Raw genomic sequence first — 71,079 nt, 5'->3', positions numbered from 1 at the left:
CATTTGTCTTCTCCAGATTCTATTACAGTGACAATGTGTTTCAAACCTTTAAAAGTTGATATTCTTGGTGAGAAAGTAGAGTTATCTTACACCTGTATTTCTCATTTTTGGTCTAAGGGTCCTATTTTTTTTTGCTTCTCATTGTGTAATAGTTTTTCATGGTGATGTGTATTGTGTACGTGTTCTTCGGGGTTCTATGGCTTGCGTGGTCAGCGTGTTACTGGCGGGATCTCCTGAGGATCCAGTTCTGGATTGGTGCAGTTATCTTCCTGGGCATGCTTGAGAAAGCAGTGTTCTATGCAGAGTTCCAGAATATCCGCTACACGGGGGAATCAGGTAGGTAACAACTGCGGTTTGCAATTTCATTGATGAGCATAGCACTAAAGCCTTATGCTAACATACACTGAATTCGGGTGACAAATGCATTGCAAGTATGTGATTACTTGAGGATTGCTTCAAAACAAAGAACAGGGAACAGAGTTTCTTCATTTTTTTTCATATACGATGCTTTTTAGCATCTCTTGACAACCTGTGCTCCTCTAAAATTAAAATGCTTTGACTGTGTCTGACTTCTGAATGTAGTATCTCAGGAATATAGAATGCTAGATTCTTGAAAGTATTCACTGTAATGCTTGCTTGAGCTTTAAAACAGGACTTCGTAAGTGTAGTTTGTAATTCAGTTTTTATAACTGGTATTAGCCTTGGAGACTTTGAAATTCCTTGTTTATCATGACAGCATTGCAGATAAACTTTTGATTTTTTTCAGCCAACAGCCTAATAATTCATTTTAAGCAAATCTCTCTCTCCCTCAAAATAAAACACCTTTGAGATACTATTTTTGATTTTTTTTTTTTTTTTTTTAGCATGGATGCATGCAAATGAAGTTAAGTAAACTTTCATTATGACTTTTTTATTAGTCACACCCACAGTGCAGAAGGTTTTCATGGTGTACTTGCGTGGAAGATCTTCCAGACTGATCTTGTGGATAAACATTTTACGGATCACTTGCTCTTCACTTTCTTTGGACTTGATTTTTCACTAATGTGCTATTGTGTTTTTTTTTTGTGTGTGTGTGTTGTTTGTTCCTTTTTAACAGTAAGAGACCTGTGTTTTCTGAAAGCTTGCTCTCGATGTGGGAAATAAAATGACTTAAATTTAACAGCCTACTTCCTGAAACTTACCGTGTCTGCTGTCATACTACAATCATATGCAGTATTCAGTAAAACCATAAGTTACATTTTTCATAACCTAGCTTCATTCTCTTTGCTTTTGGTAGTACAAGGAGCACTAATACTGGCAGAACTGCTGTCTGCTGTGAAACGTTCACTGGCTCGAACTCTGGTCATTATAGTCAGCCTGGGATATGGAATAGTCAAGTGAGTAATTTTGTTACAGGTGTGGAGTGTGGTTGATTGTATTACAAGTCTTTTCAATGCTGTTCTTTCATGACTTACGGTAGTATTCATCTCCCTGTACTTTGCTAGTTAGAAGTTAGGTGCTCCAGACTTTTTGATCTGTCAGCATACACATACAGTTTGATGTAGGGATTGCTCTTCTTTACATCCTCCTGCCTTCACCACTGTTGAGTAGGTTTGTCTCACTATTGAGATATTTCACTGACTGCAGTGGGAGCTTTTTATGCCCCTTTTGGGCAAGGAAGAGCTTCTAGAAATAGGGGAGGTCATGAATTGGTATTGAGGATCTGCTGTAGGAGATTTCTGCTGACAAGATGAGCTGTTCATCTGTCTGCCCTCATCTTGTATCAGGTGGTAAAATAACATCTCATGTGGCATTGGGAACTTCCAGCAAGTAGAAGTATGTTTGGCGGAACTTGGGAAGAAGGTATGGGGCTTCTTGTAGTGGTAATAAAAAGCCAAATAGGTTAAGTGTTACCAATCTCTTCCTTAGCCATGTCATAAGCTTATAGCACCATAATAAAATTATTTCACTTATCTAGTAGTGCCTTATGTGCCTCTTGCCTTACACTAGACTCAAGCTGATGTGACTTCGTTCTTCTTCTGCACTTAATCTAAACTTCTCTTTGTTTTCCTACAGGCCTCGCCTTGGAGTTACTCTTCATAAAGTAGTTATGGCTGGAGCCCTTTATCTATTATTTTCCGGCATGGAAGGTGTTCTTAGAGTCACAGGGGTCAGTAACTGCTGCTTTTTTTTCTTTCCGTATACTGCAGATGCTACTGTCTTATATACCAATGAAGAGTCCCAGGGCTATGCTGAAAGAAGAGAACACAGAGTGAAGTGGTTAAACTCAGACTGTAGATGAGGATTAATGGGATTACTGGTTTTAAGATTCTTTTCTATGCATCAGTGCATAATTTTGTGAAATTTTAAATAATTTTCATAACTTTGTGATTAGCCAGGTTTCATTCAGTTTGGGTGGGGATGGATCTTGGGGTATTGAGTTAGATCCAGACATAAATGTACAGCTTAATTCACTCAGCCATAATGTTTTTTTTATATTAAAACAACAAAAAAAAACACACAACCCAAACCAAACCACACACCAAAAGAACTACAACAACCAAACAAACCTTTAATTTTTGAGGCTGGATCTGGGGAAGTGCATGTGAGTGGTGCTGATACTTGTTTGAATCTGTAAGTGCATCTCAGGGTGTGAATTTCTGTTGTTTGTTTCTTTGATATCTTGGGACAAGGTATTTAACACGTCATATATTTGGTACTTTTTCAGTTTTTCTATGACACTGTGGCTCTGATAGCAAACTTGGCCCTGTCCTTGATTGATGCCTGTATTGTTTTGTGGATATCCTTTCATAAACTCCAGAATGTTAAAAACTTGCAGAATTGTTTATGTCTAACACTTTAAAAGCAATGAAAAGCGGTTTGATTTTGTCATTTGGAACTTCATTAGTTTTTCATGGATACACAAAGGCAATTTCTGCCACTTTCAGTAAAACCCATAGATACTGGTGGAGCATGTAGTTCTTCTATGGATGATGTAGAAGAGTTCATTACTACATTTCTAACAAGCTGACTGCTGATTTTCTATAACAGAAGTGGCCAGACTGTATCACAACAATCATCTCTTTTTAACAGTGCTAAATTAACTTCATCTGGAAAGTAGTTCTTGCCTTGCTGGTGGAGAATTGGGAACTGACTGTGCTGTAGTCTGCTTTTGTTCTTTTTAAACCCCTCTGTGCATCAGGATGAACACTTGTTTCAAACCCTCTATTTCTGTAGTGAAACTCGGGAGCATTGTGGTGCAGTATTTGTGGTTTCTTATAAAATAGCCTGACACTACTCATTTCTTCTATGCCTTGTTTCCTTTTCGGTTTGTTCTTACTGGCTCTTTCTTTGTCTCCAGGCCCAGAATGATCTTGCCTCCTTGGCTTTTATTCCCCTGGCTTTCCTAGATACTGCCCTGTGCTGGTGGATATCCTTCACTATTTTACTTGGTGGGGTGTGTTTTCTTTCAAATTTATTTTTTGTGGAGTTGTTTTGGCTGAACTTTTTTTTTTTTTTTTTTTCCTTTTTAAATGAGCTTCAAGCATATGTTCCTTCTACTTCTAGTGAAGTTAATAGAAACTCTATAACTGAGTGTGCAGGTAAGCTTTTGCTTCAGCCAGTGCAAAGCAAACCAAGAGCTGCTCTAACACATCTACTGGCTAACTAAACAAACTAATTAAGTCAGTTATCAGTCTCTGTTTATTAAAGAATCAAATTAATTTGTTCTAATGTGACACTTGAACAGTACAACAGTAATAACCTTGGGAGAAGGCCACTTGTTTTTGACAAAAGGCTTCTTAGCAACAACAAGCCTGAAATTTTTGTAACTTTCAGGTAAATTTTCAAGGTAAATCTTGAAGTACATGACATGTGACAACATGGCGCCGTGACAACATGGCGCAAAGTTAACTTTTCAGTGTCGATATATTGCATCCAAATATCCATAATATTGTAACTTGAGCAACTGCTGTCAAATGCTGACCTCAAAGCAATGCATAACAAAACCCCCTTATAAAGCATTTTTAGCTAAAGTCAATTGCAAAAAGATTTAAAACATGAATTGCTGCCCAGTTATGACCGCTCCATGTTTCTCTTATCACAGTGTCTCCTCTAGCAACTTGTTTTATTGCCTTGATTTTTTTTTTTCCCTTTATCAGAAGGACATCTGACGCCTTTTGTGGAGGAGTGGACCATAGTCCAACATAGGTGTTAGGATAGCATGTTGGTGTGACAAAAGCTTTAGGCTACTAAAGTGATTAAATTGCATGAAAGGGATAGATCCAGCTGTTTAGCATCACTGCCAGAGGATGACCTTCTCTTCTACTGTGAGTCTGGTCTATATTTTTAGAGGGCTGTGTTGGGGCCGGGGGGGGGGAAGCTGTTGTTCCTAAGACCAGTGTTCTCCTAAGTCTGTGGCCAGCTTGTTCCCTCAGGTTTTCCTTGACTTTCCATACATATTCATCAGCTTGACTCAAACAATGAAACTGCTAAAACTTCGAAGGAATGTTGTGAAACTCTCTTTGTATCGGCACTTTACCAACACACTCATCTTGGCAGTAGCAGGTAAGTAGAAAATTACATGAACCATGTAAGAGCATTTGCTATTTCCATATATAGCTCAATTTGCTCACTAAAGCAGACTTTTCAGTTTAGTGACTTTTCTGTAAATGCAATGAAAATGTTAGAAATAACACTTGAGCCATTTCTCATTGTGGGTTGCTGTCAAGTATTACGTTGATACTTAAGAGGTAGTAGATTATTAGTCAGCAAATCGGTTAGAATGGAGTGCTTTTGTTCCTTTTAATAATCTTTTGCACCTGGCAGTTTTATCCTGTGTTATTAACGTCCCAGTGGTAGTTTGTACCAAAATCACAGTATCACTATGTAGTATGGAATTTTAAGGTGTCTCTGGGCTGTGCATTACTGAGATCATTTTTTTGGTGGTTCTTCCTCCTTAGGTGACGACTAGAGTGACTCTTGGAAAAACTTATTCTTTGTATTGTAACATAATGTGCTGCTTATTTTCGGAAAGAATAATAGAGAGAGGTTCAGCCTCTCTACAGGAGTGATAAACCGAATTCCAAGAATAAATCTCAGTGCTGCTTTGCTTCTTTCATGTATTTGGTAATGCCATCTACATGATGAGCAGAAAGCTTCTAACCGCTGTACTTTCTTTTTTTTTTTTTTTTTTTTTTAACTTTAAACAAAAAAACAGCAGCATTCATTTAATTGAAAGCTCTGATTAAATTCCTTGTAGCATTTGGTTCTTAGTCATTGTAGAATTCTCTAACAAAGGGAAGTCTCACCTTCTAAAACTGTGGTGAGAGCTTAGTTTGTGCACTGAGACTCTTATGTGTCAAGATCTGAATGCTTATCCATTCAGATGGATCAAATGTTCAGTTACTTCAAGGTAGCTTTTGTTTGTCAACCAATAATGAAACCATGGTTTGAAAAGTAGATGAATATAAGAACAGTAAATAGGGGTAAGGATTTTGGTTAAAATACTTTCTGCTTGACTTATGCCTTTTGTCTCTGGTTTGTCGAACCAGTAAAAAAAAATACTCTGGACTGTGCCTAAACATCTTGATACGGTTAGTGCAATAAGGCAATCTCGTGTTTTCCAAACCTAATGAATTAGTTTCCAAGAATTTCACTATTTAACTCTTCACCCTTTGTTTGGGAAACACAACCCTGTTAGTAGTATACAAACACTAACATACTTTGTAGTAGTACTAAGTAGCTTGTTCGTTTTTAATCTTGCAGCATCCATTGTATTTATCATCTGGACAACCATGAAGTTCAGGCTGGTGGACTGTCAATCGGTGAGCTTATACTGAATACTTTCTGTGGTTGGTGCCTCTTGATAAGTTTAAATTTGGCAGTGTAAGAGGTGAGACTGGGGATTCTGGAACAGATTTTTCTGTGGATTATGTCTAGAGTAGCATACCATATGGTAAAATTCACAGTTAAAGGAAGCGAGCCTCTTTGTCAGATGTCTGTAATTCATCCTTGGAAAGAGCTTGGGATATGGAAACTTCTCTCAACTTTTTCTGTTTCTGTTGCTGTTTTCCTTGACAGGACTGGCAGGAGCTATGGGTGGATGATGCTATCTGGCGCTTATTGTTTTCAATGATCCTTTTTGTCATCATGATTCTGTGGAGACCATCTGCTAACAACCAAAGGTTCAGCTTTTCTAAACTGTTTCAAAAAACGGGATTTTTGCGGGAATCCTTGTATATCCAAAGAAGTCCTCAGGGATGACTTCAGTTGCAGTATACTGGTCCATAGCATCCTAGCATAGGATACTAAACAATATATGTAGGGCCTGAGAAAAGTAGGTGGAAGAAGTCACATAGTTCAAATTCAATCTGTACTTGGTGGTGACCTTAGTTGAAAAGAAGTTGCTTGAACTCCTATGTAGCTGAGCATAGGTCTCCAAAACAATGTGTTACACAGAATAATTAAGTGATGTGAACGTCAATAACTCTTTTAGGTGGCAATACATGTTCTTCTATAACTTCCCTTCCCTCCTAAAGGTTTGCTTTCTCACCGCTGTCTGAAGAAGAGGATGATGATGAGCAGAAAGAGCCGATGTTGAAGGAAAGCTTTGGTAAGAGCAAAATTTCTTTCCACCTCTTTTGCGTTGGAAACATCTGTTTTTTATTTCAACAGGTAACAGCTGTAAAAGTGGAGTACGTGCTTGCTTGTTGCCATTCATTTATGCAGTTGCAGAGGAATATTGGCTTTGTTTAGCATTTACATTACATGTTTAATCCTGGGGTTTTCAGATGACACTGAAGATGCTGTTATGGTTGTTTTTACTATATCTACTTAAAAAAAAAAAAAAATCCATATGTGATGACAAAGGTCTCAAATACTTTTGCTAGACAATGGGCTCATGCAGTTCCTCTTCTTAAAATTTAAAGAATCATATGCATTACGTGTTCTCTGAATTCTGCAGAAATGTCCAGTGTAAACATATAGATGGGCCTTGAAGCAGTCCTGCTTTATAACACAAGGTGGCACCTTTCTGTCCATTCACCCTCTCCTACTATAATAACCTCTGCCTCCCATCTCCGTACATCTGTTGTCCTTGTAACAAAACCATTTTATAAAAAGGGTAGGGTGATATATACTCACTGCTGCTGTCTGTCCTGAAATGAGTTTGCTGGGATATATCAGTGCTGTTTGATTTACTGAGAGCTAAGAAAGTGTGTTATCTCCTCAATGTGTTTGCCAAATCAGCTGTATTAAATCAGCTGTATTGGCTGTCTGCCAGGCTGGGAGATGTGTGTTGCTTCTCAGCTCTTAAACAAGGCTGCTCAGCAGTCAGGAGGTGAAACAAATTTGGGGAGTTGTGTATAGCACAGAATGGCTGAGGTTTGAAAGGACCTCTGCTCCAGTCACCTGGAGCAGCTTGCCCAGGACCATCTATGTCTAGATGGCTTTTGAAGTATTTCCAAGGAGGGAGATGACACAGCCTCTCTGAGCAGCTGTGTCTTTGAGCTTTATGCTTTTTATGTCTCGTCTAGAGAAAAGGAGTAGAAGTTGATATTTTCTAGGTAAAACTGCAAAATTCAGGACAAGAAAGTATTCCACCTCTCATAAAGCATCACAAGCCTTTCAAATAGGAAAAACTGTTGTCTTAATGAGTAACTTGTTTTTCTTAATCGTTGGATTAGATGAACACTCAACATTTTCACGTACAGTCTCTGAGCAATTAGAGTTTAGTTACTACAGTCTTTTTTCCCCTTCTTTTGTCTACAGAAGGAATGAAAATGAGAAGTACAAAGCAAGAACCAAATGGGAATGTGAAAGCAAACAAAGCTGTAAGTATGTCCTCCCCACCTAGAGGAATGTAGCCCTTTTGGCTGCCCCTAGTAGTAGCTCACAATATACAGTTTTTGGCCTATAAATATGGGTTTCCAGGTTTGCTCTAGAATGGGAGTGAGTCCAAGTATTACATGTGTGTTTACTTGCTTTACAGAACTTCTGTAAAGGCTTTTCATGTAACTTCCTATTAATGCCAATGGAGAATTTAGAATGCAGTCTGTTCTTCAGGAATGCTTGCACGATGCAATATAGATAAAACTTTTTGTCAGGCTTACAGGGAGGCTGAACCATATTTTAAATAAACTGCCTTCTAATTTTGAGACTTTTTGACCAGTTATTCAAATGGGGTGGTGTGTGTATTATTGTAAATGATGTCGTGAGGGCCTGTTTTGCCTAGTAGCTATTAGAGTATTACAAAATCTAATCTAAATTGTTAGCAAGTTAGTTTTTTTCCTATTGGAATACTTTCTCTGTAATTCAGAAATCAATTTGAAGGCTTTTCGTCAAGTAGACTGAGAAGAAAAAGGTTTGTATCTGACAGCATTTTGGGAAAACTGACTCTTGTTTTCCATTTAATTTCTGCACTTGTAGCAGGAGGATGACCTGAAGTGGGTAGAAGAGAATGTTCCTTCTTCGGTGACTGATGTGTGAGTATTTTTGTAGTCACAATAAAAGTGGGTTCCTCGGACATAGGGCATTCTAATATATTTGTGTTCCTATAACTTCCTATAACTTATATGTGTTCCTATAACATGCTGCATTTACATGAACAGATACTGAGTTCAGCCTGGGTTTGGCCTCATGACTTTTAGCGTGCTACCACCTGGCTTTCTGCAGTCTGTCAGACTTGTAGTTCCTGCCACTTGAACGCATGCTGACTCAAGGAATACCCTCTCTGACTGTGGAGCCACAGACTGATTTGTTTGCACTTCACTAAAGATAAAGAAAACAAATCTAGAAAGCAAAGGACAAACGAACCCCATCTTTTTGTTCAGTGCTCTGAAAATTTATTCAAGTATTTTTCTGGATGTAAACCGTGGAATTTCATTTAGCTCTGTACTTGATTTGGTACATCTGAGTCATTTTTATGCTTCTGGAAATATAGTCAACTGTATGTGCAGTCCATATCTGTTCTGCTTTTAATACTATTTTTTTATATCCTAAAAAGGTCAGTGTCTGTCTAAATTCTTCATAGCAAAACAGAAGGTGACAGATGCTTCATGTTCACAAATCTGAACAGTGAATTTTGGCATAGAGTCTAGATTCAAGTAGAATTCTTCTGCTTGAAGTCAATTAAAGAGAAGAAATCAAGCTTCAAGTGAAGGAAAGTGCAGTTTCTCAATTCAATGTGTTTTCCCTAGTCTAGCACTTTTTTTTTTTTGAGGAATGGTAGGATTCCTTAAGGACAAGACTGGTGTAAGCTAGGAAGGCTCACTGTCTGTTCTTTAAAGTATGTTGATCATGGTTGTGAAGAGATGAGATCCCAGTACATAGGTGGGAGGTCATTGTAGCTGAAAAGGCTATGGTACCAGTGTAGCTTGTGTGGTTTGTGGGATTTTTCTAATAACAAGGTCTCGTATTGTAAATGTTTCATATTGTAGATGTTTTCTGTGTGGTGTAACATTTTTTCTGTATTGCAAAATGCTCCTTTTGTAGTTGGAGCCAGACTGGTAAGATACTATGTGTGCAACTTGTTTCTTGGCAACATGGAAATTGTTCAGAAGATAATGAGAAATTCAGAAGCTGTGATGAAATAATGTTTAAGCTGTGAAGGTCATTGATAAGATACTGCTTGGGCTCTTCCTCTTTTTGTGTGTATTTCTCTAATTTCTATGTGTTTAATTGAAAGGTCTGTCTTTGTTACTGCTCTCCTTTGCCCTAAAAAGCTTAAGGTAGAAGATAAGGCTGAGAACAGTTGTCAACATACGCTCTCAGTAGGTGCTTTAGCCATATTAACAATTTTTGTTTCCCTTGCAGTGCGCTTCCAGCTCTTCTGGATTCAGATGAGGTCAGTAAACAAGTCTTTAGTACAAAACAGTCTTCTGACATACCAAAGGAGTCAGGAGTCAGCTGTTAAGGACTTGGCTTATTAGAACTGGCATCTGATCTTGGCAGTGCAGTAGTAAAATACAAGGGGAGGGATAGTGGGCACAACTGTGTTACAGCTTCTAAGAATACAAGTAAGTCGTAAAGATTTGCTGCTTGCAGTACTCATAATTTCAGGGATCATTGTACCTTCTTGAAGAACACAGTTAAGCAGAAAGAAACCATTGTTTTCTGGATTACAAGCCCTTCCTGCTGAAGACTGTACCTATGCAATTTTTTTTTCCATGCTGGGTTAGTTCTTGTTTTCCCAGTCTTAGTTTCTCCTCCTTTCTTTGTTATGTTGAATACTTACGGAGACATACGATGCTGTGGAAAAGCAAGTGAGCTGTATGGCTCGGAGAAAGTTTTTGATTAACATTGTGGGTAATGAATACTGTTAGAACTTTTTGTTGCAGAGATATTCTTGGCATCAAGATACTGTTAAATACTGTAAGAGGTTTCAGTCAATTTAAAGAGCAGTATAATAAATGTAGAAGAAATGAAATGTTTGAAAGGGGAGTCTGTATTAAGCATTTGTGGAGCAGAAGCAAAGAGCACAAGCCATTAGCTGGTTAGGAAGAGTTACTTCCACAGTAGTGGAAATTGTGATGTGGACATGCGTGAATGATGTGACCTATACCCTATAATCCTATGGATGAAGAGCTTGTGGGTGGAAGGGTGTAACTTTTCATTCTAGAAGAAGAGGTGTATCTGCCTGCTCTAAGTTGCACTCCTGTGGTAAAGTGCACGTGAGCGTGCATTTGTTGTGAATGTGCGTAGCATACCTCCTTATTACTGAGTAATATATTTCTATTGATGGAAATGACAGAATTGGGATTTTTTTTATTTTGCAGGAAAGAATGATTACACACTTCGAAAGGTCCAAAATGGAATGAAGGAGAAGGCTTTTGTTGTTGGAAGTGGAGACGCCTCTTTCAAAGTTGCTTGGTGGAGCAAGTGCATCCTGCTGATTTGTTTCTTGATCACAGCCTTGGAAGTTTGATGCTTTATTGTCACGAGGATGTCTTGCTGTGGAAGAAGTTCACAAGGACATTGATAAACCATTTGGAAATTTTGAAATTACAAAGTTGCTGCAAGTTTGGATTTTTAAGCAATTTAAATGTGTACTATTCCAGCACCTTCTGTAACTTTTCAAATATTTAATCTGTGAAACTAAAATTCCTAATGTCTGCTTGAGGAGTTTATATTTCAGTGTTAAAGTTGACAACGTGCAGGTGAATTGCCTTTACCTTTTTTGGTGGAGGGTGGGAACAGATAGAAGTAAGCACTGAAGAAACAAAAGAGTTGTTTTCTGGTAGGAAAGGGCTTAGGCTGTTCTGTGTTGCATGTCCAACATGAATGAGAGGTTTTAGAGAGAAGCTCCCCTTAACTAAGAAAATTAAGACATCAGAAAAGAGATATTTGGAAAAGTTACAGGGATAGGAGTTTTTAACAAAATCAAGTGCAATTTTATTCATAACACTGTGTAAGAGATTTTCTATTTTAAAATGCCATTGACCTGTAGGTAACAGTTGTGTAGAGCTAACACTTGTTGTGGCACATCTCATTGCCGGCAATGTGGTGGATGCCTGGAAAAAATATTTGCCCCTACGTTCCATGTGTTGCATGGTTTAATTAAAAAAAGCAAAAAATATAACAAAGAAAAACCAAACCCACTCCTGCAATGCTCCACAAGTGCTTGACTATTCATGTTAAGCAGATACTAACTAGACATTTCGGCAAACCTCTTCATCCCTCCATGTGTAACATCTCACACCACCCAGTCAACACTCCTTTATGAGAAGATGGCATTGCTTTCCAGAGTGTGTCAGCACTGCTGCACCACTTAGTTTACTTGGAAGAGGCTTGGATGGGACTACACAGTGCTGGGATACTTTACTTTCTAATGTCTGTTTATTGCCTCTATTGGAAGTGATTTGATGATGGCCTTCCTGTCCCAGTTGGTCCCTTTGGCCAAGAGGTACTCTGATAAGATCATTGTGTTTAAGTTAATGCTGTAGATTTTTATTCTATACAATTGCTTTTTTCTCCTTTTCAAATGAAAAAGAGCTTTTGGACAGTTTTCTGTTTATATTTTGTTTGGCTGCGGAGGCTTTACTTGCAGAAACTTCTACCTGGAAACCCGATGTAGACTGTATGATAAAAGCTCTAATTTGGGTTTGTAATCTTTACATCTGACAATTACCAAGTACATGTCAGCAGAACTAGACTTTTAGGGAGCTGCTAGACAAACTACTGTGGGTACTGCTGGAAGGGCTTAAAGAGTCAGCTTTTCTTTTTCTTCACTCACAGCTATGTCAGCAGAAGTGAATGTGTGCCTGCACTTGATTCCACTGTAAAGAGGGGGGGGCTTAGCTCTAGTTCATCAGCAACTGATGCTGGAACATGGCACTTTACAGTAGAGTAGTTGAAGCGCAAGTTCAGTGTCTTCTGTCAGCTGTGCTGTGGAGGCAGCAAACTGTCAGCAGATGGGCAGAGAAAAAAATGAGCCTATAGCAGCTGCATCTCCAAGATTTGTTGGGAGTATGTCCCCCAGCATCTACCTGTGGCCTAAAGGGGATGGATCTTTAATGAGAAAACACGTCGACTTCTAATTCGCTATGCATAATTGATAAAGATGAAACCAGGCAGTCTCCGTGCCCCTTGGGGAGAAGAAATTTTGTGAAAGCAACATGGAACTATTTAATGTTTTTTTTCCTCTAAGTCCTATTGTTTTGGGGTGTTTATTTTTGAGACAAGGCAAAATGTTCTCTATTGGAAGCACAAAAGAAGTTTGTATATACTATTTAATAAAAGCTAGGCAAAGAGTAGAAAGGCTTACATCGTTTCCTTCAACTTTCTTACTCGTGAGAGAACAGGTAGTATTAACCTCTTCACAAAACACCCTCACTTTTTCTTAACTTTACAGCATTACTTTTATAATGCAGTTTTTTCTAATAGCTCTTTTTTCCCCATTAAGCTTGTTAACTGAAAAGCTAACATAGGGTAAATCATACATTTCTGAACAAAACAAAGATTTAAATGGTTTCCATGATTCCAGTCCAAGCTTAATCATTTAAAGATCAAAATAAATACAGTAGGGGTGTGGTACTTTGAGCCTACAACTACATTCGTTTTGACTTGTCCTCTGCCTTTTTCCCTTCTATCCCTATTGTATCTTCCACCAGTAGTAGAAGTTTTGAATTCCATAGGTGGTTTACTGCATTAGATATTCTGATTATAGCTTCTTGCTCCCTTAGTTGTTCTGTTTTTTCCACTTATTTGTCGGGTTGCTACAGCCTTGGTAAATGACATCTGTTCCTTCGTGCAGCAGACTTATGCTGTGACTTACATGCAGTCATACGGAAAGCTTTTATTGGAGAGCAGTTCCCAAAGTATGAATGCATGAAGCTGCAAAGCCTGCAGGATTGTTAACTTTTAATTACGCAGACTTAACTAAAATTTATATACATTATTTCAAAGCAGATATCATAACTTTAAAGCAAGCTGTACACACTACTCTGAAGACCTGATGAACAACAAGCAAGAAGGAGAAAATGTGAATTACTTTTTAATCTGATATCTGCAGAGTTTTTTAGTGATTAGGACAATGTATAGAAACAACATATGCAGTCAGCATCCGCATTTCTTAAAAATCTTCAACAAGCTGTTCTGAACTGTGAATGCACACTGTCAGCAATTCAAATGCAGTGAGATTTTTTTTTTTTAAATCTTATTCTACGTGTGGATTTTGTTTGTGAGAACTTGCTGTGATATTACTGATATAACTGCTGTTGCATGTACATGCCACAGGGAATACTAAAAGTAGTAGTAGTGAGAAAATGATGATGTTGACCAGCTTTTTATTATGGTGATAAGATGTTCCTGCTAGAAGCTCTCCTTTAGAGGAGAGACGAAGCAGTAAGAGATCCCATGATGTGGCACAGAAATGCAACAGGCTTGACAGGCACAGAGTGAGTCAAGATCATAAGACCCAGGGTAGGACAGAGTATGTTTGTGTTATGTAACAGGCAGGGGTGTGTGTGGATTTTTTTAATCATTCTGATCACTCTAGTATATAACGTCAAATGCCAATGGAAAAGTATACTGCTCTTTAAAGACTGAGGAGGCCAATACCTCATGCATAATTTGTGTTCTGGTAGAAATGGGTTACAGCTATTCCCACACAAAGCAATTTATTACCTGGTGATACTGAATCTTACATTTCCTTTCACTAAATGGTGCTATGCTCCTCTCCCTTTTGTAGGAGTCTTAGGCAGGGAGACCAGGTACGTGCCTGAGCCATACTTCCATTTGGAGATTGTGTTTCTGTTATTGGTGAAGAAGATGTGACTGAGCATGGTTTCACAAGTTAGGCTTCATCCCTGAGCAGAAAAGCTGGGTGTAAGACTGCCTCACTTACTCTTCCATTCCTGTTCTTCAATCTCCCAGCACAAATTGTCTTCAGTCCCTGTTTTCTCAAACAGCAGTCTGTCAGTAAAGATGCTTGGAGAACTTCTTTTATGTTTGCTTTTGGTAGTTTAGCTTCTTGGTTACTGTTCATGAGTGTTGTATCAGAACAAATGCAGCTGCACCTCATCTGGAAGCGACGAGGCAAAGATTTCCTCATGAAAGCTGAACTTTCTTGGCTAAATTAATTTATCTGGAATGGCGTTTCAGTCTTTTAACGGGAATAAAACATCGTTTTGCATGTGCCATCGTGTTGCAGAGGAAAAATTTAGGACCTCCGCTCACAGGAGCTATTTTGCTGTTCTCTTCTGGTTTCTTCAGGCTATACAGGTCACTTTTTAAGTTTTTAGCTTTTAAGTTTTAGCTACCTGTTTTTAGCTCACCCCTGTTAAGGTTATTACGAGAAAACAGAACAACCCCCATACCCTCAAGCCCCGTTTCGGATAGGACCCAACAGCACACGCTTACTGCGGCTCCCCTCAGTGCCCCGGGCGGGGGGCCGCCATGGCGGCGCCCAGCCGGGTTGGGGCGGGCCGGGGCGGACGGGCGGAGCTCCGGCACGGAAGCGGCGGCGGCGGAGGCTGCCGGGAAGGGCGGGGAGCTGCGAGCCGCCGGCCGTGGCGGCGGCGGAGCTTCCCCCGGGGCCGCCTCGGAGAAGGGGGAGCCCCGCACGACGCCCTCCAGCCCCCGGTCGGCGGGTGCTGCCGCAGCCGGGCCCAGCCGAGCCGCCGCCGCCGCCATGCACGACGCCTTCGAGCATGTGCCGATCCTGGAGAAGCTGCCGCTGCAGATCGACTGCCTGGCGGCCTGGGGTGAGCCTCCCCCGGCTTCCCGGCCCGAAACGCCGCCGGCTCTCCTTGGCTCTCCTTCCCTGGGGCCGCTGGGCTGCGGCGGTGGGGCGGCTGCCGCCGGCAGGCCCGGGGTGCGGGGAGCGCGGCCGCTTCTGCGCTGAAGAAAACCCGTAGTCTGTATTTCGGCTGATTTTTATTTCCTAAATGCATTGAAAGCTTGGTTTGGATCCAGTTTATGTGTGTTAGTGTTCTCTAAATGTAGGGATTGTGGTGTGGGGCCTGTCGGGTGAGGTGTTTGTTGGTCAGGTGATGGCAGCCACCGGTCTGCTCGCAGCGCTGAGGCTTCTCCAGGCGCTTGAGCGGTTTCCAGCAGACGTGCCACAGTGGGACAAAACTGGAGATAAAAACCCCCACACGTTGTGGAATCGTCAGCCTTTCATCTGTCTGAAAAACAGCACTGTAACGTTAATAAAGCTGCCGCGTTTGATCGTGAATTGTTTGGAGTTACGTAGAAGAGGAGATGTGAAGATCACTTATTTTTGTGTTGAGATTTTAATCTTTATCTCTTTGAAAGCGCTTATTTTGCCAAAGCAAAAAGGAACCAAAACCCACAGGCCCGTGACAGCATGGTTGCATAAAAAGGTTTAATTTTGGCTTTAAAACCCTTCCCTCAACTAATGGAAGGGAGGGCTTGCAGGAAACAAAACTTGATTAAAATACAAGTGTCTTTGGTAGTGAGGAGGTACTAGCTGTAGAAATAAATATTTGTATATACTTTTTTACTATATGATCTTAAGCAAGGAGGAAAATTTTCAGTCAGATTTTGAGACCTGGTAAAGATACTATACTTTTTGCATGCTGTAAATGCTGTAAATTCCAAGTCTGAAACTTTGCCAGGGTTTGTATGTAAATGGGTTCGGTTCTCTTTTATAAATCTTTACGTGATTGTTGATTGTCTAAGCAATTCAAATGCAATTTAAGCAAAGCCGCCACAGTTGCTTCAGGCATAGCTGACTATTTCAGAAAGTTCTTATAAAAAACTTCATTCTTAAAAGAGGAAAAAAAAAAAGACAGAAATCCTTGTTTGTCTTCCTGACAATTGTTATGTAGCAGTGTTCCACTCTGGGACTATGTTTGAAGAATAGATTATTTCCTCTCTTGATTGTACAAAAGATACGATTGCTTTTATCTTTACAGTCATATGAATAAGCAAGATGCGATGTCTTTGCTGCAGCCTCTGTTTTACTGTTTGATTTTTGTCCATCATTTCCTGAGAACGCAAGCTGCTATCTAGCACTTGCACTGGTGAGATGGTGGGAGACTTGTGTGTAGTCACCACATGAAGTCCTCTTTGACTTTTGAGCCACGTTTCCAGGTGCTCTGATAAACACTGCTTAGCCAAGAAAGTCTTTGCTGGTACTGATTAGACTCTTTTCTTCCTACTCTTTTTAGAGGAATGGCTCCTTGTTGGTACCAAACAAGGGCATCTTCTTCTTTACAGGATCAAGAAAGACATGGGTAAGTTCATTTTAAGTATGTCATGAAAAGTTTGTTATTTTATTTTTATTTCATGCACTTCAGATGTTGCTGTTATGCTACCACAAATATGTTCAATTGCTGATTTTTCCTACCTAGAGTTTAAAGAATATTTGTGTGGGATCTTTGATAGAAGTGTACATACCATTTATAAGGTGTTTGGGAAGGATAGCTGGTCAGCCTATTGCCTGCATTAAAGCATGCTTTATATAAGGTCTCCAGACCTTCTCTTTGCAGGAAGTTAGTGTAATTTCTGTGAATACAGTACTTGTGCATAAACATGCAGAAAAGCAGACAGTGTGCTAGTTGTCAGAAGTCTGATGCTTGTCATCTGTTAATAAAAGACTGGATTAGTAAACAAGTGAAAGAGCAGCTTTATTCAGTGGGCCCATCAGCATCATGGGATGGGAGAGAAGGAGCCCTCCTAACTATTTTTGTCATGTATTTACTCTTCTTTCTCCCTCTTAGACAGTTACAAGTGTTCGTAGTCTATTCTGGAGATGCCACAAAGAGCACTATTCTATTTGAAACTTAATTAAAATTGATTTTCACTAGATGGATTTGTATTTTTGCAATATCTGCTATTATGTAGAAACTCGTGTTATTGAACACAGTAATGTAGTCTAGTGTGGGACAGCAGAGGAAGAAAACAAACATCTCTGTCCAAGTTCATCAGCTCTTGGAAAGACACTCATTTGTAGCTACTTGGATTCTTGAGACTGAATTCAGATTGTTTTTTTTCTGAAACTTGTAGGCCATCTATTCCAATCAGAACATGCTAGTCTTGAGTTGCTAGTGTCTTATCTCACATGGTAAATTTCTCCCCCTTTTTTGCATCAGTGCCAGGAGAGGTTTTGTCATCAGAAAGTGTCTGTAAGTCTTTATCCATAAAACTCCTTTTAAACCCTTGTGGTGTAATGTTTATTCCTTGTCTACTTTGCAGTGATGTGTTCCCTAGCAATTTAAGTTTCTGATACTTGATTGGTGTGGATACATTCTTTACGGGTATCTTTGTATCTATTGGTTTCAAAACAAATAACAAATTTTGTAATTTAAAATCCAGCAAGGCAAAGTCATAACTGTTGATGAGATTCTCAGACAAGCACAGGTAGCATAATTTTAATTTTCACCTGATTATGTAGAAGACCTTCTGATGCATTTAGCTGTTAAGTTAAAGATAGCCCAGGTATTTTGAAGCGTCATTCAAGTGGCCAAGTTTACTTTCACAATTCTTTATGATCTATTCAGTGTAAGATTTTATTCGGTCATAAATTTAAGGGGAACTTCAGTTTACATACTGTCTTAAATCTTTTTGGTAGGTTGCAATAGGTTTGAAGTGACGCTAGAGAAATCCAACAAGAACTTCTCAAAAAAGATTCAACAGGTAGGAAATACCATTTTCTTGGAAAAGTTTTCCAGTGTTTTCAGGCAAGAAATGAAATCTCAAATGTATGACTTGAATCTGTGCTAAGCTTAAAAAAAATCCTGAAAATGTAAATTCTTTTAGGGGCTGCACAGTCTGGTGTTTTTGCCCACTGTCTTCCCATAATAGCAATATGTTTGGTTTGTTTGTTAGAGCAGAAAATTTGGGATGTAGGGGTTTATTTCTGGCTTTTATGGAAATGCTGTTGTTTGCAGTAAATCTTCATCTACTCTTGAGTGAGAATATTTATAAAATTTATGGTAATATACCAACAGACTGCAATACTTAATTTGACTCTTGGATGCAATGTGGCAATGTGAATATTACTCCTGTTACCTGGAATTCAGAACTGAAGTATCTGATCATCTACTACCAGTCTTACCGCTATTTGATTTTTATTTTTTTTTGGAAGAAGTTGGCTCATTGATTGTATTGATACTCAGGAAAGGATTTATATCAAAAAAGATTATGCAGCCTCTTGCTTGTGCATGTGTTCAGAGGTACACCTGGACTTGTAACGTACCGTGTACTACAATGTTTTTTATTAGCTTAGGTTACAAGCTCTATGTGCTACTTGAAAAATTGGGTGTAAGTGAAAGGGGTTGCAGTAATCTAGGAGGAAGGTTGTGCGCAGATAGCTGCCTTGCTGTTTTTATTATTTTGAGAGTACACAAGATGTATTTTCTTAATCTATAATCAGGTTTCTTTCAGAGGTTTGGTTTATGAAAGTAACCACTAATTAGATTTTTTTCTTTCAGATTCATGTTGTTTCTCAGTTTAAAATTCTGGTCAGTCTGTTAGGTAAGTAAAGAAAAGGTTGTAATATTTAGTGAGCTCTTGTTGGTGCAACACATGGCCAAATCATTGCATTCCTTCTGCACATACATAGTAACTCCAGTTGTTGGAAAGTCATTGTCTGGTATTCAGGCTTTGTCGCCTTGCAGAGGAAGCATTATGCAGCTTAGAATGAGAAGCAGCTTTGCTTGTTGCAAGCCAACTTGGAGAACAAAGTATTAACAACAAGTTTTGTGATTAAAAATGAAAAAAATATAAACTAAATTGTGTGTGTGTATATATATATAAATTTATGTATATTGGCATATATATACACAAAAATATGATAGGTGCTAAAACTTGTGTTGTCCAAACTTGTTTCTGTATAAAAATTACCTGAGATGTATTGTGCCAAATTCAGCTTATTTGCAGATAGTGATCTTTTACCCTCCCTTGGAAGATCTAAATTTGCTTGTCTTTGGCTTCTGTTTAGCCTTATGATCTTCCTGTCTTTTTTTTGCCTATGTTGCTACTCCCTTCTTTATGGTCTCCAAGTCCCGGCACTTCCGACTCCAGCATGCGTAGATTTCTGCTGCCTGCGTCCTCGTGCGTACAAAAACTTGACCACAGCATCCTCCATTTGCAACTACTCACTTCCTACTAATTTCAGGAGCCAGTTCAAAATGGTCTTTGTTCATACAATCTTCCATCATGAACTTGCTCTTGTATGGTCTGTTTGCTGTCTCCCACTCTCGCTTCCTCTGCTTGCTTAGCACCTGTTCTCAGTTCCTTTGTGTAATTTTAGCAGAATTGGTGTTAGTCTTCTCTTCTGCATGTACTGGCTTGTCTTTCTGTGCCTCAGCACTTTTCAGTTTTTGGGAAAACGTTCCTTTTCCTTTCTTGGAGCTCTTAATTTCTCTCACAAGTTCTTCTTTTTATGTAAACATAAACTGTGTAATTTGTTTGAATTAGCAATGAGCTCAATGCATGTTAAATATTGAAAAATAATTGGAATTTTGTTTAAAACAGAAAATAACATTTATGTCCACGACCTGTTGACATTTCAACAAATCACTACAGTTTCCAAGGCAAAAGGTGCATCTCTCTTCACTTGTGATCTTCAGGTAAGAGGAGGAACACAGTGGCACAGATGTCCTTACCACTTTGTTATAAGGGTACCTTTTTATGTTGCTGTATAGATCTCGTTCATTAATTTTGTGTAACTTACAAGCTCCTTGGTGCTTCTTAAAATAAGTACGTAACAGATGTTGAAGCTTTCCTTAAGGCAACGAATGGAGGCCCCATAATCTTCGTCCTCTGTTCTGTTACATATCTTCCTGTGTCTGTTGTGCTTGTAGCCTTGAACCTCCTAATAGAAAACTTGAAGGCATTTTTGTCCTGTGGTAACTTTGAAGGTGCCTTTTTTTCTGAAAGGTCCTCTTGTATATAAAAGCCATTCCCATCCCTTAAATTGTTGGTGAACTGGGTCGCAGTGGTTCCCTACAGCAAGGATCTCTATCACTATATTGCATTTTTGTTTGTTAAGCTGCATTTGCCCCAAGACTCCCAGGGCAGTTATGGTAGATTCAGGCCACAAAATGGTTTGATGAGGTATATCTATTCTCTGTTAATACGTTATTGTTAATTGAGTGACTTATTCTTATCTAACTGACTTTCTCAGCCTACTTGTATTATTCAGAAATCTTGTTTATAATCAGAAGACAATGGGTTAGTGCTCTTCATCAGTACCTTTATCTCTTTGCACCATGGGAAGCTTAGTATTAAGTATTTTCTAGTAAGAACTTAGAGCTTCCTAGGTGTTAAAACTAGTGATGTCTTTTGAAGCACATTTAAATCTGGTCATTCCAAAATGCCCTACTGTTTGTGTGTATAGGCATGTAATTTTACTAGTGTTTCTTGTCAGGAATCTTCCATCAGGGTGGAATGTAAAAGATAGCTATTAATGTTTTTATCAGCATAACACATTCTTTGCATTGCTCCATTTCCTCCCCTTTCCTATACTGCACAGAGTTCAAGCTGTTTATCCTGGTCTTCAGGGCTGGGCTGATAGCTCTCGACGTATCTTCTGTTTGCACGTTTGTCTTCTGTGCTCTTTTTATTTTTTTGTTCTTGTATTTCCTTGGTGTCACAATTCCTGCTATCTAACCAAAGTTCGTTCTTAGATACCCTGCTTGCCTTCTCTCTGTTTCCATGTTTAGGGAATCCCCTTCTGGTGAGGATGAACAAAGCCACTTGTCAGCTGACAGCCTTGCTGCAGGCTGAGGAGTCACTAGGGTTTGTTATCTTCTTTGCCTTCTAGTATTAATGAGTTTAGGTTTGTATTTTCATAGCATTCAGATACAGGGGAAGAGGTGCTGAGAATGTGTGTGGCAGTGAGGAAGAAGCTACAACTTTATTTTTGGAAGGACAGAGAGTTCCATGAATTACAGGTGAGTTGGACTGTTTCTGTAGTCTAGCATGCTTCAGCAAGGACTCTACTACTTTTTGTGGAATCCCTATTAGAGGCACTACTGACTTTTAGAGCATTGAGTCCTGTTGGTTTTGCAGTGATTTAACAAAACAGCAGTATGTAGAAGTACAAATACAGGATTTAAGTCACAGTTGATGGCATTAATGCAGTTCCGTGACTTGAGTCAAAGGCTGTGTTCTATAGCGTGCTTGTAAGTTAGTGAAATGCATTAGCAAGCAGCCTTTATAAATACATACCTGTCAATACCTCTGTGGAAGTGGGTCCTGAGTCAGAAGGTAGTTGCTGACAACAAGCGCAGAGAACTGCACTTCTGAATACCACAGTGATAAAGATGATTCGTTAAATATTTATGTTGCTTATTCAGCTATGCTGCTTTTCTAGCACTTACACAGCTGACTCGCAGCACACCTTTTATCTGCGTGTGAATCTGATCTGTTAGTTGAGTACTGTTATTCCTTGACCAGCAGAAGTCAGGTGTATGTGTGCTGGGGAACACGATGTAACTGTCTGTTACACTCTGTCATTCGATTTTTCTCTTGTAACTACCATTTTGACTTGTTTTCCCCAGGGGGATTTCAGTGTACCTGATGTACCCAAGTCTATGGCCTGGTGTGAAAATTCTATCTGCGTGGGTTTTAAGAGGGACTACTATCTCATACGGGTAAGAGTGGGTTTTAGAATATGATATTTAAGGAGATTTGAATAGCAGTAGGCACTATGTAGGATGCTTCAGTGTTCAAGGATTTAGCTGGTAGATGATATGAAAAACAGTATTTGGTGTTCTTGTTTTATGCATTTTTGGAAACGGCAATCTAAATATGTCCTCTTTAAACTGAAGTTTTGTCAGGAAGTGATCTCTGCTTTGTCACTGTTGGATGTAGTGTTTGAAGCTCTTGCAGAAAAAAGACATCAGAAAAGATTTTTTTGGTTAGGCAGCTGTCTTTGTAAACTCTGCTTGCATTTTATCTAGTGTTTTAAGGAAGAACTTACATTTAAAATGACAGAAAGACAAATAATTTCTTATCTGGGACAAAGAGCAACTTAACTCTTTTTTTTTTTTTTTTGATTCTCTTTCTGAATCGTGGCAGTTTCTCTTTGAAAATCTCTAAATTTTCTGTTGTTAATTTAGTGTTATGGTCTCCATTTACGCTTCATGTGATAGCTATAGTCCATTCATTTTATGCCTTTAGAATTGGCTTCTGCTTATATTACAGGAAAATGAGATGAGGATGAGGTGTACCATATATACAATCACAACTCTGTTTTTTAGTTGATAGGAAAACGATGTAGCAATTTTACAGTCATTTTAAGCTGATATTAATGATGGAAGCGGTGCCTTTCTGTATCCCTCTTGTAGATTTTGATTCCTGCTGTTTTAGTGGTACAAGTGTTTGTGCAGCTGCTCAAGGAACCGGAGTAGAGAATTGCTGTCCAAGTGTCTACTTCTGGTTGGATCTGCTACTTTTCCAGCCCATTACTGAATAGCTTCATTTCACCAAATATGCAATAAAAATACTTGTGCTTTTATGGAATTGTTTTCTGCTGGCTAGCTGGTGACTTTTATAGGAGTGCTTGACTTGTAATGCTGGAGTTGAGGGAGGAAGATTCTCCATTTTGGCAGCAGTGAGTTGTTAGATCAACTCATGAAACATCTCTTTGAATTTCTGGTTGTTTCTTTTGGTTTTGAGTGTGTGTGTGTGGGGGGGGTGGTTGAGTTCAGTTCCCTGAACAGTGTATGGCCTGAAGAATGAGAAGATAGGGCAGGGAAAAAGTCTGGAGAGTTCGCTTTGCTTTTAGTTTGTTTCTTATGTGGCAGTGTTTACTCATGTTAGAAAACAAACAATGTTAAAGTTTGATTAAATCTTGCAGTTACACCAAGAGGTGTTTGGACCTCTTAGTGATGTTTAGTGATGCTAGACATTTTATCTGCCTTTATAATCTCTGTGCTTAGCTACTGCTGTGGTAATAGGGCTATGTCACCTCAGACACAAGAACAATAATTCTTTATTTCTAAATGATGTATAATTAAGAGAAATGTTAATATGCAGAAAATACTGTTGTTAGCATTTAAAATTGCAATTGTCCTGTTACTGTTTAATCTGGGTTCTGAATCTTTTTACTAGGTATGGATTTTTTTTTTTTTTTTTTTTTTTTTACTTTCAGGTACTTGTTGTTCTTTATGTTGGAAATGGTTATTTTTAACAACATATATTCTGTTTTCTTAAATATCTTAGGTGGATGGAAAAGGATCCATCAAAGAACTCTTTCCAACGGGGAAGCAGTTGGAACCACTGGTTGCCCCTGTGGCAGATGGAAAAGTTGCAGTTGGTCAAGATGATCTAACTGTTGTGCTCAATGAAGAAGGGGTCTGTACCCAGAAATGTGCCTTGAATTGGACAGATATTCCTATAGCCATGGGTGAGTATTAGCAGTAAAGTTTTTTGTCTCTTTCCTGCTCTGGAAGTGATAAAATTGTTGCATTCCTGGTGTTTAGAAACTAGCTGGGTTTGAAGTGTGACAACTGGTTTCTAAAGTATTGCAAATTGTACTTTCCAGCTGTGGAGGGTTCTATTTGTTTATTTTTGTTTCTTCCCCTTCTTTGCTTCTAGTCTGCTTGCCTGATTCCTTCTTGAAAAACAGGCATTATTGCCTATTCCTTCACAGGAACAAGATTTGGAATGGAAGGCGGTGTGTTAAAGCATTGTAGTTTTTGTGGGTACCTGAGTGCCACAGAAATTATGTATTTTGAAAGATGAACAAAAAGCCTTGTTAGCAAGTTGCTGTCAGCCTTGAGCACTGACTTCTGTTGTTAATAAGCAAAAAAGGCATGCATTTCAAGTAGAGGGAAAAAAAAAAAAAAGGAAGCCTTGCTTTGCTTCAAGAGAGAACAATTAACTTATATTTTCACCTGTTTTGCCAATAGAGCACCAGCCTCCCTACATCATTGCTGTTCTGCCGAGGTATGTGGAGATCCGCACATTTGAACCCCGACTGCTGGTACAGAGTATTGAGCTACAGAGACCACGCTTCATCACCTCTGGAGGGTATTAAGCAGAGCATGATTGCTTTTGTTGGGCTGTCTGTATGTGTGGTAGCATGCTGAAAAACTGAGAGAGGAGCTCTTCTGACTCCCCTGGCTTGAGTAGCAGCATTGAAGCAGTCTGTTGTTGTTTGTGAACGGAAAGGTGGTTGCTGTACTTTAAGGAGCATATGGTAGAGTTGTGCATCTTTGTGAATATCTGATTACTGGAGATATTTCTGCTCCGTTCTGCTTTGCAATATTGCTTAAGTTGCCTTTGTGTCTGATTGATACATGCGTGTTTTAACCAGGATTGTTTGTATGAGTATTGCTCCTTTCTTGGTTCTGGAACTTAGTAAATGACCTTTTGACTTCTTTGCAGGACAAATATTATATATGTGGCAAGTAATCACTTTGTTTGGCGGCTCATCCCAGTGTCCATAGCCACACAGATCCAGCAACTTCTTCAGGATAAACAATTTGAGTTGGCTTTGCAGTTGGCAGTAAGTACTCAAAATTCTTTGGGTTCAAAGTGAAATGACTGGGAATTATTGTAATAGTTACTCCTGAAACAGTAATTTCTTAGAGATGCCAAAGCAGTATGTTTAGTTACATTGCTCTTGCAGTTGTAGGTTTTTCTGGTTTCCAAAAACTTCCTTAGAGCTACACTAAAATGAATTAACTGCATTTTGTATTGCTAACTGGAAAAAAAAAAATTGAAAAGGCAAATGATGACATACTTGCTGTGATACAGCAAGTATTTAGATAACCAGAAGTAGCTTTCAAGCCTTTCAGGTTATCTCACTGACACAATGAACGTAGTACATGAAAATCAATATCAGAGGTGTTCACTTTGGAAGATTATCTTTCTCTGATTACGTCAGGCTTCTGGATTTCATAATCTCTCCAAAATATAATACTCCTGTTATTTCTCTAGAGCTTTTCTTATCATTTGTGATGCCCCAAAGTTTTTAATGTTTATCAATTTGTGTGTAGGAAATGAAAGACGATTCAGATAGTGAGAAGCGACAACAAATACACCACATAAAGAACCTCTTTGCCTTCAACCTCTTCTGTCAGAAGCGCTTTGATGAATCCATGCAAGTTTTTGCCAAACTTGGTACAGGTAAATGCTTGGGTTGGCCTTAAGATTACTTGAGTTAGGAGAGATGAAATGAAGCTCAAAAGTCATTGTGTGTTTGGGTTCCATTTTAAAATAATGTTGTCTTGTGCAGACCAGTCTTCTTGTGAATGGAAAGTAGCCTACACAGCTGTTTTGCTTTTTATACTGGTTATAGTATTTAACTTAAAGAAACTGAAGTAAATTAATGTAAAACATGAATTTGCCCTTTGTGCAGGGTGTAGTTGGTAACATTTTCTGCAGTGTATATGGCATGTACAGACCCTTAAAGCTTAGGGTTTCAACAGCTGTCAAAAGTCATCTCGTATTTTGGAATGGAAAATGAGTAACTTCTGTAGATCTGCTACACCTTCTTCTCTGACCATGCTGAGGACCCTCAGCCCTGTTTCCTGTTTAATGGACTAAGCTACCAAAGCCAGGAAACTTTTCTGTGATTTTTTGGAAGTCAAAATGGTCTCTGATGGTATTCCTCTGGTTTGTACTAATTGGAAGACCACCTGAAGACTGGACTGTACCATAGAATAGTGCTTAAGACTGATATTCTTTGTTGACAGCACATCCCTTGTGCATTTAAATCTAGAACTTTTATGTTCCTTGGTGATGCTTAACATCATACTTAGTTTTCAAAACTACAGTGGAAAAGAAGGACTTAGAACTTGAAATACTTGGAGCATAAATTAGAGGACAGTAATTCTGAATTTGTTTAAACTCCATGAAAATGGATGCTAATTAGTGCAGATGGTGCCATTCAGTTCATGTTTCAAAAGCCCAGTAAATCTTTTCTTAAAACATCGCTTGTTCTTAGAAATCCTGTCCTACTTTCAGAGTTGTTAGTGCTGGGATTCGGCAAGAAGAGCAGTAAAAGGATTATAATGGATTGTCTTCAGTGTGTGCCAAGAGTACAGGTTGAAACTTGTTCTGCTTGGACTTTAAAACAGTCTTTCTCTTGCTGCTTTTGCCTTATTAGCTTCTTTTTCATAATAAGCGAGTTGTGTTACCTGAAACCTCATGGACATGCAAGTTGACAACCACTCTGTTGAAAAGCTAACTGTACTCAAAGGCCAATTTACATTTAAGAGTTGGCAAAAATAGTATGTTATGTATGATTACTAATACTAGTTATTTTTTGCTTAGATCCCACTCATGTGATGGGTCTGTATCCTGACCTCCTGCCCACAGATTACAGGAAACAGCTACAGTATCCCAACCCCCTGCCAGGGCTCTCAGGGGCAGAGCTGGAGAAGGCACATTTAGCTCTGATAGACTACCTAACTCAAGTGAGTGCTATATCTGTTCTTAGAGCAGGATTATTCAGGTATAGTGTATTTGTTTGGGTAGCTTTATGCAGGAAGCAGTATGCCTACTCCAGCTCTGTCAGACTAGCCTTAATAGGCTGTCTTCATAGCTGGAAATTCTATGGCAGCAGCTCCTGAGAAAGTGGGGAAATTGGAAGATGTGAGGTATTACACAGATATGTGAGAGACATGTGACTTCTGTGAGGTCTGGGTAAAACTTACTCATGGACTAGATCCAAATGTGAATCTAGTATTTTATTTTCAGTAGCCTTTCAAAAAGGACTTGGGCTTTTCATCTTTTTTTTTTTTTTTTTATGACTGTTTTATGGAGGGCACTCTTTCCAGGAGATGGGTCAAAAGCATGAATTAAAAAGTGGAACAGGAGGTACTGGGTACAATAGCTTCCCGTCATTTTCTTGCAACTGGACTCTGACTTGTTCTGTTGCCATTCTTACAAGACAAAGGAAGCTTGTGTTTTAAGGAGCATATTTTTTACATATAGTAATTCAAATTGTAGGTTGTCCTCCAAATGTTTTAAGTGTCTATTGATTTCTCTAAAATGTCTCTGTTCAGATTAACTGTTTCCTTCTGATGATTTTCTTGAGACTTCACACATCTTACAAAAGTATAAATTTGCAAAACAAATGTACACACCTAAATGATGTGGGAAAAGTGCTGAATAGTTAGAAATAATAAAAATTCTTTAGGAACTGATTGATAAAATAAGTTACTAAATATAATTTATTTTTACTTGGTGGGATATATTTGTTGGGGTGGAATGGAGAAATTCATGGCCTTTCCATGTTAAAACTTCATTTTACGTCCTCCAGAAAAGAAGTCAACTGGTAAAGAAGCTAAATGATTCTGACCATCAGTCCAGTACTTCGCCCCTCATGGAAGGAACACCCACAATCAAATCCAAAAAGAAGCTGCTACAAATCATTGATACCACACTATTGAAGTGTTACCTCCATGTGAGTTTTTGCCTGGCTTAAAGGTCATCCCTATAAAATGTATTGGTATTTTAGAATGAAAAATTTGAGGAGGAGGATAAGGAGGTACTTTCGAAATTCTCACACAACCGTTTCACTTTGGTCTAAAAATGATCTGGGAGTCTTTGCTAGTTCCCTCATTGGTCAGGAGGCAGTTTCATGAAACAAAGCAGCTGCATCTGTTTTGGGTGCCTGCCTCTGCCTTGTCAATGTGTTTTGAAGTTTTGAGAAATGCTTATTGTGTTGTCTTTACTATTAAATGCAGAAGAGTGTGATCTTTGTGAACAATGTTTTCCAAAGTAGGCTTCTATTCTAGAAAGGGAATATAGCTGTGATGTATTGTTTTTTCTTCAATTCCGACAAATTCTGAATGGAAATTTTTAAGGAGGATGAGGCTTGACCTAAAACATTAAGCTATTTAACTTATCTTATTTAACTAAAATGTTAAGCTATTTAACACTTTAGTTAAATAAATGTGCTTCTTGTGCTATTTCTATGTTTTAACTCACTTTGTGTGCTATGAGTTTAGGAGGAGCATGTTAGAAGTATGATTGAATGCTCCCTTTTTGCTTGCAGACAAATGTAGCACTTGTGGCACCCTTGCTACGTCTGGAGAACAATCACTGCCATATTGAGGAGAGTGAGCATGTACTAAAGAAGGCACATAAATACAGTGAGCTGATAATACTGTATGAGAAGAAAGGTTTGCATGAGAAAGGTAGGTATGATGTTGGGCTGGGGAGAAGAGAGAAGGGGTAGGAGGAAGTACTCCCTAGTCTTTATTACCAGCCCACTGAAGATAATTTTCCTCAAGAGGACTTGTTTCTGGGTCTCTCTTGTGATGAAATCTATCTTAGATCCCATTACCTGTATGACCTGCATGTTTACAATGAAGCCTTTTTGTTCTCAGGTAGCCTAATGTGAAATGTATCTTGTTTTGTGATTCAATTTGGAATGATACTCATCGTTGCAAAGGAATTAATCTTTTTGTTTATCTGAAAGCATTACAGGTACTGGTGGATCAGTCAAAGAAAGCCAACTCACCTTTGAAGGGTCATGAGAGGACAGTGCAATATCTGCAGCATTTGGGTAAATGATGGAGACCATTTTTTCTGTGAAGATGTTAACTATTCATGGGCTTTGGTTATTTTACTGTTCAGCAACTTTATAGCTACTATCAAGCTAAAGGACACCCCTGTCATCTAGTCTGTTTTCTTACATAATGCAAACTTTAAGTATTAAGTTCAGGTGTGTCCTGTTCAAACTTGAGTGTCTTAATAGAACACATTCCTTATTTCTGATTAAAAAATAATAATAATAATAAAAAAATCATAGGTAGAGAATATGACATAGTATTTTGTCTTTTATTCCAGTGTTGATTTGCCATCACTGACTAAGTCTGACTTCTAGATTAGGTTTTTCATCTGAAAATCTAATTGCTAGCTGCTGTTCTGTTTTTTTTTCCACCGCTTAGATGAAGAATCCTGTATGAAGTTTTTGTTTTCTGTGCATAGAGAAATCTAGGTTATGGTCTAACAGTTCAAGTTGCTGTTCACAGCATCATAGTAACAATTTGCTTGGTTGACTATTCATTGTGAACTTCCAAGGCCTTTTTTGGTTTTGCTGCTGATGAGAATAGTCCCCTCTCATCCAATGATACTATTTATTTCTAATGTATCACAGTACTAGTAAAGCAGACAGAACCATCCAGAGTGGTTTATAAGGGATTTATCTCCTAGTCTTAAATTATTGACAAAATTTGATATTACTTATTACTTAGTATTACTTTCAAGAACTCTTGCTGGCTCTTGTTAGCAACATGTTTTTTCAATGGTAAACATTATTTACCTTGACATTGAGACCTTTCCCATTTATGCCATGTCTCTTACATTACACTTCTTATTCACTGGTGCAATTTGCTAATGGCACTCATCTCTCAGACAATGAGGTGCATATGTGACATTCAGATTATAGCCTTACAAAACACACTTCTGTGTTTTTTTTAAAGGATTGTCATTTTGATAAATTCATCTTGATGGACCTATGTCAGCTGTTCATTTACTACTTATTATGAAAGTATTTGACCCTCTGCTACAGAAGACATTAGACTGAAAGTCTGAAGGAAATTACACAAAAGTATAGTGTTTTTCTACCCTAATAAAAACAAATGGCTGATGTTCGTAAGGGAAAATATTTGTGAAGAGATTCAGACAACAGAGCTAGGTTTTGGTCTGACTTGTATAAGTTCTGTGGTGCTTAGAATTTGACAGTGTCATTACTTGTTTGTGTTTGAACTCATGTTTGCGAAGTAATGAAATTGTCTTTAACCTGAAATGTGATTTCCTTGATGATAGAGGAGAAAACAAAAAAGGATTTTTTTGTAAATGAAGATTTGCTAGCTCTGAAAGCATCTGCTTGTGTTGTAAGTACATCTTCAGAAATTTAACACTGAGCACTGCTAATTCTTGTGTTCCAGGCACAGAGAACTTGCACTTAGTATTTTCTTACTCTGTCTGGGTGTTAAGAGATTTTCCTGAAGATGGACTGAAGGTAAGTTTGGCTTTAACAAGTACCTTGTCATTGAGATTCCTAGTACAGTATATGATTTAAGAATCCATGTGTTAACATTAAATCCAGCATAGTGTATAAATGGTATTGTCTGTGTTCAATATTGTAGTAAGCTTATCTACAGATAGAGCAGGACAGCTGTTCAGTTTTTCTTCTGTTTCTTCCATTCTTCGAATACCTTACCTTGTAATAAGCATAATATCCCTTACATTTGATACAACATTTAATGTTTTTGATATCACGCTTTTTGTAAAAGAGCCTAAATTAATATTTAAATGTTAAATATTAATTTGCCTTTCTAACTTTTCTTTGACTTCCTGTATTTAGGAGGTGCTTGGCACTGTAAAAGATAAGTGTTAGCTAGGGCAGAAATGGGGATGTTTGTTAACCCTTTCAGTTGTGACACGGCTTCTAGGTGCCTAAATAAGCTGCTCAGGTTTTTTTTTTTTGTGTACTATGGGCTTCAGTGCCTCAGAGAAAATACACTGTAACATTTAAGAAGTGTGTGTGTGTGTGTATATATATATATATAATATATATATTTTCTTTGAATATATTTTTATTTTACAGATATTTACAGAAGACCTCCCTGAAGTGGAAGCTTTGCCACGAGATAAAGTGCTCAGTTTCTTGATAGAAAACTTCAAAAGTTTGGCTATTCCTTATCTGGTAAGAACTCAGTGTACTATGTTCAGTATGTGTTCCATGTAAGTCTTCAGTTCTCAAGGTGCTGGAGGATGATGCTGTCTTGGAGAATTGTAGCTTTGCCATAAGTTGTACAGAGAAAAATAATTAACAGCAAGTAGAATATGACTTAAAATATGAAATCTTGAAGTCGAGCTTGGTAAAGGCAATCTTGGAATTGTTGCTTGCTTTTGATAAATTACTTTCCAGAGTAAGTATCTTTAACTGAACCTAAATGTGTATTTACAGGAACACATCATTCATGTGTGGGAAGAAATTGGTGCAGACTTTCACAATTGTCTGATCCAGCTGTACTGTGAGAAAGTGCAGGGCTTAATGAAAGAATATCTCCATTCTTTACCTGCAGGTATGTTTAGTATTTTCTGGTGGAAAAAACAGGGGATGGGACAGTGCAGGGAAGCCTCCATAGTGTATTGCTCTAAGCCTGCACTATTAATACCCATACGCTAGGGAAGATATGCTAAACACTGTGAAGGAACTGGAACAATGGAAGTTATGGGTTTATAAGGGAGTCTGGTTTCTTGCCTCCCTAGAAATGTTAAAGAATTTAGTTACACTTTGTTCATGGTTAAGTGAAATGTCAGCTACTGCTTGCTTTATTCTGCATGGTAACGGCAGGGGGAGGGTGTTGAATAATAATGTATCATCTAATCAGCCACTGGTTAACATGTTTTAGGGAGCTGAAGTCATTTCTCGGGTGTACTTGATTCTTATTCCATATAGCTGGTTCATCAGAATGTAGGTCCATGTAATTTTGTTTCTATCTTCTGTTGTGTATTAGCGTAGTGAAATAGTTGTAATACATCAGCTGATATTTCTTTATTTCATACAGATAAAACTCCAGTGCCTGCTGGGGAGGAAGGAGGAGACTTGGGGGATTACCGGAAAAAACTTCTTCTTTTTTTGGAGAAGTCTAGCTGTTACGAACCTAGTCGACTAATTAGTGACTTTCCCTTTGATGGTGAGTTCAGTTTCCATAGACTAACTAAATTGCTTTTCTTGTATTTTACAGCAAAACCTCCTAAGTTATTATAGAATCATTGTAACTGGAAACAGAAGATGGCTAGGTCTGTTGTAAATCACTGGTGTGTATACTTGCTGTGGTTTTGCTGGCAGAATTGTGTTTCTGGTCTCTGCAGGTTTCCTTTAAGTGACATCCTAAGACCTTGTGGCATCTCCTATCGCTTACATATTTAGCCTGAATTTTAGGTGAGCTTGAGTAGCTCAACAGATCTGAAGTTCATTGTATCCTAAGATTACTGAAGAATTCATAAAATGTTACTGTTCCTAGTGTATAGTATACTTAGTGTAACTTCAGTCTATGCTTAGACTATACCTTATGCTTCCTTCTGTTAATGTGGTAGGTAATGGAAGTACTGGACCTTTTGCTCTCATTTTTCTATGTAGCTATTGACTAGACTTCCATGCTATCTCACTAGGTCTTCTAGAAGAACGTGCTCTGCTCTTGGGTCGTATGGGGAAGCACGAGCAAGCTCTGTTTATTTATGTTCATATTTTGAAGGACACCAACATGGCCGAAAAGTAAGGATTTCCTTCCCCCCCCCTCCCCCCCCTTTTTTTTTTAATGGGTTAGTTTGCTCACTGTGCTGCATATAGGTTGTATAGCAAAATGTTGCTGTATGTGGAGTGTGAATGTTGTAAGCCTTCAGGATCTTCTGTGTTTCCATGTTTTCCTGAGTTTCATGCTCTTTAGGTATCTGTTGATTACAAATAATGACATCATCCCCTTGAGGATTGCCTTTCTGTCATTGTACTTTAGTCTAGAGCAATATGACTGTCATTAATGAGTTGTTTGTTTCCGCCTTGTCAGATGCATCTTTCCACTGGTCTTTAGTTTGTGAACTTGCGTATGTCGCTTTGCTTCCCTTCTCTTGTGATTGAGATTGATTATCCCAGATGCAAAGTTAAGTACCTTCAGTTTCACACAGCCCTCCAGTAAAGGTGCATCTTTTTTGCTGGATCCATTGTGTCAGGGAACCTTATAAGTGAATCTGAAGTATTTAACTGAAAATAAAACTAACCAGCACTGACAGATGTGTTTGAAAAGTGGGGACTGTTCACCATAGCTTCTTTTGAAGTTAGTTTCATGAAAAGGCTGTTACAGGACATTCAGCTGTGGCATGTAGTGGTACACTAATAGACACCTTTTCCTTGTGATTCAGATGCAATCACACTGTCCTTTTTTTTAATGCAATTAAATTTAGTTTCTGTATGAAATCCTTCTAAGTTGATTGGAAGTGTGAAACTTGCACAAAACCTCTCTTTTCTCAGCATTGTCACACAAAGCACACAGTGTTATGTGACCTGGTCCAATTGATCAGAACTGAAAGTATGGTTACCTCATGTGTATGTATAGCCTCAGCATTCAAGCATTTAAATATTAACTTCTCTGGAATGATCCTTTGGGTTCCGAAGCTGTCCCTACATTTTACGTAATTCTTCTCTATTCTAGCTACTGCCATAAACATTATGACAGAAACAAAGATGGCAACAAAGATGTAAGTAGCTTTATCTTCACAGTATTCCCTTTTCTGTGTTAGACTGTTCATGCCATGTTAGGGAATTTAAAGTTTTTGCTCTGTATAGACTTCAGAGTTTTTTAGGTGGATAGGAAACTATGTATAAGCTTTTGGAAGTTAGGATTTACTAGCTTTCACTGATTTTTATTTTCTGTTGTAAGTGTTACCATATCATTTGAATTGAGCATATATTCTGTAGAAAATTGCTTCTGGAATTCAGACGAAAACCTACTGTGTTCCTATTCCAGTTACATTTACACACAAGTTAAAAATCAATGACATTGCTTTCTAAAGATGTGTGTGTTATGAGGAAGGTGTGTTTAAAAAAAAAATACTGCTTTCATAGAAAAACTTGAGCATAGAATGTAAGTCTTAAAAGGCTTTGAACATCTTTGGTACTTTTTTTTTTTTGTAGTTTTAAGATGAAAGCTGTTTAAATGACCATTTTAGAGTTTTGAATGGAGTAGGTACAGCTTCATGAGTACTGTCTCTGGGTTCTACTAGTATTTCGGTTGTGGATGAGTGCAATGGTTTCACAAGCTTTCCTTTTGTGTGAAACAGGTCTATCTATCACTTCTCCGGATGTATCTCTCCCCACCTAGTGTTCATTGCCTAGGGCCAATCAAGATGGAAGTGCTGGAGCCTCAAGCCAATCTGCAGGCTGCTCTGCAGGTGTTGGAGCTGCATCACAGCAAACTGGATACCACCAAGGTAACAAAGACTCAGTGTCTGTACTGTTGTTAGAAGATACTGGAGTAGACATGTGAACAGACTAATGCTGTCAAAGCTAAGCGTGTCAACTTCTATTTTGTTCTCTACTCCTTTAAAATTTATCCTAATTAAGGTTATTTTGCTTTAGGCAATAAACCTTCTACCAGCAAATACACAGATTAGTGAGATTCGAATCTTCCTAGAGAAAGTCCTTGAAGAAAATGCCCAAAAGAAGAGATTCAATCAAGTACTCAAGAATCTTCTCCATGCTGAATTTCTGAGGGTAAGTACCTACCATCCGTCATATATTGGAATGGTGTTTAAAACTGATGCTCAGTATTAAACCAACTATTCCTTAAACGGGGTGTGTGTCCTCTAGATGGTGCTGTAGTTCACTTGAAATTAGTAGATGTGTACAAGATAGAATTAAAGTACCTTTTTTTTGTTTTTTTGTTTTTTTTTTTTTTGTCAAGTGCATTCATTTTAGTTTGGATGGGGCTTGTGCCTTTGTGAGTCCCTGGACTCACTGTGCTCTGATGTGCTTTGTAGGATGATCTCAGAGCACGGACTGGATTTCTTTCAAATAAACTGAACCAGATGGTGCACTTAAAGTTGCCTGAACATCCCTTGAATGGTTCGAATGCTTTAATCTGCAGATCAGACTATGTCAAAGTAAAATCCTGGAATATGTATAATGTGGATTTGGGTCTCTCTCTACAGAACTGCTTCTTCTGTAGCATACAACTTGCTAATAAAGATATAGCCACTGAAAATCAAATGTTTTGGCAGTTTTCAGTTTCACCAGGCTAGAAAGGAACTGTAGCATGGCATTGCTTTTTGATAAAGTTTTTACTTGTCCTATAGGTCCAGGAGGAGCGAATTTTGCATCAGCAAGTGAAGTGCATAATTACAGAGGAGAAGGTGTGCACTGTATGTAAAAAGAAGATAGGCAACAGGTAAGAGAGCATGTGCCTTAAAGTTTGGAAAACAGATTTGAATATGAATCTGTTTACTTAAAGTAAGAAGGTTGCAAAACTCAATGTGCATACATATAGAGAGAACAGCACTATGAGGGAGAAATTTGAGGAATGTTCAAATTAAAAAATTATATCACTCAATGGCTGGGAAAACATCAAAGTTCAGTCAGTGAAGTTTATTGCGAGAGTTTTAATCCTGATTTCAATAAAGCAGAATAAAATGCCTTGAGAAATTCTTAAAACATTTTACTTTGCAATTCTAGAAGGCAAAAAGTCACTTCCCATACTGAATTTGGAATGTTCTGTAAGAACACTGCCTACTACCTGCTTTTTACCTAGAATTAAGGAGGATGATGTAAAGAATCTCAAATGAAGATGTATGTGGAATCACTCTTTATATAGCTTTGTGGTTCCCTAGCTGATTACTACTTGTAGTCTAATAATAATGTTATGTAAAAGTAGAACTAATTCACTTAATACCTATATGCCAATAACTATTCTTCTGCTATATGCTATTCAATAATTATGGGTTGGTATAGAAGATAAATTCTAGTTGTGTTTTTTCTCTTTTTTGTTTGAAACTCCATTGGAATGCCACATGATCGGTTTATTCATTCTTGTTGATTTGAACCATTCTGGTATATCAGTAGCATTCACAATGATAGGGAATGATCCTTTTTACAAAACATATTAACGAATATAGGTCTGAATATACTTACTGTTGTGCATATTCAGGTTTGTCACTAGTGTGTAGCTTGTAGTATCAGAATTTAAATTTGCATATGCAGTATTGGTTTGTTTGTCTAGAATTTTTCTAATGCAGTAAATTTCAGTAAGGCTTTGAAGGGCATGTTTGGGAAAACTGTTCATATTTACTGTTGATTTTTTGTGTTCTGTTTTTTTATTTTTACAGTGCATTTGCCCGATACCCTAATGCAATAGTTGTGCATTATTTCTGCTCCAAAGAAGTCAACACATTGGACACCTGACCTTGTCACGTTCCATAATACCAACACTCATGCAATTCCGAAGTGACGGCTTAAGAAGTTGATACTTCTGAGATTTATGAGGCTTGTTTCTAGGTTCTCTTACACTGGGTAGAAGTAATTTATATCTGTGGACTGACTGTACCTATCTGGCTGTATTGATTTACTAGAAATTGACTTTAACCATGTCATTATAGTGCTGGCAACTACATTGGACCTCTCAGATGAAGAATAGAAACTGATCAGCAGTGAGCTTTGTAATGCACTCCAACCTTGTGAGTTAACAGACAGTTGTAGGGTGTTCACAAGTCAAGCTTTTTTTATTATAAAGCTTACCTCCTTGGAGTAACAACATTGTGATTTGGTCTTATATGTAAATAGTTCTTCAAAAAAATAAAATTCCTTTGAAGTCTTTGCAGCTGTATCAGCATTGCATGGAGATCACCAGGTGTTCAGCATAGAGAAGGTTTCTGTGCCTATTTCTTGACCTAGACAATTTTATTTTTCATCCCAGTAATGGGAATACTTAAATGCTGGCCAAAGGAATGTTTTTATTGATGTTCAGTGTTATCACCTGATCTTCTGATAAACAGAATTTCCACAACAGGTTGTCAGGCAAATAGGAGATACCACTGGTGAGCTGCTTTTTTTTTTTTTTTTTTTTTTTTAAACAAACAGCAAACAAACAAACACAAACTTTAGTTTGAGAGCTGTAAATTTAATTAACTTCTGTGCTGTTTGCACTGCACTGCATGGTCACTCTTAGCATCTCTGGAAGCTCAGCAACTGTTCTAAGTTCACATCTGCACTCATACCAAAAAGCGAAGAACACCGTGTAAAGCAACTTTTCAAGGGATTGAACTACAGTCATTGCTTGAGCTTCTAGACTACACTTGTGATGTGTGTATATAAAGTTCTTCAGTCCCTGGTTCACTTGCCAGCACTGAAGTAAAATTTAGACTCATCTCTCTGTTTTAACATCTCTCTGTTTTAAATGCTTTAGAAAAACTGTGGTCTGCGCAGGCTGGTACTGTTCTTAAGTTACACTTGGGCCAGAGGTCTACAAAACTGGATTGTACCATACTCCTTGTAGGTTGTAATATTCTTGTCTAACTTCTTTTTCTGATATCTTTAATCTCTAGCAAGTTGGTAGTAGGGATATTAAAATGTTTCATGCAGAAATAATCTGAGCATCATTAATGAAAAGGCAGCAGTAGCAAATAACCCAACTGAGTGGATCTTTGACTCTAAACATTCTGGTCTAGCAATACTTATAAATATGTAATGATTAAATAATATGGTGCATGACATATAACTGTCAGATACCACCTCTTAATGATCAAGTAATAAAGCCTGTCTGCCTAAGGTGTAACTGGATCTCAGCTAACTTCATAAGTTTAGGTAACCCATTGTTACGTGGGTGTGTTTTTAGGAACAGATCTGCTGTAGGCTGGCAAGAGTCCTAATTCACTTTCATTTATCACTGTTAATAATTTCCCTTGATAACTGTTCTTCTCTTTTTCCACGTTTGTATTTATTGTTTATATGCTGTGCATTCCTTTGGATTTCTTGGTCCAGTGTTTTGCTACTTTTGTATTTGGATATCTTGAGCAGTATTGCTGCTGATGTCTTTCTGTAGAAGCTGAGAAGAGGGGATGGGTGGTGTTGGTGTTTTTAACCTTGTATTTCTTCTATTTGAAGAAGAGAGCCTAAAAATACTTATATTCAATTTGCACATTCTGTATAGATCTTTATATACTAGTTCAGGTACAGAGGGAGGATGTTTCGGGAGAGTTGTGTTTACAGATCATTGAGAATGACAGAAGGGTATTTATCAAGGCCCTGTATTCTTCGTATACAGATATAACAATATTGCTCTGATTTTTACCCATCTTAGGTTTAGTGCTGTTAGTATGATTTTTATTTACGTTAATTATCTGCTACCAGGAGAGCTGTATTCACAAATGAGGAACTTCATTGTGCTCTTACTTTCACGGTTAAGGTTGTGCCTCTGTTCACCTTTCTTGCATACCTTTTACAGAGATGTGGTTTGTGCTGTAATATTTTTGTTGGTTCTTGCAATGTGGTTTGGATTTACTTAACCATACAGCAGGTTTGTCTAAAGCAATAGGTTGTAATAAATGTTGTGAACCAGTGTGTTTCAGTCATTGTGAGGTTAAGCTTTCTGGGCTGCTCTAGATTATTTTTTATATGTAAGTCCTCACTTTCTCCTGGAAGTCAGGCTTGATGGAGGCGATCCAGTATCACTCCTGCTTTAATAACGTGTAATCCAAATGAGACCATGTCATATGACAGCTGTTACCACTTCTCAACTTTGTTTTTTAGATCTACAAGTTTATAATATGCTTGTGAATGTTCTCAAATCCTATTAAAAACACTTCTGTATTCTTTGAATAATGTTTTTGAAAGTCTTATACTATTAAATACATACTTATTAGAGAATACTAAAATTATTGACATGTTTTTTTTGAGCGGTATAATGCTGTTTGAGGGTGAAGGTGATTGATCTATGTGTGACCAAATCAGGAAATGTTTAGGTTCTCAGATTTGCAGTTGCTTGAAGTGTAGGTCAAAGACTAACCTAGTGTTAGAATATAGATCTTCATTTTTCCCATCCTATAGGAAGGAGATATACAGGCTCTGAGGAAGAGTCTTTGTGACAGACAATTGAACATATGGGTATGCTGTTACTTCTGTAGAAACCAACCTGTGGGGAACAAAAAAACAAATAAAAATTGATACTGTCCTTTGGAATCTTCATCTCTTCTGACTTTTCAGCTCTCCTTTCAGTGCTGTTAATGGAAGCAAAAGGGGTTGCTTGCATTATTCATGCACATTTTAAGTACTATATAGTATGGTTAGCAATGGTTTGAATTGTTCATAATTGCTGACAGAAAAATAACTGAATGAAATATAGACAGACATCTACTTTACCGCTGTGGGGATACTAATCCTAGCAGGAATAAAGTTAGCAGGTATGAGGCCGTCTTTCTCATGTCATGTTTTGATGCCATTTTCTTTGCTTGTTTTCTTATTTGGATAGGAAATGACAGAAGCAAGCAACTCCTTCTGATATTAAGTTGTCTGTCAACAGTATATCTAGATAGATAAAACTGTACACAAACATTGTGCATGATATGTGACTCTGAAACTGTTCTTATGTATATGTTTTAAAGAGCTTTCAGTTCTTGAGAGAGAAATTCAAGAGAAATTGTATAAACATACAGTCCCTGTACTGAGATTTCATTGGAAGAGGGCAGAGAACTTCAGGAAAAGGCAGGTAAGACTGGTTTAAATGCATCAGGCAGTCACCAGATAAAATAGAGGTTTTGAGTACTGCTTGTAATATTCTGTTTAGAATGTGTGATTTCTCCATATTAGTTTACTATGTGAGGCAGCCTCAGTTTTCCTGTAATTTGCATTCATGAGCTATACTAGTTAAATCATGCTTATGGTTCTGTAATTTTTCTATTATAACTGAATAGGGTTCTCCTTCACTTTAAGTGCAATGATATGGAGAAATGCAAAGAAATTGCTTTTTCATCTGTGTTTACCATACCATTTAATGCAACTGCTGGCTGTTTTGCAATGGTACTGTACTCACTTTCTGCCTGTGCGTTGACTGTAAGTCTGTGAATTCGCTGACTAGTACTGACTTGTTTGTGCTATGAATACCAGCACCAATGCTTTATTAATTTTCTTAAATTCTAAGCTAGTGAATGACAGTAATGACAGGAAATGATTAATTAATGAGACCTTACTGAGAATGTGTCACGTTATCACATTTGTCTGTGCTGGTGACATGCCACATTACTGGCTACCACTTTCTAACTGTTGAAACAGTTGTTTGATGCTTCAGTTCATACTCTTCGGTAAAAACCTGCAGGTGAGACAGCTATCAGCAGCTGTTAACAAGCATCACTTCAAGCAAACAATTTCCTTTGCTACCGAGATATTTCTTAAAGTACATAGAATCATGGCCTTATCGATTGTACAAGTTTTCAGGAACATTTGACGGAAGAATCAAGACAATACTACATGGAAAGGGGAAGAATAAAGGATGGCTTTATGCAGACAGCTCACATAGTGCAAGGCTAGATGTGGTGCTGGATTTTTTTTCGTTCTGAGTCCTAACAGGACGAATGATACTGTCTCAGTTCAGGCCTCCCTGAAACTTCTCTGAACGTCTGCAGTCAATGAGAAATACAGTTTTTCCTCAGGCTTGCAAGATGGGAATTTATTTCTATTTAAAAATATTCTTTTATGGTGTGCTGAAATCTGGAAAGGTTTTGAAACAGTCAAAGTCCTAAATCAGGTCAAAGAAAATCTGGACTGGTAATTGTGAGGTTGTGGCTTAATCACAGCAGTACTTCCTCCTACTCAGAGCTTCCCTGTCCAGTGCTGCTTTGCTGCTATCTTGCACCAGCATTTGAAAAACCTGCCAGTGAGGCTTTGAACTGGGTTGTTTGGCAAGTGCAGGCCACACCTCTGCTTCTCACAGTTGGAACGAAGCCTGCTCATGTGCAAAACTTCAGACCAAGCCTGTAGTAAGCAGCTCTTCACAGCCAGATATCTAGGGACTCTTCTGCGTTTTTTGTCAGGTTTTCTACTGAGACAAAAGGCCATTTTTTTTTCCATGTTCTGTGAGGTGCTGCGGGGCCTGGTTCCACACAGAGTGCTGCCTTTTCTGGCAGCTGTACTTTTCCAAAGAAAGGAGAGAAGAGAGACTGGATTTTATCACTGGCGGGTAAGACCAATTGTGTTGTCTTTGAGACAGCATTCCTTAGCTGATCTGTTTGGCAATGACTTCCTGTTAGTGCACATATGTAAAAAACAGTGCTGTGCTTCTTCAGTGATTCAGAATTTCAGTGAATCAAAAAATTTACCACTGGATGAAAATTTTGGATAATGACAATGCTAATGTAGATTTGAGATTTTACTAAAGTTGGGTTCTGTGTGAAACAATGCAGAGCAGGTCTCTGTTTCCTTGGGTTCTGGGAAACACAATTAAGCTGATACTTTTTTGGAGGAAACTCCAGCATATCAGGCTTCTCAGTAGTAGAGACGGAATTGTGCTTACATGTTTTCTTGTAGAATTTTCTTGTAAAATATCCTTGATTGACACTCCCTTTCTTTTTTCCTGTCCGCCTTATCCCATTGGGCTTTATAGTTACTTAGTCTGCTTTAGAGTATTACTTTAACCACCCATTCATAATGCAGTACAGCCACATTTGATAAGCGGTTCCAATGTGTTTGTCCTTCAGCTGCTTTATAATTAGTCCATTGTACAAGGTGGTATGCCCAATAACCTCAATTTTGAATTGTACTTAGCTGTTTGAGAAGGAGCCTTTGTCTGGAAGATTTGATCTGTCATCTGATTACCTGCTTCCCTTACCATAAATCTGGAAGTTAAAATTGAGGTGGCCATTAAATATCAGAGGATGGCTTACTGCCACGTTGGTCTACTGTTTGCTTTGTGATACAAATGATTGTTGCTGACTTGAGTGGTGTTTTTTTTTAATGTTGTTCGCTACTTAGCAAGTCAGGGTAGGAGAGGCTAATATTAGCCTGCTGTGATTTTCATTAACCAGTTAATCAAAGGATGTGATGCTTTCACTCAAGTACTCCTTACATAAATCAATACATTAAAAAAATAGACACTACTTAAAAAGCAAGGTTGTGTTGCCTGGTAGGGAGAAGTTTTGTATTGACTTTTTAATAGCAAGTAATCAAGGGAAGGGAAGCATATCAGTCTTTGGCGTTGGTGGCGAATTGAGAATGACCTAATCTATTTTAATAAATTTTCCAAAGTTTAGCCTGTTTCACAATTCTGAAAGCAATGTAAGCTTAGAGTGAGCCCAGTGTTTGCCACTACTGTTGTGATACTGAGCTGTTTGCACTACTCGTTATCACCTGACTGGTTATAAAACTTTTCTTCTAGTAGACTGTAGTTCAGGGTCTAAGTCTTTTTTCCCAACAGTGGGTGAACACTTCTGGGCAAAGAAGGAAAATGCAAAGAGTATCTGAGAAAGATAGGAATTTGCTTTTGGGTTTAATAGCAAACTTGGCAAGATGCTGTGGCTGAAATTAGGAGGAGGGGATTTGTAGGCAGCGTTTTCACTTGGAAGCAAGAACAAGGTGGGGGGGCGTTCTCCCTTGATAAAGTTGATTCTTCTTACTGAGCTACCCCATTGCCTGCTAGCAGTAAACCTATGGTTTAGCAGCTGCATTTTTATTTACTATTGTAAACATTTCTCTAATGAAACTGGCATGCCTATGGTGTGTCGTCTGTGTCCACTGCGAGATGTGGAGAGCATTCCAGGACTTAAATTCCACTGTATAAAGGCAGGTATTCTGGGATATATGAGTGAAGACTACTGGATCCTGGACCTGGGATAACCTGTTTTACAGTCCCTCGCTGCTACATCAGCACCTTCAGTTTAGATTAAAGGTACAGACAGTTGTTAGCAGGGCTGAGGGTGTGAGAATTCAGTCTTGTACCCTTACGTAAGGGTTTCATGTTTTTTGTTTCAGACAGTGTTTCTCCTGAGCTCTGGAAAAGGGGTGGTTCTGAAGAATCATTAAACTGCAAATTAGAAATTTGTTGCTTGCATCTATCATCATGTACATTGGTACATTGTTATGTACACTGGTGTAGACAGAACTGTAGTTATTTGTCATAAATTTCCCACACACATTTCTTGCCTGCCTCTTCCCAGATGTGTTCAGATAGAGCACATCTTATACTCAGGCTTCATTACTCTGTAAGCTCATCTTGTAGTATGTTACAACCCTGGCTAAAATATAATTACAAGAGGCAGAAGGTGAGGTTCTGGCATATTGATAACGCAGCCTTGGGAGCACAGGAAGATCTCTCTTGCACTATATGCCCTTAAATTATGATCTAGGAGTGGGAAATGTATCCTCAGCTATGTAATGACTGGCTTAAAATCAACGGGTGCTGGAGACCTTTGGAAGGAACTTTTGAACATGTGGCTGTGTTGACAGATGGTGTGCAGTAAAAGAGCAATGTGCTTATCTTTATGGTATTCTGTGCTTCCTCTGCTGTTAGTGGCTGAATTCAAGGTGATAGCTACATTAGTGAAGATTGCTTTGGCAGCAGTGACAGTATGGTCATGTAGCTTCACTTTTCAACAAGCTGAAGAATTGTATCACCTTCAGGAGGTTGGTGAGAATAAATTTTGCAATCCTTAATTTCTTTCTGTAGTCCCTTCCTCAGTTTGAGGAGGTAGAAAGAAGGGCAGACTTTGCATGAGAAACTACTCTGTGATTGAAAAGAAATACAGGTGATCAGGAAATGTTTAAAAAGAAGGAAAAAGCATCTGAAGAGCAGAGCTCAGGATGAAATTAGAAGTGAAGGCACGTCTTGCTGCCAGAAACAAATGGGGGAAGGAGTATCTTGAATGCTGCGTTGATGTTGCAAATAAAAGCTCTTTAGTAATAATATAATTGGAGTTTATTTGCTCCAATTTTATTTGGCAGTTCAGTATGGAGTATCTTAGGCTATGCATGTAAATTTTACCCTTGGTGCTCACAGTAGATGGCACTCCATACAAAGATGTTCAGTGTACTAGTTATGTCCTGGTTTTTAGTCTGCTGTTCAAACCCTGTTTTTCAAAAGCTACCAAATATCTTAGGGTGTGATAAGAAATGAGGAAAACTCCACAAGCATGTGACTGCACAGTAGAATTCCATTTATTAGATAGGGGATATTCAAGAACATTTTGACAGTTAACGGTTCATTGTTTAGGGTCTCAAAAAAATGAGAATAATTAGAGATATGAAGGGACAACCTTTTGATATAACACGTAGCACTCTGCAGCATTTTGTTGTAAGCAAAGATCCTGTTGAATTCAGTTGTCAATGAATGCTTAGCGTACCTGAAATTAAACTGTGGTCTCAAGTCCACAGTGTAGAAAATGATGAATATAGAGCTAATGACCACTTCTGGAAAGTACTTTTGGGATGGGATTTAATAGAAGGGTTTGTAGCTGGTCATTATTTTGCCCTGGTTTGTCTCGTAACTTAGGAATTGGAGGCAGAATCCCATTCTGTTCACAAGATTTACATTATTGCTTTTCTCCAGTTTGCACCAAATCCCTTCAAATGATATCCTCATGTCGTCCCCTGCCACTCATGCTTGTCTTCTTTATGATTGTCTAGAATTTAGTCAGGTTTATATTCCCCTCATATCTGGGCAGTTAGACACTACCTTCCAAGAATAGCCTTGCAGAAGTTTTCAAGAACAAGAATTGCATTTTGATCTATACTGGTAGCATGCGCTATTTAGAGTACTGATATGAATAACAGTTCAGAATGAATAGGAATTTCAGGTTTTTCTTTTGTTGCTTATAGTGCCATGAAGTATGTTTCTATAAGAAAGTGTAATTTTTTCCCCTCATTGTAAACAGCATGTGCTTTCTACATCTTCAGACAATAAGCTAATTAATTCAGCTCTTAAGGTTCTTCCCACATCTGCTATTGCTCAAGTATGCATATGCCCTTAGCAAGTGCTCTGAAGAAACCAGGCAAGTCATAATTCAAATTATTTGAGGAGCTTCAGTTTCATTCCTGATGAAGGATAAAAAGAGCTAATGAAGCAATTAAAATTATCTATAATTACAGGAAACCCTAAATCAGGGGCTTACTTTCTGAAGTCTGTGAGGAGTTACCCTAAGAATCATTCATTGCCTTGCTGAAAGGGAATTGAGTTCACTTCTAGCCTCCTTTAGACTTCCTCCAGGAAACTGAAAATACTGTGTATGTTCCCAAATGGAGTCATAAATAGTTTATTTTGTTCTGGCTGGTCTGGTCCTTGTCTCTGGATTGATATTAGTGTGGTTACAGAACAGGTATTGCAGTTGAGTTGCATGCTGAGCCTTGTTCCTGTTTTTCAGTGGGAGAAGCACCCTTACTACAACCTAACTGTAAAAGTCCTCCGAGCCAGAAACATCAAGGGTACAGATCTGCGTAAGTATTTAGTAAAGGTATTAAGAAAACAGATACTTTATTCAGAGGTCATCTGTAACACGGGTTGTATTGTGATGTGAACTTCTTACTTACATGTAGTGTATTGCTTTTACATCTGCACAATGGTTTTTCTTGTAAGGCATTATATATACATACACACACACACATATATATATATGTATGTATATGTACATTTTAAAGGTGTAATGTGTGGCCAAGCTACAGGTTAACTTTGCAGAACAAGATAAGGTGAGTCCTAGTACCATTTCATTCATTTCATTTCCTTGCTCCTTTTCATGATGACCCATTGTGGCCTGTTTGATAGTCCTCTGTCTGAATTCAGCACTCAGGTTATGGGAAAGTTCACCCTTCCAGGTGCAGGACTTCAGTAACTGCAAGTACCAATTTTCAGTTAAATTCTAGCTTCCAGATGTTTTTCTCAATTAGTTACAGTATCATTTTCTTTCATGTTTCTGCTTGTTTTGTTTACATTGTTGAAATTTTTTAAGGGGTAGGTGAATGACTGATTCCAAGACAATCTTTTTTTTTTGTTTGTTTTTTAACCTATTTCTGGTTTTGATAGCATGGTATATATTACCTTCCTCTTATGTATCTGTGTTGAGTGAAGGTTTCAGGGCTGTTTTGGGGTATTTGGATCTTTGAAGGAATCAAGTCATGAATAGAGTTAATACAGTAAGGTGGTCTGCTTGACTTAGGCTTGTTTTTGATATCCACCATCAGACCACTGTAATGCTAAATGATTGTCCAGGGAACAGAAAAACTGCTGAAATGTTGAGGGCTTGAAAATATATACTGTGACAAGAGAGTTATGGCCTTTCTGTTCAACTCTAGTTCCATACTTGCATTATTAAAGAGGCCTTACCTGGAAGAAGGAAGGATGCTTAAGACAGATTCAGTTATTTTCAGGGAATGGTGATGGTCCTGGCCAAACAAGATGAGATTATAGCAGTGGTGGATATTGGAGAGATGGAGCTACTGACGAAAGTCTAGTCAAGGGGCACTAAGACTACTAATGGATTGGAACACCTCTCCCATGAGCAAAGGCTGAGAGAGCTGGGACTACTTAACCTAGAGAAGAGAAGACTTGCAAATTTTGTTGTGTACAAATATCTGAAAGTAGAGTGTTAAGAAAATGGAGCAAGGCTCTTTTCAATGGTGTTCAGTTACAAGACAAGGCAATGAGCACAAACAAGCACAGTGTTCCATCTGAACATAACAAGAATTTAATTTATTTTTACTGAAGGTGACTGGAGACTGGCACAGGTTGCCCAGAGAGGCTTTGAAGTCTCTATCCTTGGTGATATTAAAAACTTGACTGGAGTCTGTCCTAGGCAACCTTCTCTAGAGGACCCTGCTTGAGCAGGGGGATAGACAAGATGACCTCAGGAGGTTCCTTCCAACCTCAACCATTCTGTGATTCTGTGAAAGGATGTATTATGTGAGAGAGGCTAGACCAACAATGTGATCTGGCAGCAGCTGTGTGTAGCTCAGAAAATGAAATGGCAGTAGAGGAGACTATTTGGTTAGTTCCTTTTCTATTATAGGTGTGTTGTTCCTCGATACAGTACTGCTACTTGATTCTTCGTGTGGAAAACAAAACCTTAGAAATGAATTTATATTTCTTGGGGTAAGTTCAGGGCAAATTAATGGAAGGAAGTTCACAATAGTTCATGTTGAATTAACAAGATTGTGACAGCAAGGAAATAATTTTACCTTGGCCCTGGTATCAGCAGTCCTGTTCTGAAATATCTTCCTTATTTTGAATAGTAGTCCCTTTCATGAAGGGTTTTGTGGTTTGGATGAACCAGAAAGAAGAAACATCGACACCTAATGTTCAGTTTGCTGCAGTTTAAAGATGTGTACTTCATTAAAGACACTTGCTCTACAAATTTGCTCTTAATTTTGCACACTTTTTTTATGATGCAGTGCAATTTAGTAAGTGAGGAGCTCATCGGCAGGAATGTGTTTGATTAAAGTAGTTGTAATATATCTCTCCACTCTCTACTCCAGTGTCAAAAGCAGACTGCTATGTGGAAATGAAACTGCCCACTGCATCTCCAATGGTCTACCGAACTCAGGTTGTTGACAATTGTGATAACCCAGAGTGGAATGAAACCTTCCAGTACCGAATCCATAGTGCTGTCAAGGTGAGGAACACCCTTTGTGGAGCTGGTTGGACTGTCTGCATTTGTGTGTTGGCTTGCTTTTGACACTTCATTCAAAACCAAGGGATCTTTATCCTCAAAAGCAGTGGCATGTGTAAAGTGGTGGTCTTCTTCAGTGGTACCAGAAGCTGTAGCATGTCTAGTGATAACCACAGCTGTTTATAGGTGCACCATCTTTTGCAAATTACAGCTAGAATTTACTGTAAATGTCCTTGTGATGCAACTCAAGAAAGGGAAGTTAGGCACTATCAAATAAATGAAATTTTTGATCATGCATGTTAGTATTTGATGGTTGCTTCTACTTTCACATTGTAGCTGTTCCTTTCTTCTCTCTCTGCTTGTCTTACACTGCATATTGTCTAGGATTACGAGCATGTAAGGGAAGGTAATGGGAACTAAACTACAAATCACTCTATCACTTAGCCAGGTGTCTTACCTGTCCCTTCAGCCACGTCTAGCCATTAGTTCCAAACAACAAGGAAAGCTAAATTGAAACTCTTAATAGAAACAGTATGTTAGATCCTCCTAGCAGGACCTAATGAAACATGATAAAAAAAAATTTATCATACTATGAGCGTTCATTCTCAAAGTGATCTAATGGTAGAGGGAAGGAAGAAGTATTTTTGAAAGATTATTTTTAGCATGGAACCATTGCTTTGCATAACATCCTAGGCTTTGGAATAAGGTTCATTAACAAGAAATTATCCCTCTCACTTGGAGTGCCTTTCTGTGGTGGTTGGTGATGAAGGTGGAATGCTAATAGACTTAGAAAAATTGTAAGAAAATTGCAAACTAAACTTTTGAGTGTGTGAGCTTTTTCTTCCCCTGCAGGCTTATGAAGCTGCAGTCTGGTTGCTGCTGTGAGGCTAAACCAGCACAAATTTAAGTTCAGCCTTGTTTTGCTGAAAACTAGTTTTTTCAAGGCTGGTTTTTGTTGTTGTCATATGTAGTTTGTTGCTTCTGTTTCAGTTAATTTCTGCTAATCTTAACTGTTGAGACAATGCTGAGCAAGAAGTGATAGGTCCCTGCAATATCCTGGACTGAGTCATGCTGAAAGAGTGGATATTGCTGTTCATTCTTCAGGCAAATCTGTGGCAACCTGGTGGAGAGAACTACAACCCCCGCCTCCATTCTGCTGTGACCTCTCTCTAGCTGGGAAGCTCAGAAAAAGCTTTAGCTAAACACAGTCAAATAGAAGCTTTGTGCTTAACTATGCGTAAGTCCTGCTGAATGTAGTGAATTCCCTTCAGGGATGGGGAAGGGCAGCAGTACTGATTAATGCATAAAATGCCTGTTCACAGCTACTGAGGTTCATGGAAGTGCTTCTGTCTTCACCTAAGAACGTTTGTTTGGTTTTAGAACATTTTGGAAATGACACTCTATGACGAGGATGTCCTAGTCAGTGATGAGCTCACTTCCATCGTCTTCGATGTAGGAGGCATGAAGCCAGGTCAGCCCCTGCTGCGCACTTTCAAGTTGAACCCCGAGGTTAGTCCACAGCTCCTTTCCCGGAGCTCTGAATAGCTGCAGCTCATGTTACAGAAATCAAGCAGTACATGCTTGTTCCATGCATCTGAGTGTTGTAGAGGCCACAAGGGGAAAATGTAGCAACAGATGGTGTTTAGGGACTTACTGTTATCTGAGATGTTTCTAAAATAACAAGTGATTTTTTTTGTGTTCCACAGTCTTTGGGATGTCCAGCTAAACAAAACTTTGGGGTGACTTCTGTCTTTCAGAAGATGTTGAAACGTTTTTGAAGAGGATTTTTGTTTTTAACAGGCAAGAAAGGTGTAAACTGGGCTTAAAATGAAAGGCATTTGTTGTCAGCTGTTTTGTGGATTGCAGACTATCTTATTTATTTGATCATCATCAGTTTGCAATGAATAAATTTACTGCTGCAAAGGTTACTTCTGTATTTAATAAGTCAAAAGCTTAAGAACAGCTTATTTTTTGCTGAGCTATGTTCAGTTACATTTAACTTCTGCTTTGTGAGGGTGACATTGGTGCCTATGAGCTGCTGTCAGTCCCTAGGCACTTATTTATGGCCTTGCAACAAGATGACTTTAGTTACGTAAAATAAGCTATGTCACCAATCTGATCTCTTTTGTAATTGCCTCAAACACATTGCTACAATAGGCCTGGAGTACAGGTGAGCTAATGATGTGTTTTCTTGAGAAATCTGGCTTCAGTGCCGACGGTATGGTCAGAAGCAGATTAACTGGTATGTAGTTAGCAGGGAGGTTTTCGTCAGTGTCACATGCCCTCTAAATGATTTGTGATCACAGAAGGAGACTTAGTAACTTGCTTGTTCCCACTACGTTATCCTATCTGCTGAATGCTTAAAAAGTGGTCTTGATCAGTAACTATGGAACTGGAAGCTGTAACTTCAGTGAAAGAAAATAGCCCAAGCTGGCTTCTACTTAGTTATTTTAAAAGCTGCACTGGGTCAATCATTTACTGTATGCTATGGCAGGGGGAAAGATGGCTGGGTCGAAGTCTATACATGACAAAATAAAGGCAGCAATGAGCTAGGAGTGTAATCTGTTGAAATAATAAGTGGGAGGAAACACCAAGTCTCCTGTAGAAGCTGTTTTCAGAGGCAGCACTGCAGTGGTGTTTGAGCTGGAAGAGTGTTTATTCAAAAGCAGGGTAATGGATCGGAGAGCCAAGTCTGACTTGTGGGCACTTGTCTCATCAAACATAGATGTGTCTGGTCATATAGAAAATGCCTGGGAGAACAGGAATGTTTAAAGTGCAGCAACAAAAAAGGCTGCATTCTAAGCATTCTAAAGCTTGGCTTGAGTTTTTGTAAAAGCAACAGAAGTAGTTGTTATCATTTTTAACAGGAGAAAAACTTAATCTCATGGAAAAGATTGTTATAATCATACTCACGTTCAAGGGTCACCTCTGACCAACTTTTATTTTTAAAGGATAATGAAGAGCTGGATGTAGAGTTCTGCTTGGAGAAATGGTGAGTTTTACCTGAAGAGCTAAGTGAATTTGTGCTCTAGGGAGATGTTGTGTTAGTTGCTTTTTTCTGAGCAGTGACAGTCTTGTTCATGAGGAGGCTAATGTGTTACGCTTTTCTATGGTGCATAAGTTGGTCACCAGTGGCTGATTGCAAGTGTCCTTAAAGTGCCAACCACCAAAATTTGGGGGTACCGAAGAGGGAATAAAAGTTTGATTTTTATGGGAATGGCAACACTGCAAAGGAAGTTACTTCAACATATTTAGCTAAATTAGTTAAGAGTGGAAAGCTTTACACACATAAAGTATACAGGTTATCTGTATGACAGTCTATCTAATCTCAGCTTTTCTTTATGTTATCAAAATAATGACATGTTTATAGTGGTGGAGGAATTTTTCCTTCAGTAATTTTTTTCTGTTATTCTGTCAAGGGAAATAGTGTCAGTCTAGTCAGTATATCCGTTGCAATGAGGACCTTCCTCTCCTGCCTCTTATCAGAGAGCTAGTTTGTGAGTAGGATGACACAAAAATTAAAACTAAAACTCATTTGCATTAAACCTTTTCCTTTCACAGCTCAGATACCCCTACAGAGGTATTGACCAATGGAGTACTTGTGGTGAGTACACTGAAGTCAGTTATGTGTATTGGGGTTTACCCCTGAACATAGGTGTTTAATAGTTAGAGGACAAGAATTGTTTAAGATTCAACTTCTGGATCCAAATAACTCATATTCTTGCCAGCACTTGCCTCTGCTTTTAAATTTGCTGTTTTAAAAAAAATCCTCAGGTTTTTGAAACTTGATATGAACTACTGGGAAGGCTGATTTTTTTCCAGTATACCTGTTTAAAATATGTAAACAAAAAACTCTTAAGAAGGCTGGTGAGTCCTGAGGACCATCCTGTGTTTTCTACCCTAGATGCTGTTTGGATGTAATCTTCTTCCTTATCTTAACATTCATTATTTCTAGGATTTTCTCATTGCCATTATTAAGTAGATCATAATTCTAGAGGTATTTGTCTATTTCTTGGGGGATCAGGATTTTTTTTTTCCAAAAAGTACATTATACATTAAAAATCTTTTTTTTTTTTTTTTTTTTTTTTTTTTTTATTCCAAAGAAAAGGGGCTGAGATGCCAATTTCTAATAGGGGAAAGAAGGGAGGGAAAGAGTTGTCTCATTGTTGAAATGCAGATTAAAACTTTGCATTTCAACAATGAGAGAACTACTTCCCTCCATTTTTCAGGAAAAAATTGATGGCTTGTAATGGCTCACTTCTGCAGATTATTTCACAGTATAGAGCCCCTTGTGTTCATATTTCCCTCAGCAAATCTGTCTTAAGTTCAAGCAGTAGATACGTTTACTATCTTTGAGAGTAGTTATGGTTAATTAAATTTTGTATCCTCTGTCCTAGAAGGGAAGGTGAAGATTGTTTGGTGTGAGACACTGTTTCATGAGGACATGGATAATCCAAAACAGAAAGTCATGGTAGAATTTATGAAGTGGTTTCTAGGATCTGAACAGATTCTGTATAGGTACTCACATGTCCATTAAAAACAAACAAAAAACAAACAAAAACCCAAACATAATTAGAAGAAAGAAAGAAGAGGAAAAAAAGTAAACTTGTAAATATGCGGTACAGGTTGAAAAAAAAAAAAACTGGAATAGGAGAAGTAGTTTTCATTCTGAAACAAGACGAAATAATCCCTTCTTGCTAAAACAAAGCTTGCTCTTTATGGATTATATTGATCATTCAAATAATGTGTTGTTTGTTTTTTTGTTTTTTTTTTTTTATTTTTTTTTTTTTGAAACATTGTAGCTGTAAGCCTGATCCGTACCATAGTAGGTGGATTAAGCTTCAACAAAAAAAATGATCTCAAATTTCATAACCAGAACTTGTTTCTTCTTTTCATAGGTTCATCCTTGTTTGTCTCTGCAAGGGACTGTCAACAAAGAAGAAAAAATAAAAGAGAAACAGCAAGGTATGTCTGCCTGCAGTGTCTACTTCACAGCATGTTTATTCCGTGGGAGAGAGGGGAGACCCCTCACTGTCTATCAAGTGTATTCTTATATGTTGACTACAAAACTGACTTTGTTAGTTAATTTAGTATTAAAAATAAAGGCAAAATAATATTGGGTCACTTCCATTGGGTGCCCCATGAAAGAGACTTGAGAGTCTTTACTTGTGTTTTCATATTTTCAGCTACATTTAACAAAAGTATTTGATCTTCAGCAAATGGATTCTGCAGTCTAAACGTCTTATTCTAATATACAGGTAGCTGTGCGGTCAAGCTTTCTGTTCCAGGGGCGTATCAGAAGCAGCTGCATATTCCTTGGAGACCAGATAATGAGAAGGATTATGGAACCTCCTTTGTTTTTCATGTGGACAAAGAAATGCATCCAGAACTGCAAGTGGAGCTGGAGCAAACCATATCTATCCTACAGGTAAGCAGCTGTCCTGGCTGCTACAAAGGTTATAAACACTTTTGAATAAATCCACCCTGAAAACAGTGTCTTTGGTCTATAAAAAGCCTTTAAACATAAACTGAATGGCCTTAGTTTGATCATAAGAAGGCAGACAATGTCTTCAGATGTCCAGGGATATCAGTTTTGGATATATTGTTCAGGTATGCATGGATCTCAAAAACTTGCACTGAAAGCAAGTTTCTTCTTGGTACTTGTGGTGCTGAAAGGGTCATTCATTATTAAGGTTAGTTGTCACTTCCAGATATACCTTTCAGACACAAGAATCAGAGTTAACTCTTTAATGTTGTACCTGGTCAAATCAGAATTTTCTAGGCTAGAATTCTGTCTTCAACTGATGTATTTTCTGTTTCTGCATTAGGAATCGATGGCCAGGCTTAGGTTGATCTTTATTATCACTTGTTATGGATTCATTTTTCTCTATTTCAAATCCTGCTTTGAAGACTATACAAGTTCCTTTGTGGGTTTTCTGACACGTATCACTACAACAATTCAGGGGAAAAATCCTATATTTGGAGATAAAGGTTTTTGTGTTTGGCAGACAGCTGTATTAGAAAAATATAATAATAAAAAAAAAACAAAAACAGCTGTTTCAGTGACAGAAATAATCCCAGCAAAGATCTGTCAAGCAGAGAGCAGGACAGGCAGGTCTCAGAAAGCCTTAGACTGCTTTGGAAAAGGGTTAGTTGTAATGATCAGCTTAGCTTAGGGATATGGTTTAGTGGGGACTGTTAGCATTAGGTCAGAAGTTGGACTCGATGATCCTGAGGTCTCTTCCAACCTAGAAATTCTGTGATTCTGTGATTGCCAGGATTGTTTGCTATTTTGTTTTATTGTTGTTTGTTTATGACAGTCATATCATTAACATTTTTACTGAAGCACTCAAACAACATTTTATTTTTTATTAGGATGGGATGAACCCTGATATTGAAAAGCATACTACAGTTCTGGGACGGGGGACAGTACCAGTTAATTCCCTTCCTGTTGGACAAAAAGTTGATAGAGTTGTTTCTCTGGGAGAGGTAATGTCAATTATTGCACCTATTTTAACATGCTTTGAATACCCCCCACCAGTTTTAGGCATTTGGAAAGTTAAACTGCATGTGATTCTTAGGAGTGCTGTTTTCTTGTAGATCTAGAATGAATACTCAGTGCAGCTTTTCTAAAAATGTTTTCATGGCTGGCAAAGGTAAGAAACAAAAATATCTGAGGAGGAGAGAAGCAAGAAGCTTGCAGAAGAAATAAATGTTCTGTCTGCTCTCTGATTTTGTTTAGTCACTGTAAATAAACTATTTCAGATTACTAAAAATGTTTGAAATAGGTTGAAGAGAAAGGTGTTCCACAGAGGTAGTTTTGTGAATGAGTGTTGTTCTAGTTAGTATCTTGTGACCATGTTGATGTAATAACCTGTATTTAGTAGTGCCACCTATGCAGTTGCTATCAATTGCAAGATTTTTTCTGTGTTCACAGGGACAAAGTTTGGATATAAGTTTGAAAGCTGAAGAGAGGTGAGTGGGAACCTCAAAGATCTCTAAAATGAGGAAAGGCCTTAATTCTCATAGGGAGCTGAGTGATTATCCCTGCTGCTCTGGGAAAGTCTGCTGTCTCAATCAAACTCTTGGGACAGATAAAAGAGAAAACCTTGATTATTTTTCTTTTCACATATGTGATTATTCTCTTTCAAGACACTATCTCTTGGATTGGTGTCAATCCTGCTGAAATCTGAACAACATTTTCTGTTTTCCTAACACTTAAACATATGAAGTGTGGGAAGCTGATGGTGTAAATATTAAGTAGTTTTGATAGATGCAGATAGTTCCCAGAATATGCATGGTGCTGTACTGACAAATAGGGAAGGACAGCTTGATGTGTGAAGAGCTTGAATGGGGGAATGGTGCAAGAAAGGAGTGTTAAGGAAATAATAACACACAAAATTGAGAAGTTGTCTTATGAGTTGGTAGGGTAATTAGGTATATAGTCATTAACTGAAGATCCTCCTCCCCTTTCAAAAACTCGTATAGCAAGTTTGTTTTCCTGTTGTACCCTCCTGACACTGTTTTAAAAAATCACTTTCCCCTCATTTTCCATCCGTGTCAGTGCAGTGTTCTCAATTGTTCCTCGTACAATTTTCTTTCAACCACTGAGAGTCTTTTCTTCCTGTCTGTGAAATTCCTGAAGCTTAACCTGAATGACTGCCTGACACAAATTTTGTATTTAGACATAGAGAGAAAAACTACAGGGAGATGTTTCATTTTTAATTCCAAATGCTCTTATTGCAAAACAGCTAGTAAATAGACATACACTTCAGACAGCAGTCTGAGTGGTAGCCATCTAACAGTTTAGTCCAGTGATTCATGTCAGCACCTAGAATGTGTTTACAAAAAATGCTTTTCCCAGGAAATTACAAATTCTGCAGAACTTACTGTTTTTTGTGTATTCTTTGATTTCTTTTTCAGTACTTGGGATCTAGATATACGTCTGGGTTTTGACCTCTGTAAAGAGGAGAGAGAATTTGTGGACAAAAGGAAGAAATTAGTTTCTGAGGTGCTGAAGAAGACTCTTAATTTAAAGGAATCCCCTCGGAAAGATGAGGTATTGAGCACAGAGAAATTCATAAATCCTTTGTGCTTGGTTGATAATTAGTTAAGTATTGTAGGATTCTTTGCCTATAACCAACAGAATATGGTTCACATTTACCATGAGAGATCCCCGCAGCGTTTCATTACTGAAGTCTCACATCTTGTATTTCTAAAATTCTGAGGGGTGTGTGTGATTTGCTATGTATTTCCTATATATTAGACTTTGAGCTCTGAATTATGATGATGGGAGAGACAATTTTAGAATGGTTTAGTTGAAGCTCACCATAGAGAACCAGCTTCTAAATTGCTGATTTGGAGACAGTTATTTCTAGATATCCTGATATATTCCCCCGTGATCTTCAGGTGCTGTTAGAAGAATCACCGCTCCTTTTTTCCCCTATTCTAACGTGCATGTTGTATGGCATGCAACTAAATGTGTGTTAATATACATAACAGTTTCAGTAAGTCACTGTCATGAAGATAACTGGTATTTTTGTGGTAAGCCATGTATTTCAATTACAGAACAGGGAAAAGGGTGCTGATGGAAATCAAACCTAAAATTAATTGAAATGTAAATGGAACGGATATATTATTTCCTGTGTAAGAATGAGACTTGAACAGGATTACTTCTGTGTAACTGTTGATTTACTGGCAATTCAAAAGTCTGTGATTGTCATTCCTGAGTTTGCTGGCTGCAGGTTCCAGTTGTAGCAGTACTGGGGTCTGGAGGTGGGATGAGAGCACTGACTTCATTCTATGGCAGCCTAGCTGGGCTTCAGCAGCTGGGCCTTCTGGATGCTGCAATATATCTGAGTGGGATTTCTGGCTCTACTTGGTAAGTTGTGTGCAGTGTTGACTCCAGAAACTTATAGTTGAATATGTTAGTATCGATGCAAAAAATAAGGCCAGAACTGTATTTTTGCCATTTACAGACAGAAAATGAAGTTAAATGTTTCATCAGATTTCGCCTGAGAGTTCTGATGGGAATCCTAAAGAGTCAAAGATTCATTATCACTTGTAACTTATACAGCTATTGGCTAAATTTATAAATCTGCTGCTTTTGCAAGCATGGCAGCTAGTAGCAGAACTTAGTACATGAATAAAGCTGCTGTGGATTCCCTCAGAACCCTGACTTCAAAAACTTGCCCTATGTGCTTACTGTTGCCAAGAAGATAACCAGGGTGGTGCAACACTGGAAACATCTCTATGCAGACCACTAAGTCACTAACTTCTGCAATAGCATATGCAGCTGAGTGGCGGAATAGCACTGGATTTGGTAGTCTGGAGCAATGTGCTGAAGTGTCAGACATGGTTAGAATGTTTCAGTAGCTCAGTTTTTGAAGTGTGTGTTGAAATCCATCCTTCCTATAAGTACGTATTGTTTTCGTGAAATGATTTAACTGAGTTTTGAATCTTGACAATATAACCTTCCCTTCCATAGCTTTGTGCATTAACTTCTATTTGTATAACATTCTTAATTAACCTTTTGATTCAAAGTTAGACTTTCAAATAAATTTAGTCATCCTCTAACCAAGCATCCAAACTGTCTCATTTTAACCAGACCTGTGTTCTGATGAAGGCTATGGCCTTTATTACTGTGCAGTAGAACCCTTGCTGTCTGATAGTCTCTCAGAGTCGTTATGGTCTGAAGTTAACTCATATTTATAAGTTAGCACGTGAGCTAATACATGATTTTTGTAACGTCCGTGAAAGATACATTAGGAATCAGGGAGAAGCTGTTATGGAGGTCTCAGGGTTCTCAGCATGTTTTAGAGCACAGAGATCAATTCTTATTGGCTCTTTACAATGTCTTATTTTTAGCTAGACTTCTCAAGCCATGAAGTAAATATTACTCACAGGAGTAACAATGTCTAGCTATAATTCATTGTTAACATAAAGGCCACTTTTACTGATGACATTAATGTAATCATTTTCAGGTGTTTATCGACATTGTATCAAGACCCTTACTGGTCACAGAAAGATCTTCAAGATGCAATTGACAGAGCTCAGGGTACTGTGTCCAGCAGCAAAGGAGGGGCATTTTCCCCAGAACGACTGAAATACTATTTCCAGGAGTTGAATTCAATGGAAAGTAGTGGACGGAAAGTTTCCTTCACAGATTTGTGGGGTCTTATTGTGGAGTATTTCCTACAACAGAAGGTAAAAGAGTTCATGTTAGTTTTCCAGCTGGGACCTCAGCACACCCATATGTTGAATGTCAAGAAATTAATTAGTCTCTGCCTTTATCGGCTGTTTGGGAATAGGCAGTGTTGTGGAATAAACATAGAGGGTTTTTGTTTCTCTCTGCCTCAGATATCCCAGCACCCCTCTTTACTAAAGAATTTTCAAATTTTATGTATTAGTGCTATAGAAAAACTGAGTGTTTATTTGGAATAACTTGTTAAATTAATAGCTTTTGTATTGGGCAGGTTAATCCTGAAAAAATGTTGATATTGGTTTTGCAAAACTGTATTACTGTGCAGTATTTATGTTAATTGAAATCAGAGGGGTAAGTAGCATGTTAATAACACCTGATATTCTAATTATACAACTGCAGAAATCACGACAAAACTTAATTGTATGCATGGACTGAGGGAGGAAAGGGACTTTGAATTAGTAGCATTGTTAGTCAGATGGTAAGAAACAGCTTCAAATTACTGAAGTATGGGGACAGAATTTATGTTAATATGTTTCTCCTTCTTTGTTTGTAACCAGGAAGATCCATCAAAGCTGTCTGATCAGCAAGAAGCAGTGAAATGGGCCCAGAACCCATATCCCATCTATGCAGCTGTCAATGTGAGACCCAATATTAGTAGTGGTGACTTTGCAGGTGTGAACATGGCAGGTTTCTTTTGGTTTGCTAAAATCTGTAAATTCCTTTCACCTACACAGTTCCAGTTGTCTTTTGTTGAAACTCACTATTCAGGTAATGAACAGCTGACAACAGATAACAGGGCTTAAAAGGCGATAGGGTTATGAATAACAGTGTGTTGTCATCCCAATTACAAATGTTTTCATTATGGCTATGAAGGAAGAGTATTAACTCAGCTGGCTACTCTGCATGTTTTACAAGAAAATGCCTGAAATATTCAGGAGCTAAGAAGGAAGATTGTTGTAATACTTAAGTCTGTCTGCATTGGAAAACCGAAGTACTTGGTAATCGAGAGACCTACTTCATGTAGCTGGGATTTTTCTTTTATAATCTCACATATCTGATTTATGGAAAATTCAGGTAATATGATGGATTGGAAAACTTGCAGCATGTGTCATGAAAATAGTGGTATTTAACAGCCTGGGTTCTTGTTGGTTGTACAGTTGCAGAACAAAAAGGCCAGTCCTATTGCATGTCACTTGCAATTTTAAATACAAAGCAACAAGCAATCACAGAGTCAAACAGGAACACAAACCGTTGTGTCCATCATTGTACAACTATTATTTTTTTCCCTTTTTGTTGCTCTTCTTTTGTTCAGGAAGAGTGTGTGTGGGTGTATGTAAGGAAGATGAATTTTAAAGCAGAACTTGAAGGACAATGAATTTCATTTGCAAATATTTGTGGAAAGCTTTCAAGCATGAAGGGACATTTCAATAAGTAGACAATGAATTCTAACACAGTCGGTCAACTGAGATGTGAAGTCAGTATTGTAATATTTACTGATAGTAAACAGGATGAGGAAAATACAGGAAAATTGAAGTAGCTTCCCTTTGACATGATGAAAAAAGTTTAAAATAGAGGTGAAATGGGTAGGATATTTCTGCAGTAACAGTCAAAATGGAGCAAAAAAAAAAAAAAAGTTTTTTTCTCCAAAAAGCCAGGAAGAAAAGAGATGGGATTGAGGTAGTGAAACCTGTACAGCAGTTGATATTAATGATGTGTGTGTAAGATGGAGGCTCCATGAAAAGAATGGCAAGGAAGTCCACAGTAATAGTGAAAGAAGTGGAGGGAGACTCCCTTATGCCCCACTTGTGTGAACAGAAATCAAATGAGTATTTTTTACCTACACTTACTTTGAGGTGAGTAAATCCTCACTAATCGGATGTCTTGTTCTTAGAATGGTGTGAGTTTACTCCCTATGAAGTTGGGTTTCGCAAATACGGAGCTTTTGTCCGAACAGAGGACTTTGACAGTGAGTTCTTCATGGGAAGACTCATCCAGAAACGTCCAGAGCCTAGAATTTGTTTTCTACAAGGTATGAGCTTACAGTAATAAATAGAAGGGGTAGATAGAAAGTCACATTGCTTTTAGGACTTACCAACTGAAACCTATGCTTTTTTGTCCCTTTCTAAAGAGTTCAAAAAGGGTAAAAATGTCAGATCTTTCTCTAAAGGTTTAGGTGCAGTTGTTACAGTATTATAGTCTGATACTCCTTAGTCTGCAGAGTCTTTTTGAAGACTAGCTTCCAGTGGTGTTACAAAAGCCCAGTGAATGTGTCTAGATTAATTCAGAAAATGAGGGCATATATTTTTGATATTACTGTTTGCAAAAAATTTAACGTTCAGCCAAGCTGTGTAGCATCACATTGCTTTTAGATATGGTCATATGTGTAGGAGGTCATGTTGCCTGTTACATCATGTTGCTGCATTTACATCATTTCTTCCTTGTTGCTGAAGTTTTTTTTTGTTGTTTGTTTTTTTTTTAATTTTTAAAATCATTTATCTTCTGTCAGCTTTATCTTCTGTGTTAGTAAAAGGTCTCTTAAGATCCCTCATATATTTTTCAGAACCTGAACAGAGAAAGAAGTATTTTGAGTGTCAGCTTAATGTTCAGTGTTAAATGGAGATCAGACAGGTTGCTGAACAGGATGTGCATTTTAACTAGAGAACCTTTCCCTCAATTAAAATGAAATCCTTGTAGGAATAAATTACTGTACATCAAACTTACTGTACAATTACTGTAGATCAAAATCCAGGGAAGGTCAGGGAAGACTATTGCTTCCTCAAAGTTAGAGTGAATTATCCTGCACTTCAAAATATTTTTGCTTGGGATAGTGTTGTTCTTTTCCAAGGTTTATTGGTACTTACTGCCTTGTTTATTGGTACTTGCAAGTGCTGTGGTTGTGGTATTAGACATTTGTCTTCCTGTCTTCCTAAAACTAGTTCTTTGGTGTGCCTGAGTAACAGATTCAACCATGATGTACCCCTCATGAGTGTAGTGCATCAAGGAGATGAGGCAAAATTGGGTTAGGTGCTTGAGATGATGCTGTCAGTGAGTGTGGTTCTCTAGGTCTCAGTTTTAGGTGGTTTCTCCAATTTGCCTTAGTTGTTTATATCTGCTTATATCGTATGTTATTTATGTCTATTTTATATCTTATGTTTAAATCTTAATTGTTTATATCATATGATCATAGAGAGTCCTAATGGCCTTTACACTTAAGAGCTGCATCCTATTTGGAGCATTATCCTTGAAGGTGTATGCAGGCAGTGACAATCTACATACAAAGATGCTGTTTTATTAGAAACAGAGTCAGGAATGTGAAGACTATAAATTGTTTATAAAATTTTTTTCAGAGTAAAAGAACTAAAGCTAATGTACTGGAAGTATTTTCTTTCCACGATTTGGAACACAATGGTAGTTACTTAAAGCTGGAATTCTTCAGTTGGGTCAGAAGATCTTTAGGCCCTGCAAGAGCTCATAAAGCTTTCTTAAAGAATAATAGAATCATACAACAGCTTGGGTTGGAAGGCATCATCTAGTTCCAACCCCTCTGCAACTGTGCTTGCTATGCAGCTGCTGCTTCATACAGGCATTTCTATGTACTTCTGAACTTCTTTGCCAACCACTATTGCTCAGAGTCTGCCCTGGATACCTCGCTAATCTTCTGTCTCAGTAGGTTTGTCTGCAAAGCTAGGCACTAAGTCTCTTCTAATTCCCTGTATCTTTCTACCCAGTCCACTCTTGATCATACCTGCCAAAAACTACTGCTTTAGCTCTTCCCATTCTCTTGCCATCTTTCTTTATCTCATAGAAGAGCCTCCCTCTCATAGAAGTTTCTTCATTAGATTATTGCATCTGAATTTGTCATGATTCACTCAAAGGTTTAAACTCAAACAACAAATATTAGAATAGTAGGGGTTGAGTGGCAACCTTCTCCATGATGGCAGCTGAGTAACAGGCCTTTTGGTTATACCAGAAAAAGCCTTTCAAGTATTAAATTATTCCTTACTTCTTTTGCAGGAATGTGGGGCAGTGCCTTTGCTGCAAGCTTGGATGATATCTGCTTGAAAGTAGTTGGAACAGGATTGAGCTTTCTAGAGCCTTTCAAAGATGTTATCAAAGTTATAGGTAAGAACATTTAAAAATTTAAAGAATGTAGTGTGTGTAGTTTTCAAAGCTAGCATAAGGGATGGGTTTGGACAGATAGCTCTTGTGCTGTATATTACTCTATTACATATGTATCACTATTGCATACATAGTGAATAGAGTATAATATATATATTTTTTTTTTTAATATGACCTTGACTATAATTTTGGCTAGTTCTGGGATTTCTCTTAAACACCTCTTGCAGTTCAGGGGTCCTTACCACAAGAAGAGAAGGGCAGAAACCCAACAGCTATGCAGGAGGTGAAGAATAAGTTTTCAGTTCCCTTCTTGGCCTATTTTTTTTTTTTTAATGTTGAATAATCTGGTTGAATGTTAGTATTCTTCATTTGTATGATACCTCTCTACTAGTGAAAAGGAAGTGTATTAAAGGCTGAGAGTTGCTTAGGTGCATGTTTATAACCTCATAGGGAATAGAGGTAGAAGAGATTTTTTCCTCTCTGCAGACCTATTTTTCACACTTGTGCTGCTGTAACTATAAATACTGTTGTTGTCTTGCTGTCACTTGCTACCAGGGGCTTCTTTGTCTGCATCTGAAATTAAAAGGGACAATGATTCGAATAATCCCTTTTAAATAGGGCAGGTAAATATCCAACCATATAAATGGCAGCTTATTTAAATTTCATTACAATATTTTTTAATTAGAGGACAAAATCAGTGTTCAGACTAAACATTGCAGAAAAAAGTCTGATTGAAATGATGAAGCTGGATGAGCATTGTCTATTTATTCTTCACCCTTTTGTGGTTTCTGTAGATGACTGTCGAAGATCTCATTTCCGAGATCCAACACGACTGAAGACTCGCTTGGTTATACCTGGGGGCCCCTTGTTGCAAATTTTCCAGGATTTCTTCAAGTCCCGGGTCACGTGTGGAGAGACATTCAACTTCATGCAGGGATTGTATCTTCATAAAGATTATGTTAATGTCAAGAAATTTGTGGTTTGGAAAGGTGAATGAACCTGTATGTATCTGGGATATAGGATAGTGTGTTAATGTTCAGTAACGTGCTATGTCCAGACTGATTTTATTCCATTGAAGTGAGGGAATTTAACTCTTCGTATGCCATAGCAAAAAGTTGACCTACTATTTGTCTTCCCTCATATGAGGCAAGCTCCTTATAGGGTGTTATAGGCCATTCTCAGTTCAATGTGTGGGTTGGAATGTCTTTTTCTCTTATAACCCCAGCACAAACTTTTTGTTGCTTGTATCCAGAGGTGTGTAAAGAAGCATTATAGTTACTTGACATGTCTTCCAGGCACTCATCTGGATGCGTTTCCTAACCAGTTGACCCCCATGGAAGAGAGCTTGTATCTAGTGGATGGTGGCTTTTCTATCAACTCTCCCTTTCCATTGGTACTTCAGCCAGAGAGAGATGTGGATGTTATTTTGTCGTTCAATTTCTCCTGGGAAGCTCCGTTTGAGGTGTGAGACATAGCTGAAGTTTATTACATGAGTATAAGAACACAGAATGATATCTACGATGGCAGCAGATCAGATGAGGAGATAGGAAGTGATAACTAATAAGATTTGTTTCAAAAGCCTAAGTATGTCATATTACCTAAAATAAGAATATTTGCTTAGCTCATAAGATCTTTGTTCCATAATTCTATACTTCTAATGAAAAATTGGCTATTGGTGACTTTCTTCGTGCAACCAAGTTGTCCTGTATACATGTATACTAGTGTTTATTTTTAAGTGCAGAAAAGTCAAGGTATAGATATAGATATAAAACATAAAAAGGGTTTTAGATGCAAACTGTTGATGTTTAATAGTAGTGCTTAGTTCTACTCTTCTTTTTTTCTGTATCATCAGCCAGAGAAATTGCTTCATGCAATCTGGAAAATGAATTTTTCTTTGTTTGTTTGGATTTTTTTGTTTTGATAGGATCTCTCTTCTTTTGAGGATAGTAGTTAGGCAATCTTAGAGGTATGGCTGGTATTCTATCAAAATTACTTTTGTTCTTTGACAACAGGTTTTAGAGTTGGCTCAGAAATACTGTGAGGAGCGGGAGATTCCTTTTCCAAAAATCAAATTGAGTGATGAAGATGAAAAGAAGCCAAAAGAGTGCTACATGTTTGTGGATAACAATAATCCAAAGGCTCCCATTGTGCTCCATTTCCCATTAGTGAATGACACCTTCCGGAAATACAAAGCTCCAGGTAAGGGTTCAGTGTTCCTACTTTCACTCTCCTTAGTACTTACCTATAAATTATTAAACTGTTACATTAATTTAAGGTAGGATCAAATTGCACAATTTTTTTTGGAAGGGAGAGTGAGAGAAGAGCCTGGCAATTAAAAAACAAAGCAAGCAAGCAAACAAACAAACAAAAAAAACCAGCAACAAAATGCAAACAATAAAACCATCTAAAGGGCAGAAAGAATCAAAATGGGTAATGTTTTTGCTTATTTCTGATCAGTCTGCCCTGATGTCTGATACTGTTACTTCTAATTACCCTACATACAGGAAAGCACAATAAATCAGGTTAAATAATAAGTTTTGTTTGTTTATTGGATATGAATGAACCAATAGGTAGCAAAGTGTTGTGGACCAGTCTGTATGTCAGATCATATAACAGTGCTAAATGTTCTGTGCCTTTGCAGCGTAAAGGTCAAGTTATTACGGAAAACAATCCCTGTTTCAGTTAATGTGATTAATATAGACCATAAGGTCTATCACTGTCAAGCAAGAGTGCTGGGATGAAGCGTAGAGCTATACTTTTAGGTAGAGACAGCCAAAATTCCATGCCGTATTTCTCCCTTACTGGGAGAGAGCAGCGTCCTGAGAAAAACTTTGGAATACATAGAGAAGAATATGCAGGACTGACCAGACAAGGGAAACATAAGTTGCCCTGTTAATGCTTTCTGTATTAATACAATGACAATTGCCAGGCTCTCAGTGCACGAAGATGAGGAGATTCAAATTAGTGGGCCTGACTATGGTTCAAGACTGCTCTTTCTGTAGTAACAAGAAGCAAAAGTGTTTTTAGCAAATGACTTTAACATTGAGCTTTCACTACTAGTGTTTAGATTTAAATGTTAGGGTGCTAAAAACCACTAGTTGCCATTTTAAATGTATTTTAAACAATTATACTAGCCTCTTGAGGTTAGTTCAACTCAGGGTGTTGGTATCTTTTATTATCTAGTTAATAGCACTTCCAGGAAGAATTGAGCAATTGGAAGCATGGCTATTATGGACACGCTAAACAATTTATCATAATGAAAATGCATTTTAATCCTGTGTTTTGGAGTCTAGTGGAAGTAGGAGAGGTAACAATGCTTTGTCTTCAGTTTCTAAGCACTTTGTGTCCTGAAGGAGCTGAAATGCCTGAGGAAGAGCACTGGGGAAAGATTTGAGGTTCAACAGTTACCTGTGATATAGCCTCCTTGCAGAATCCAACTAAAATGAGTCTGCCACTGCTGAGTCATTTTAATAAATAAATAAATAAATATATAAAATATAAATATATATATATATTTTTTTTTTTTCTTCTTGCAGGCGTTGAGCGTGAGTCAGAGGATGAGAAATCCTTTGGTGACTTTGTCATTGAGACAAAAGATTCTCCTTACCGTACACTGAATTTCACCCTTGAGCCATATGATTTCCGCAGGTTAGTGGAAGTGAATCGCTACAACGTTCTGAACAACAAGGACACTCTCTTCAAAACCCTGAACTTGGCTCTGCAAAGGAGAAAGCGGAAGAATGTCATCAATACATCCAATACATGAGTACCTTCCATAATTGAGGATAAAGGCAGGCTGCAGTGTACCAAAGCCATGTGGTTCAAGCCTGAAAGCTGAAAACTGTTAGCTGGAAACTGTAATCTTGGGAAGGGAGTAATGCATGTGACATTGAAAATCTATTCAAGATATCAGATGGTCTTAGAAAAACCCAAGAGAGAGTTACATCGGTGTTGTACTGTTATATCAAACAGAAAAAATAGGGTTGTGTGTGAGTGTGGAAGAGAAGGAAATTATTTAGCCTGGTATCTCATCTAACGGCAGCTGATGACTAGAGAGATCTGTGCAAAGAGTGCTAGCATTTGGAGATTATCTCACAAACTCCACTGGTTCGTGGATAAAGGATCTCTGTCAAAGATGTGGGTAGTTATGAGGAAACATTGATTTCTTCCATATCTTTAACATTCTTGCTTTTTGAACCTCCATGAGGTTTTACCATTTACCTCATCTGGCATATAATTCAATGGATTGTAACCATGCATTGAGAGAGAAAATGTTCTTTTGCTTTCAACTTGCTACTGGCTATTGCCTGTATATTTGCAAGACCAAACAGTTGTTAGCTGTCTACCATTTTTGCTATTCATGGCTTTTAAGATACCTGGTATTTCCTTCTTACCTGTCTCAGGAGTTAGTAATGGCCTTCAGTGTCCCAAAAGTTCAATCAGAGTAAATTATTTTGGTAAACTTTTTTTTTTTTTTTGTGAGGAATTTTTTTTGAGGTAGTTTTTTTTTTTTTTTAATTTAAGAAATTTTTTAAATTTAAGAATTGAAGACAAACCATGTGATTGTGCTGCTTCTTCCTATAGTTTGATCATCACAAGATGATGAAATTTAAAAATAAATCAGTAAATGCTACAAGTTTTGTCTTTGTCTTTCGGTGTAAGAGGAAAGAAGACTCCTTGAAGGAATCTAAAATAAATCTTTTTTCTTTTTTTAACCTTGGGCTTGAAATTCAGAGCTTTGTTCAAGGAATTAATTTGTGTGTTTCCACGTTATAGGAACATTGATGTTCAAGGTAGGAAGACCTTATAAATGTTAAATAATAATGTCAGATGCTGCTATGCTGTGGTTTGGAATTTACCTCACTTTGCAGAAAGCTTGGAGGAAAGGACTGAATTTTGCAGTTGGAACATATCTAGCACAAAAGCAACACGAAGAATAATTGTTTGCTTTTGTGGCTTTTATATTGAACCGGATGTACTGATTCTGTATTTGAAAATTGGAGAGAGGAGCATTTTCTGAAATGATGTATAGTTTTATACAAAGATAAGGTTGTTGATTTCTTTTTTGGAATGTGTTCCTCTTTTAATAAATTCTAATTCTATTAGTTATTCACAGTATTTCTTATTAACACTCATTATTATTCTTATAGTCCTTATTCTAATAAGAGGTAAGCAAAATGTCAATACTGTATTGTACAGATTCACTTATTACTTCATTTATAACTGATGAGATGGCAAAGTAACTTATTAAGGTCATTTCAGGCTGGTGCTGCACAGCAGTAGAAAGTCATCTCTTTATTATAAAGCTTCTCTTTGAGGAACCATGACTCAATTTTTTTTTTTAAAGGGTTTGTATTTCTTATATACATTCTGGACAGTGACTTTGGGTGGTTAAACTTCCTTGATATCTGGAAGGACATATCCTTTATGTCCTTAGTACTTCCTTAAGCTGATATATGAGAAACGGCAATTTAATGTTACCCTTTTTTATTTATGATTGGTGCCAAAAAGCTACCTGCTTTGTAGGAATCTGACATTTTCCATACATGTTCAGTGATGCTTTATTTTCCTTCCCATGCAGGATTTTCAAGTATTCTTGTCTCAGCTGCCTTTCACCCTGCTGCCATTGCCTTTGAATTTATAGCGAGATGGGAGTTTCCTTTGTTCCTCCTGTGTTGTTTTTTTCTTATAATGTGCATCTGAAGTTAACTGCGTGGTTTGATTACTTGTTTCTTGCTTTTGAGGTCCTTTCCCAATAGGCGGTGATTCCACAGTATGGGTATTTAGATAGCAGCGTATAGATGTGGAAAGGGGAGTATTTTGCAAAGCTTGGTCCAATCACGTTTGCTGGACATGGACAGGGGACTCTTTTAGGGCACAATTTCTTGGCAGTTTTGTCTATAGTAGCAGTGCTTTTCTGTTGGAACAAGATATGGGGCCTTAATAGTTCAATTTAATTTGTTAAACAGGCATGTAACTAGCCACCTCTTTTGAAACTCCGTGTTATGGTAGAAGTGTTGTGCACAGACTAGTCTGTGCACAGACAGCCCTTCATATGTTCTTCAGTCTTGTTAAAAGTGCCTCTTGTTCTATAGAAGTAATGTGCCTTCTGTTCTGGCATTTAAATTCAAGCCCATTACTAAGGAGACATCAGCCTTGCATCCCAAGTCAGAGGAACAGGAAGCAGGTGTCGTGGTTCCGCTCGAGTGGGCAGCCGAGCCCCACCACAGCCGCTCTCTCACTCCCCCTCCTCAAAGAGGAATGGGGAGAAAATATGTGAAAAGGGGCTCAAGGGTTGAGATAAGGACGAGAAAATCATGCAATAATTATTGTAACGGGCAAAACAGACTCAGCATAAGAAGACAGTAAGATTTATTGCTCATTACTAACAAGCGAGAGAAGTGAGAAACAAAGGAAAGAAACCAAAAGCACCTTCCACCCCCATCCACCCTCTTCCACCTCCTCCCCCCGAGCGGCGCAGGGGAACGGGGGAATGGGGGTTATGGTCAGTCTACAGAACTTCTTCTCTGCCGCTCCTTCTCGGTCACTCTTGTCCCCTGTGCTGTGGGGTCCCACCCACAGGATGCAGTCCTTGATGAACTGATCCGGCGTGGGCTTCCCACAGGCAGCAGCTCTTCCAGAACTGCTCCAGATATGGGTCCGTACCACGGGGTCCATCCCTCAGGAGAAAACTGCTCCAACCTGGCTCCCCCATGGGCAGCAGCTCCTGCCAGGTCACCTGCTCCTGCGTGGGCTCCTCTCCACGGGCTACAGGTCCGGCCTGGAATCTGCTCCGGCAGGGGTCTTCCACAGGCGGCAGCCTCCGTCAGTGCAGGGCCACCTGCTCCACCGTGGTCTCCTCCACGGGCTGCAGTGTGGAACCCTGCTCCACCGTGGTACTCCATGGGCTGCAGGGGGACATCCTGCTTCACCATGGTCCTCACCACAGGCCGCAGGGGACTTCTGCTCCGGTGCCTGGAGCACCTCTCCCCCTCCTTCTACACTGACTTTGGCACCTGCAAGGCTGTTTCTCACTCCCGGCTGCTGTCTGGCGCAGCATTTTTTTCCCTGTCTTAAATGTGCTCTCACAGAGGTGCAAAACAACATCGCTTATTGGCTCAGATCTGGAAAACAATGGGGCCCTTCCCAAACATGGGGCAGCTTCTAGATCCTTCTCACAGAAACCACCCCTATGGCTCCCTGCTACCAAAACCTTGCCACGTAAACCCACTACAGCAGGTAAGGTTTTTCTTGCTCAATCCTACTGTTAGAGCTCTCTTACATGTACAAAGGAGTGTGCTTAAGGGGAAAGGAGCCATGGATTTGTGTTTTGTCCTGAAAACTCCTGTGGGTGCCTAAGTGTTTGTTCTCACCGTTCATTTGCAAGAGCAGGTACACATGCAGGCTCAGTGTTAGTCCAGAAACAAGATGTGTACAAAACTAGCCCACAGGCCATTTTGTCTTCCTCATATACTAGTTTTATTCCAAGAAGACTTCGTTGTGTTGAGACAGGGTGCACTTAGCTGATCATATACACCTCATGATTGATAACCCAAACTAGCCACGTTGTTTTTTCCCCCATGTATTAAACGCTTGCTTATTTGCTAAAATTAACTGCTTAAAAGTTGATTGTATTGGTCTTTAAAAGGGAATTTCCCACCATGTGTAGTGTTTTGGTTGTTGTCCTATGACTGCAAGGCACGAACAACTTCAGAACACAATGGAGTTTTACTTGCTAAATTTCTTCCTCTTGCCTGGGTGTAGAATATGAGTGGTATCCTTGATCTAGTCTCTGCTCTGCTGTAATTGCACTTTTGGATTTTTGACAGACAAAATTTATTACGAGGTTCTAGAAATTGTTTTGTGGTCATTTAGAGAAAGGAAGTTCCTGTAACACCATGCAATTATTTTGTCATTGTCTACACCTGGTGGATTTCATGACCCATGCATCCCTTTCAGTCATCTGTTGGTATAAAGCAGTGTCCACTGAAACACTTGTTATGAATTTAGTCTTTCCTGAAAAGTGAATCATAGTAAAATGTCTGTACTTCACAATTAAATGAATTATATATGAACATAGATGCACACTAGAGGATTGCTGGGTAATGGAGGGGAAAAGAAAAACACAAATATTTTATCAGCTCAGTGTTGTTGGTGAAAGGAACTTGAATGATGTAAGCAACTTTATCTTTAGATTAATCCTGTGAAATAATTAAAAATATTTCATATTCTACTGTAGGGAAAAAGTATGCAGAGGAGTGGAATTGCTCTTACCAACTGTTAACCCAAGAGTGCTACCTGGGTTCTCATTTTGATTTTTCCTTTTCATTGTCTTCTCTCTCTCATGCTGTCCAAAAGAACTCATAAAATTTGAGATGCAAAAACTGTATTTTGTATGTAGCATTTAGTAGGGCCATATACATGTACAACAGATGCTGGTTCTGCAGCAATACTAATACTGAATAGTATTAAAAAAAATGTTTTTTTTTTTTTAATTCATATGATAAGAGTGTTGTAGAGGTTGGTGTAGCTGGTTTTTGCTTAAAGAGAAAAGGTTTCTGTGAGCAGGAAAAAGTCAGTTGTAGGAGCTGCAAGTAGAGGTAAGACTTGCACTGTCACATGGTTTTCAAAGGGGGTACCAGCTGTGCTCTGGGAATTGACTGAAGGCATTAAGGAAGTGGAGAATCTGGGTCCTAAGTAACTACTAAGTAACTATTTTTTTTACTTAGCACTGTTATATTTACAGCAGGAAAATGTGGGCTACTCCGGTTCTTCATAAATGTTCAGAGTGAATGGTCTGTGTACAACTGATAAGCTTTTAAATGAACATAGAACAACACACCGGAGTAGTTTAATGTACTTGCAAGAAGTAATAACTTGCAAAACATGGGAGGAAGTTAATACTTAAAGAAGGGTGGAGTACTAAGCTACTGCTTATTCTGCAGGAAACCATATGTTAGGATTTGCAGAAAAATAAGGCTTGGCAGCCATTCCTAGGGTAATGAGTTTCCAAAGGGTGGGGAAAGAACAAAACGAATGATCCAATTTGAAACGCGTCACATTAGTATATATAGGGCATGGGATTTCTTTGGATAGTCCTTAAATATCCTAATAAATATTTACTCAACTTGGCTTTGTGGGCTTTATGACAGTATCCAAACACAAAATACAATCAGAAATCTGTTTTTTTTTTTTTTTTTTTTTTTTTTCTCTTAATACTACTGCTTGCCAGTGAGATACTCTTATCCATAATTTACAAA

At 38.2% G+C, this 71,079-nt stretch overlaps 3 protein-coding genes across 4 annotated transcripts in view; all 3 read left to right on the top strand.

Annotated features, from left to right (window-relative positions):
• Positions 1-12,738, top strand: part of TMEM87A (transmembrane protein 87A) — a 24,182-nt gene extending 11,444 nt beyond the window's left edge. Inside the window, exons 9-20 of one of the 2 annotated variants that reach the window (XM_082761673.1) lie at positions 153-336; positions 1,277-1,376; positions 2,056-2,149; positions 3,341-3,413; positions 4,441-4,545; positions 5,746-5,804; positions 6,061-6,164; positions 6,519-6,592; positions 7,750-7,811; positions 8,407-8,462; positions 9,793-9,823; positions 10,755-12,738. In XM_082761673.1, the coding sequence (XP_082617799.1) occupies positions 153-336; positions 1,277-1,376; positions 2,056-2,149; positions 3,341-3,413; positions 4,441-4,545; positions 5,746-5,804; positions 6,061-6,164; positions 6,519-6,592; positions 7,750-7,811; positions 8,407-8,462; positions 9,793-9,823; positions 10,755-10,796 (984 nt within the window). In that variant the 3' untranslated portion in view covers positions 10,797-12,738. Of the gene's footprint in view, positions 1-152; positions 337-1,276; positions 1,377-2,055; positions 2,150-2,707; positions 2,784-3,340; positions 3,414-4,440; positions 4,546-5,745; positions 5,805-6,060; positions 6,165-6,518; positions 6,593-7,749; positions 7,812-8,406; positions 8,463-9,792; positions 9,824-10,754 lie in introns of both variants that reach the window. The other variant, XM_082761672.1, reaches the window with a different exon arrangement.
• A 2,242-nt stretch (positions 12,739-14,980) lies between these two features.
• On the top strand, positions 14,981-36,994 carry VPS39 (VPS39 subunit of HOPS complex). The gene is made up of 25 exons (XM_082762565.1): positions 14,981-15,182; positions 16,614-16,679; positions 18,017-18,081; positions 18,879-18,921; positions 19,924-20,018; positions 21,246-21,344; positions 21,954-22,046; positions 23,620-23,803; positions 24,309-24,429; positions 24,787-24,907; positions 25,401-25,530; positions 26,680-26,822; positions 27,671-27,814; positions 28,409-28,550; positions 28,835-28,921; positions 30,309-30,382; positions 30,971-31,069; positions 31,334-31,451; positions 31,938-32,066; positions 32,545-32,647; positions 33,579-33,624; positions 34,207-34,356; positions 34,505-34,639; positions 35,221-35,312; positions 36,247-36,994. Exons 1-25 carry the CDS (start codon positions 15,110-15,112, stop codon positions 36,320-36,322), a joined length of 2,628 nt encoding a protein of 875 aa, XP_082618691.1. The 5' UTR covers positions 14,981-15,109; the 3' UTR covers positions 36,323-36,994.
• A 5,616-nt stretch (positions 36,995-42,610) lies between these two features.
• On the top strand, positions 42,611-66,318 carry PLA2G4F (phospholipase A2 group IVF; the record flags this gene model as incomplete). The annotated part of the gene is made up of 21 exons (XM_082761358.1): positions 42,611-42,689; positions 43,413-43,525; positions 45,259-45,331; positions 47,363-47,499; positions 48,877-49,005; positions 50,448-50,488; positions 51,058-51,100; positions 52,395-52,461; positions 52,755-52,924; positions 53,872-53,985; positions 54,434-54,471; positions 55,420-55,555; positions 56,241-56,377; positions 57,480-57,702; positions 58,258-58,372; positions 59,592-59,729; positions 61,715-61,822; positions 62,614-62,808; positions 63,115-63,281; positions 63,832-64,018; positions 65,356-66,318. 21 exons carry the CDS (start codon positions 42,611-42,613, stop codon positions 65,583-65,585), a joined length of 2,640 nt encoding a protein of 879 aa, XP_082617484.1. The 3' UTR covers positions 65,586-66,318.
• Between the last annotated feature and the right edge of the window lie 4,761 nt (positions 66,319-71,079).

Source organism: Aythya marila (assembly GCF_965140915.1).
Source record: "Aythya marila genome assembly, chromosome: 5".
Lineage (NCBI taxonomy): Eukaryota > Metazoa > Chordata > Aves > Anseriformes > Anatidae > Aythya > Aythya marila.
Note: the sequence above shows the minus strand (reverse complement) of the source record. Positions and strands in the feature narration are given on the sequence as shown.

Excerpts from the sequence above, each read along its gene's own strand:
- VPS39 (XM_082762565.1), top strand. The coding sequence starts at position 15,110 with ATGCACGACGCCTTCGAGCATGTGCCGATCCTGGAGAAGCTGCCGCTG. Across the intron at positions 25,531-26,679 it reads TTTTGCCAAACTTGGTACAG|ATCCCACTCATGTGATGGGT; the intron begins GTAAATGCTTGG and ends TTTTTTGCTTAG. Across the intron at positions 35,313-36,246 it reads AAAAAGAAGATAGGCAACAG|TGCATTTGCCCGATACCCTA; the intron begins GTAAGAGAGCAT and ends TTATTTTTACAG.